The 72,089-nt window shown below is 39.7% G+C and overlaps 1 protein-coding gene across 5 annotated transcripts; it reads right to left on the reverse strand.

The window, feature by feature from the left end:
- Positions 1-915: 915 nt before the first annotated feature.
- LOC136855157 (gastrula zinc finger protein XlCGF57.1-like) lies at positions 916-53,784 on the reverse strand. 5 transcript variants are annotated; one of them, XM_067132064.1, is made up of 6 exons: positions 53,602-53,784; positions 19,120-27,785; positions 18,617-18,855; positions 12,652-13,651; positions 1,702-2,027; positions 916-1,423 (listed from the first exon to the last, which is right to left on the reverse strand). In XM_067132064.1, the coding sequence occupies exon 2, from the start codon at positions 27,465-27,467 to the stop codon at positions 26,397-26,399; it is 1,071 nt and encodes a 356-aa protein (XP_066988165.1). In that variant the 5' UTR covers positions 27,468-27,785; positions 53,602-53,784; the 3' UTR covers positions 916-1,423; positions 1,702-2,027; positions 12,652-13,651; positions 18,617-18,855; positions 19,120-26,396. The 5 variants fall into 5 exon arrangements, 4 of the variants coding, with proteins under 4 accessions (XP_066988165.1, XP_066988164.1, XP_066988166.1 ...); XR_010857930.1 differs by lacking the exon at positions 19,120-27,785 and having other exon boundaries at positions 53,602-53,693; XM_067132063.1 differs by having other exon boundaries at positions 12,652-13,562; positions 18,617-27,785.
- Between the last annotated feature and the right edge of the window lie 18,305 nt (positions 53,785-72,089).

Below are 72,089 nucleotides of genomic sequence, written 5' to 3' on the forward strand. Positions count from 1 at the left end.
TTTTCAGCAGGTTGGCATTGGAAGGGATATTATTTCTTGCTTTCAGGCAGCACTTGTTCACAGCTGTATTGAAAGTTTCAAGAGGCCGATTTCCCTGTGAGTTAGAAACCTAGAATACTTTCAATAACAATTAACTCTAAATATTAATGAATAATTGTTGGACGTTCTTGAAAGCTGCATAATATTCTACACAAATACAGCTATACAGTTGATGAATGTTTCTTACACAGGTGAGTTCATAATTGTTTGGCAGGATTTTATATAAGGAAAGGGAGCTTGTTGCAACAGAGTTCCACATAACTAGATATTTTGTAAGCAGTGTACAAAGCAGCAAATAGAGTTCATGTAGTTTAAAGATCATGGAACTCTTTGCATCAGCCAAACATGAGTGGTCAAATAAGCTATGAAATTTTGAATTATTTCAAATATCAGTAATCAGATTTTCATATAGTAGTTCTTGGAGTGAGGGATTTATATTTTGTTCTGCTTCTTGTAGAAATTGATGAGAATGATTCAGTAGATGGGTAGTATAGTCAAGATTAGAAATTGCTTTCAGTAATGGGAAAGCAAGTAATTGTATCTACACTTCACTACATTTTGTATGCAAGACTTGATACACATTTTTTTATTTCAGAATAACTCACACCACCACCAGCAAGGTCGATGAGGCCCCACCATTGAGAAAGGACCCCAGAGCTGTCGAAAGAGGTTGCCAAGATGATTTCTTCAACCAGCTCTAGGAAACTTTAATGTTTTGCCATATTGTGGAGGACAGGAGGGGTGCCTTCAGATGTGCATAGAGGCCTTTATGAAAGCAGTGTGCATTTTCAGTGGACTGTGAGAGTGGTGTGTTCGTTCAACCGGTACGTAGACAGGTGAATGTTGTTTGTTTTGTCACAGGACAATTAAACAATGTTTAATTTGTAAGGGACCAGTATCTTTATTTAGCAATGCATCATAAAATCTTGTATTGCCTATATCTTCACCTTCCATTTTTTAATCCCTCTTTCTCTTTTACAGGTTTTGACGCCTGCATGCTGGGAAAAACTGATGTAGCATTTACGAATAAACCAAGGTCTACACAGCAGAACCATGGAAAAATTAATACACAGCAGTATTTACACCTGAACTAATAAGCAGCTTGTACAACAATGTAGAAGACCCCTGTTACAATATAATGTGTGTATAAATCCTGCAGCTTGTAGTTTCTGTAGAGAACATCCACTAGGTAAAAAGGGTGTGGAATTACTTTTAACTACCACTGAATATCAAAGTTCTTGTTGCTCAGACTTCTTGTTTCTTGTTTCAACACAACACTGGTGTTATTAGGCTGTCCACCAAGGTCGGTGGACAGCCATATATTATATTTGTGGGGCTTTACCAGTGCGTTCATCTCCTCTGCCACTTCTCAGGCCACGAGAAACTGAAAGAAAAGGAAAAAATTTTTTCAAAATGCAGAACTATAAAGCAAATCAAAATGCATTATGTTATTCAAGCAAATGCTTTTTAAAAATGCAGTACTATAAAGCAAATAAAAAATGCAATTAAAGCAATTGTAATGCTATTTGAATTAGCAGTTAATCAGTTGAAATGTTAAAATTTGCACTTCTAAATGGAGTATGTATACAATTATAAATAATTTCAGCACGTATCAATTTTAGAGGCCAAAATTACAATCGAAACCACTAATATAATATTTACCTGGGCTAACTTGCATCCTGGCTGCATCCAAGAAGTTACACCTGGATGATGATATCTGCAAATTATAATCTGAGGCTTCTGTAGTAGCAAGGCAGGCCAGGTTTAGGACACAGTCTAAATGTCCTAAAAGCAGACAGGAAGTGGTCCACATGTCCTAAAAGTAGACATGCCAGCAGAATGATGTGGACACTTGTATCAAGAAATGGTACTCTGGTGGGTAGAAAGGGCATCACTTCCTGCCCAGGCCTGATTGAGAGAGTTCTTGAGGCATCAGTCATTGCCATATCTGATCCGCCTGCTTTGATACCTTGAGCTTCTGTTCTGACCTGAAAAACAGAAAGTAATTGTTAGACATCACTAAAAGTATACAAACAGAAGACACTGTACATACTCAGATGCTTTTATTGACAAACCTTAAAGTATTCCACAGTTACTGTTTTTTATCTTCAACATTTGTACAAGTCTTTATGACCAAAATTATGACAGGCCTTTTTCCACACAGAACATGAAAGAAGACATTGTAATGGTCCTTAGTATAAGCATTCCAAAATTGCTGTTGATATTTTGTACATTTTTAAAATGCCTTTTTCTGAATACAGAAAATTTCTGAATACAGAAAATATTAGAGAGGACTTTATGAATATAGAAAATATAACACAGGCCTTTTATATAGAAAATACAAAACAAATGGACCTTTTAGAATGTATAAAATACAGGCCTTCTAGCAGCCCCTGAAAAAAAAAGGAGTCTGACCAAAACGTTGTTAAAGAAGTAGGAAGAGTGCCACAAGGATATAATGTGATATTTCAAATGTGACAATTTAAGCATTTAAAAGCATACATGCAGCAACGTTTGAAATTCATTATCAAAGCATGAGCAGTCAGTACATGTAAGCAGGTGTTACTTGCTCCATTATATTAAATAAAGACTTTTTATCTTTTTGAAAGGGGAAACCCCAACTAAGCCCATCCCTGACCAACCAAGCAACAAAAGGTATTTTTCTAGCTTGTTTTATTTTACTACTAATTATGAGACAGTTACTAAGCCTTTGCATTTGGTTTCACCCTTTTTATTCATTTATTTAACGGAAATGACGCAACATTATCCACGTCAGGTTTTCAACAGGAATAAGCCTTTGACTAGCATTCAATAATACTCAAGCAATACACAAACAGGAAGGTATAGTCAATCAGATTAAATATCAGCAGTTACAAAAACAGAGCTTCACAATACATTAACTTCTCAAAGCAAATTTTACTACACTAATTTGTCAGAGAGTCAGTCAATGAGATGCACTATCACTCAAGTTTTTTTTTTTTTTTTTTTTAGAAAAACAATTTCATCTGATCATCTTCTGCAGATCATTCTCCAACTTTGACTGTGACAAATCTTGTTAAGAGAGAAACTGCCCCCCTCGACGTGAGCCTATCCATGGCTCAATGTCAATGCTACTGCCTTGATAAGTTTTTCAAGAGTTGGGTATTTGGGGATTCCTAAACTGGTGACATTGCTTAGAATATTTTCCCAGAAGTAATCAACCTGCTTCCGTCTGATGGGTAGTCTGATGCAGTGTCCATTTGGGCTGCTGGTACTCTCATGTATAAAACCTTTGTAATTTACCTTATTTGAATGCAACTGCCACTCTTGCATAAGGTTGTCAGCGTTCTTGACAAGGGTACACCCTGAACATTTCACAAGCCACTTCTTTGATAGATTCCTCTCCAGAAGAATTCTCTCCTCATCAATGGACGAGGCACTGTGCAAAAAAATGGCGAAGAAGAGATGCTATTCAGTGGTACTCCTGTCAACCAAGTGCTTGACCACTATTGTCATGAACTTGTGAGCATCGTGTTCCCGAAAAGGAGTCATTTCCACTTTGCTCAGCTTTGAAGCAAAAGTGAAATTAATGCTTTTCCCCAACAATCTTTCCAATGAATGAAAGACTGTTGGTCAGGGGGCCAGATGTCTGTCATCTCTAAATAGTACTTGCTTTGGTGATGTTTACACAAACATTTAAATAACATTAGATGGCAGCCTATGTATAAACCGAACACATCATCACTAATAATGTGGTTAATCAACAAACCAATAAACAAAGACATTGCATTTTAAACCTGTCAAACTTTTTTGTATGAGTTTCCTCAAAAAAAGTAGGAAAAGCAGGACTAAGTAGGTGGTGGTCTGAAAAAGCAGGAAAAGTAAGAGCACTACGAGGCCTGAAAATATGATGACAGAGAGGCCTTTCTGAATATGGAAAATGCAGCAAGACAGACCTTTTTAAGTAGAGAAAATAATATAATAGACAAGCCTTTTTGAATGTGCAATATAATTCAAGAGACAGGCCTTTTTCAGTGTAGAAAATATAACATACAGGCCTTTTTGTATATAGAAAAACATAATATAATATCAGATGTGCCTTTTTGAGCTTAGGAAATATGACACAGCCTTTTTTGAACTGACAAAATGTGACAAACAGCCTTCCAAAAGATTAAGAGATGATTTCAGTGTTCCAGTTTCAGCAGTGGAAAAGACCTTTATCAGATTATTGCAAAATCATTGTGCAGTGAGCACCTCAAAAGTATATCATTCATAATATATGAACGGTGCACTACTCATACACTATGGCACAGTTTTTGTACGTTGTGGTACAATATTCAGAGTATTATGATGAAAATATTGTGTGTGGAACAAAGCCTAATCAGATTAACTTGCTGATTTTGATCATTTTGGTCGACATCTCAAAACACTATCAGGGAAAAAGAGAGAGAGAGTTATTTGGTCGAAATCTATAAACACTATCAGGAACAAAATAATATTTTGGCAAAATCTATATATGAGAGAGAGAGAGAGAGAGAGGGAGGAACAAAATATTTAGCAAAATGTGTATGTGTGTATGAGAGAGAGAGAGAGAGAGAGAAAGAAGAACAAAATATTTAGCAAAATGTGTGGTAGATCTGAGCTAGCTGTCCGCGGTGAGCTAGACTATGGCATTTGACGTGTTTCTATAGAACTTTACCTGCTGAACAAGAGTTTAAAGTAATATTTTGTCGCTCGGCTGTAATTAAGCTGTAAATTATCTAGAACTGTAGGCGACGGTAAAGGGACCCGCTGGGAATCGTGGCCTTTAGTGGCAAAACAATTTTCAAGAATAGCTAACGCTAAGGGGGACCCGTTGGGGATTCGGGATTTAGGGTGGGGTAAATAACTTGGGAAAAGGTTTAGGCATCTTATTGTTGTGTTTCCTGTTATGTGTCATTTGGAACACGAAAAACAAGCTTAAATAAAAGGGCGCATAAATGGACAGCGGGAGCCGTTCCAAAGGCACTTTTCATATATTACTAGTACTGTTGATTCCAGGCCCTATGACGCATGCGCTGTCTTACAGGCGAGCCAATCACCCGATGCCTCCAACTGAGAGAGTAGTATTCTAATCCGGTGTTCCGCGGTGAGCTAGACTGTGGCAATTGACGTTTTCCTACGTTATTTTACTTGCTTTACATGAATTTAAAGTAATATTCTTTTACATTTTCTGTAACCCTGTGGCTAGTGTGTGCACAGTGAAACATTATCGCCTGCCACAACATACAAACTTGCCAAGAATACAGGGTGCGGCATAAGTAACGCCCTTTTTAATATTATATATCTTATAATGTATATTTTCTTTATTTAATTTGCTAAATCTTCATTTTTTCAGATATTTTATACGACCATGAGATTAACAAAGGAACAGAGAGTAAAAGCAATTCAATTGTACTATCAAAATGTAATAAAAATGGTGCTTGAAATCGCAAGATTGTTATCAGCTGAATTTAACATCCCAAAAGGTGCAAAGTCAAATATCGTACAAGCTTGATTAGAAAATCTTCGGAATCCACAAGAAGTGGCGATGGTTCAGCAGCGGGTAGGCTAGTTAAGCTGCAAATGTTTAGAAAAGTCCAATGAATACAAGACCTTGCTAAGTGCTCTCTCAAAATCCAGTGCAGGCGTTTTTCTGCAGAGTTAGCTATTAGTATTTGTATTGGAACATTATTAAAACCGACAAGCATTATATTAATTTTGAGCATTATATTAATTCCGCCAACTCTGTGGGTAATACATTCATTTTCAAAAAATAAAGGATAATCAAAAAGGCTTAATTTTGTTCCACTTTAAACAAGCGCATTACACCAGACCCTGTATTTTCAAAATATGATAAGGTGCTAAGCACCGCCCAAACGTACTGTTTACATTTCTTCACCCCAACCGAAAGTTTGAATAGTAACCAGTCGAAGTTAGACTATGGCAGTTGATATTTTTCTGTGTTATTTATTTCTGTTTTGCAAGAGTTTAAGATGGCGTGTCACAAAGCAACTGTAATTTACCTTTGAACTGTATAGGTCGGTGCAGGGGACCTGTTGGTATCGTCGTGTAGCCTTCAAAGGTCAATTACAGATTAGTTACAGCCAGCTGACAAAATATTACTTTAAATTCTTGTAAAGCAAGTAAAGTAACATAGGAAAACATCAACTGCCATAGGCTACCTCACCGTGGACAACTGGCTTAAAATAACCACATGTGTATATATGTATGAGAGAGAGATTATTTGGTCAGAATCTATAAACACTAGCAGGGAACAAAATAGTATTTTGGCAAAAGGCAAGTACACCGAAATAATAAGTTGTAAAAATGTGTGAGCGCTAACTATGAACGAGAGAGAGAGAGAGAGAGAGAGAGAGAAGGGCTGTCCTTGCTTGAGAGTGAAATTATTTATCAATTATTATGGAGACAGAGAGAATAACACGAGAGAGAGAGAGATAAGGGTTGTCCTTACCTAAGAAGAGAGTGAAATTATTTATCAATTACGGAGACGGAGAGAATAACACGAGAGAGAGAGAGAGAGAGAAGGGTTGTCCTTACTATGAGTGAAATTATTTATCAATTATTACGGAGACACAGAGAATAACATGAGAGACAGAGAGAGAATAAGTAAGAAACCTTTGACTCACTAATCAGCAACACTCCCCCTTCTAGTCATGTTAAATGGACATGTCTGACAGCTTTGCATTCGAGCTTCTGACTAAAGATGAGGGAAAGATATTTGTCTGTTTAAAATACGTATCACGTACGAATTTTGTAATTACAGTTATATTATTATTAGGCCTATCATTATTATTATATTTAATTTTATTAATATTTGAAAATTAGTACTTATTATTAGGTAAAAAATTTATTTATCATACAAAACAAATACTGTACACATACACATGTCGGTAAGAGAGAGAAAAAATTAATACTTTTATTATTTAATGTTATTTAATTTACACATAAAAGCTTGAAAACTTATAAAATACATAAAAAAATTGAACATAAACACTTTTGTAGGGTTTCTCAGTATTCGCAAATGTTCATGTGTCTGTGAAAAACTCGTGTATGAAAATTAGTTAGGTTCCAATGAAAAGTTGACGTGTCTGTGAATTCGTAACCTGACCATGAAGTTCAGAGTATATTTTATAAAGAACCATTCTTAAGTGATTATGTGACGACAAAACCAACCCAAGAACAAGACCATTACGACCAAAGCAACGCTTCCTGAAGTTTCAGCAGTTGGTTAAATTCATAGAGCATAATAATACACACACACACACACACACACACACAAATAATAACACACACACAATAATAATAAATAGAACAATGCCAGGCACATTAAATGACTGCATAGATTTATGACTAGCTTGTAACCAATCTTTCAACCCAACTGAGAATAATTTAACCAAACAATTTCAGATAAATTGTTTTGTTCTGATAAAGAGAATATAATTGACTGCCATCTGTAATTCATGAAAAAATGGAAGGAGGAAAAGATCCGCAAAAGATTGACTACAGAATGGAATATATTTAGGCCAAAGGCCAAGTGCAGGGACCTATGAAGAGGTTCTTCAGTGCTGAATGGGAAACTGAGAGGGATAGAAAGGTCTGAAAGGGAAACTGAGAGGGATAGAAAGGTCTGAGAGGGATGGAAAGGTCTGAAAGTGGGAAACTGAGAGAGGATAGAAAGTTGTCTGAGAGGGATAGAAAGGTCTGAAAGGGAAACTGAGAGGGATAGAAAGGTCTGAGAGGGATGGAAAGGTCTGAAAGGGAAACTGAGAGGGATAGAAAGGTCTGAGAGGGATGGAAAGGTCTGAAAGGGAAACTGAGAGGGATAGAAAGGTCTGAGAGGGATGGAAAGGTCTGAAAGGGAAACTGACAGGGATAGAAAGGTCTGAGAGGGATGGAAAGGTCTGAAAGGGAAACTGACAGGGATAGAAAGGTCTGAGAGGGATGAAAGGTCTCGAAAGGGAAACTGACAGGGATAGAAAGGTCTGAGAGGGATGGAAAGGTCTGAAAGGGAAACGGAGAGGGATAGAAAGGTCTGAGAGGGATGGAAAGGTCTGAAAGGGAAACTGAGAGGGATAGAAAGGTCTGAGAGGGATGGAAAGGTCTGAAAGGAAAACTGAGAGGAATAGAAAGGTATGAAAGGGAAACTGAGAAGGATAGAAAGGTCTGGAAGGGAAACTGAGGGATAGAAAGGTCTGAAAGGGATATTGAGAGGGATAGAAAGGTCTGAAAGGGAAACTGAGAGGAATAGAAAGGTATGAAAGGGAAACTGAGAAGGATAGAAAGGTCTGGAAGGGAAACTGAGGGATAGAAAGGTCTGAAAGGGATATTGAGAGGGATAGAAAGGTCTGAAAGGGAAACTTGAGAGGGGGATAGAAAGGTCTGAAAGGGAAACTGAGAGGGATGGAAAGGCCTGAAAGGGAAACTGAGAGGAAATCAGAAAGAAGGAAAGGGAAACTGAGAAGGATAGAAAGATCTGGAAAGTGGAAACTGAGAGGAATAGAAAGGGTTCGAAGGTCTTACTATATATAAATTGTATTTTCCATATCCTTCCTTAATTTTCGTTTTCTTGTTTATCTCTGTTTTCACTTGCTTTGGAACGGACTATTAATTCCATGCGACATTATGGTCTGAAATACTCTTTATTATACACTATTATTTCTTTAACATAGTTCACCTCATTCACAAATACTAGGTCTACAGTATTTCCTTTTCTGTTGGGAGGTGATTTATTTGCTGAATGTTATTTTCTAGTAGCATGTCTAGCAGTTAAATTGTCTCATCTTCATGCTACTATTACTCTCTTTTTATATGTATAAATACAACCACAGTCTCCTATTCGCTCTTTTTCCATTCTGCACGAAGAAAGTTAAAAGTCTCTGGATAGGGAGTATGGTCCAGTCTCTGTGATTTCTACATTATCTAATTTGTCTATTATTATGTCAAACTCTTTAGTATTAGGGGGTGTGTACATTTCGATGTTCATTAATTTTTCAGATTCAAATTCTACCTCAATTATTTCACATTCTGTTACTATATTTCTCACAGATTTTTCCTTGATTAACGTTTCTCCCATATATCGCTGTTCCCCATTGATTCCTATTTTTCCTATCTGATCTATAAGTTTGGAATCCCTTTATCTGATTGTCATTACCAGTCTCTTGGGAATACCATGTTTCACTTATATTCATTATGTCTATTTTTTCATTCTGGGTTAGTTCTTCTAAGAACTCTATTTTTCTTTTTGAGTTACTTGAAACTAAACCTTGCGCATCCATCACTATGATGGTTTGCTTGTTATCCCCATTATCTAACATGGGTAATAATAAGGATTTTCCCATGCTTCTTTCCTGTTCTGATATATTATTCTTGTCTTCATTTCCAGAAATTCGGACATTAAAAATCCAGCGTTTCCAAAATATTTGATCTTCCCTCATATTTATTAACTTTGTGCATATACTGCATTTTTCTTCTGTACCTGTACCATCCTCTGCATCATAAATGCATTGTTTGTTCTTTGGTTCTGTACCCATCACTCATCTGATGGACGTCTCACTCTAATTTTAGGTGCTGACGCGCTATATTGCATGCCAACAATTCATAACGCGGTGTTGGTTTCGTTTTTTCCCTTCATCTCATATTCTTATTCCTCTCTTTATTTGCTTCATTTTTTCTTTGAATTTTGTTATGTATTTGATTTTGATTTTGATTTTCGTTCTTCACGGCTACAGGATACATTTACCTACACTTTTTGTTGAATCTGCACCCTTTTCCTTGTCTCAAGTTTCTGCATATTTTTGGATGTAGATCACTGCATTCAACTCATAGCCGTTCAGATATGCACATTTGCCATAAATCTCATAGTTGTATTATGTCCTGGGGATGTTTGTAGACATCTTCAATCGAATCCAAAATTCTCTCTCTTCTCAAAAGGGCATACTGTGTCTTTCTTTTCTTTTTTTCTGCTCTTTCCCATTAGTATGAAGATCCAGGTACAATCTTGTTTGGGATTTTATTTTGGAAAGTTATCATATCATATAATTTATTTCATCATATGGAAGCTGTATTGCCTCATATGTACAATCTATGAGTTTCTCTGCATCCATACTCTTATCCTGTTCTTTATTTTCATTATTTTTTTCTATCTTTTCAATATTATTTTCTTCTTTTCTGTTTTCCTCTTCCTCTTCTTCTTCGTCTTCATCCTCCACAGTTTGTACATTAAGTCTTGATTTAATGACCTTGTCTATCCACACTAGACATGTTGAGCAAAATACTCTTGTGTCCTTATTTTTACTTGGTTGGACTTCTTGCACATGTAGGATGAGTAGGCACACGTGGCATGCATAGCATTTCCTAATAAGGTTTTGTGGATTGGCAATGCTATACTACACACTACATATTTTTACATGCTTTAGGTATTTGTTTTCCTATTGCATCAGTCAATATATTCACTATATTCACCTTATTCATTTTCTTGTTGGAATGTGTTGATTGGATGTAAATTTTCTTTTATAAGTCTTTTGATAACTTGAACTTTCTTTGGTATTCCATCAATTATTTTCATATATTTTCTGCAGACTTGATCTTAGTTTGAAGGATCATATCCTTTCAATATGTCTGTGAATGTTTTGCATCTTTTGGTTGGAGTTGTTGTTGATCTCAACGATAAGAAAGCCTAGTTCCCTGCCTGCCAGTTCATCATATTGCATATCTGCAAGGCACGCGAGACTCCTCCAGCTCTTGCCACTGTTGCTAGACGCTTCCATGATGTTCAGTTTTTAATAATTCACTCGAAAAAACAACTTAGTCAACGCTTTATCGTACTATTCTGACAATCTAATCACCGACAGTTCACGAACACTTCTAGCTATAGGTCATTCGCTAACTGCATGTTATACGCGTGATATTGGGTTGATTATTCAGACCAAGAACGAATACGTCTCACCGAGAGAATGTCACATCACAGAGAGGGATAGAAAGGTCTGAACGGGAAACCAAGAGGAATAGAAAGTCTGAAAGGGAAACTGAGAGGGATAGAAAGGTCTGAAAGGGAAACAGAGGGATAGAAAGGTCTGAAAGGGAAACTGAGAGGGATAGAAAGGTCTGAAAGGGAAACTGAGAGGAATAGAAAGTCTGAAAGGGAAACGTAGAGGGATAGAAAGGTCTGAAAGGTTAACTGAGAGGGATGGAAAGGTCTGAAAGCAAAACTGAGTGGGATTGAAAGGTCTGAAAGGGAAACTGAGAGGATAACAGGTCTGAAATGGAAACTGAGAGGATAACAGGTTCAAAATTGAACCGAGAGGAACAGAAAGTCTGAAAGGGAAAACTGAGAGGGATAGAAAGGTCTGAATGGAAACTGAGAGGAATAGAAAGTCTGGAAAGGGAAAACTGAGAGGGACAGAAAGGTCTGAATGCTGGGAAACTGAGAGGGATAGAAAGGTCTGAATGGGAAACTGAGAGGGATAGAAAGTCAGAAAGGGAAACTGAGAGGGATAGAAAGGTCTGAAAGGGTAACTGAGAGGAATAGAAAGTCAGAAAGGGAAACTGAGAGGGATAGAAAGGTCTGAAGGGAAACTGAGAGGAAGCTGGAAAGGTCTGAAAGGGAAACTGGAGAGGGGGATAGAAAGGTCTGAAATGGAAACTGAGAGGAAGAAAAAAACAAAGGGAAACTGGGGTTAGGGAGGAGTGAACAGGAGTCTGAGAGGAATAGAGTTGGTCTGAAAGGGAAACTGAGAGGATAGAGCAGACTGGAAAGGTAAACTGAGAGGGATAAAGGTCTGAAAGGGAAACAGAGGAATAGAAAGGTCTGAATGGGAAACTGAGAGGGATAGAAAGGTCTGACAGGGAAACTGAGATGAATAGAAAGTCTGAGAGGAATAGAAAGGTCTGAAAGGTAAACTGAGAGGGATAGAAAGGTCTGACAGGGAAACTGAGAGGGATAGAAAGGTCTGAAATGGAAACTGAGAGGAACAGAAAGTCTGAAAGGGAAACAGAGGGATAGAAAGGTCTGAAAGGGAAGTTCTGAGAGGATAGAAAGGTCTGAGCGTGTGAACTGGGAGGATAGAAAGGTCTGAAAGGTGCAACAGCAGGAGGAAAACCTTTGGCAGTTGAAGAACTATGAAACACTTGTCAGGAGAGGGTTGAGGAAGGAAAGTAATACTGAAGGGGGAGAATATGAATGGAGGTACATTATTATTATTATTATTATTATTATTATTATTATTATTATTATTATTATTATTATTATTATTATTATTATTATTATTATTATTTATTCAAAAGATGAAACCTATTCATATGGGACAAGCCCACAAGGGCACTGACTTGATATTCAAGCTTCCAAAGAATATGGTGTTCATTAGGAAGATGTAAGAGGATGCAAAGGGAAATGCAGAAAGAAGAGAACTCACCTATTAAAAAAAATAATTAATTACTTAATAAATAATAAATTAGTAAATAGATAAAAATGTATTAAAATGCAGAGTATTAGGGAAGTAATGCATTGCATCTTCACTAGAACTTCTGAAGTTCCAGTGAAAAGGAACGTCAAGGGTTGCAGCTTAATCTACAGACAATGAACATCAGGCCAACCTCCTCTGGCCTCTGTTGGCCGTGTATGAGTGCAGGAACTTCTGCGTCATCTTCCTGTGCCGTTTCCTGAAGTGTTTCCGTCTCGCACTGGCTGCCCTGAGCCGGGCTTTCTTCTTGGCTACCATGCACATGATCCTCTCGCTCACTCTGGAGACCTCGATGGGAACAAAGAAGGAAAGAGAAGGTAAGCAAAACAATCTGTAAAAGACCCAACAATGGAAAACCTGAAGGGGAAACGGAAGAGAAGAAATGAAAAGGTAAGAAAAGTGCTGAAAATGTAAGTGAAACAATCGATAAAAGACCTGACAATGGAAAATCTAAAGGGGAAACGAAAGGGAAGAATGAATGAAAATGTAAGCAAAACAATCTACACAAGAGAGAATTTAGGCCACAGACCAAGCAAGCACTGGGACCTAAGATGAGGTCATTCAATGCTGAAACGGAAATTGACAGCAAAAATGTTTGAAAGGCGTAACAGGAAGAAAACTTCCTAGTTGCACTATGAATCAATTGTTAGGAAAGGGTGGAAAGTAAGATGGAAGAAAGATAATATGAATGGAAATACAATAAAAGGAATGAAAGGGGTTTAGCACCTAGGGGCCATGGAAGGGAAGCTGCAAAGAACTTGAAGTATTGCCTACAGTGCACCATATGAAGCACACTGATGGTACTAGCCCCCCACAGGGCGAAACACTCTATAAAAGGTCCAACAAAGAAAAACCTCGGGCTTAAATCTTTCACTTGAAAACAGAGATAAACCTTATTGGCCTCGTCCTCTTCCTCCTCCTCCTCATCATCCTCTTTGTGGTCCTCGGCACTTCTTTGGGAGTTATTCTTCACCGAAGCCGAGCTCTGGGGTGCTCTACAAACTTCCCTGGAACTCCTTCCTCCGTGCCTCTGACCACCAGGCTCTGTGGCAAATGATAAGTTAGATTCGTTGTTTTGTGTTGAGTAATGGTCTTCCGATTTTGATGCAAAATCTCTGCCAATCACTGCATTCCTAAGTTAAATAGAAGTTTAGTTATACAGTTAGAAAAATCTGTTCTTAGCAAACATCTTTTAATATGTTAATTGGTATTTATTAACTATATATAATCAAATGACAATCTTGAATAATTGGTAATCCTGTCAATAATCTAAAAGATTAAGGGGTGGAAATATTTGCCATCCAGAAGTTTGAGAAATAGCCTGGGATTTTACAGGTTGCAACAGTTTGGACCTGTGAGGAGAGAAGGGAGATTATGACAAATAAGTAAGAGAAGTAGCAGATATGGAAACAACATAGCAAGAAAGACAAAGAGGGCATAGATATGAACTAAGGTGATGGGAATAGAAAGGTTTGCAAGGGAAACTGAGAGGAACAACAGAAAGGTTTGCAAGGGAAACTGAGAAGAATAATAGAAAGGTTTGCAAGGGAAACTGAGAGGAATAATAGAAAGGTATGCAAGGGAGGCTGAAAGGAATAATAGAAAGGTTTGCAAGGGAAACTGAGAAGAATAATAGAAAGGTTTGCAAGGGAAACTGGGAGGAATAATAGAAAGGTTTGCAAGGGAAACTGAGAGGAATAATAGAAAGGTATGCAAGGAAGCTGAAAGGAATAATAGAAAGGTTTGCAAGGGAAACTGAGAAGAATAATAGAAAGGTTTGCAAGGGAAACTGGGAGGAATAATAGAAAGGTTTGCAAGGGAAACTGAGAGGAATAATAGAAAGGTATGCAAGGAAAACTGAGAGGAATAATAGAAAGGTTTGCAAGGGAAACTGAGAGGAATAATAGAAAGGTTTGCAAGGGAAACTGAGAGGAATAATAGAAAGGTATGCAAGGAAAACTGAGAGGAATAATAGAAAGGTTTGCAAGGGAAACTGAGAGGAATAATAGAAAGGTATGCAAGGAAAACTGAGGAGGAATAATAGAAAGGTTTGCAAGGGAAACTGAGAGGAATAATAGGGAAAGTTTTTGCAAAGGGAAACTGGGAGGAATAATAGAAAGGTTTGCAGTGGAAACTGAGAGGAATAATAGAAAGGTTTGCAAGGGAAACTGAGAGGAATAATAGAAAGGTTTGCATGAAACTGAGAGGAATACTGTATGCAAGGAAAACTGAGAGGAATAATAGAAAGGTTTGCAAGGGAAACTGAGAGGAATAATAGAAAGGTTTGCATGGAAACTGAGAAGAATAATAGAAAGGTTTGCAAGGGAAACTGGGAGGAATAATAGAAAGGTTTGCAAGGGAAACTGAGAGGAATAATAGAAAGGTATTGGAAACTGAGAGGGAAATAGAAAGGTTTGATGAAACTGAGAGGAATAATAGAAAGGTATGCAAGGGAAACTGAGAGGAATAATAGAAAGGTATGCAAGGGAAACTGAGAGGAATAATAGAAAGGTTTGCAAGGGAAACTGAGGAGGAATAATAGAAAGGTTTGCAAGGGAAACTGAGAGGAATAATAGAAAATGCAAGGGAAACTGAGAGGAATAATAGAAAGGTATGCAAGGGAAACTGAGGAGGAATAATAGAAAAGGTATGCAAAGGAAAACTGAGAGGAATAATAGAAAGGTTTGCAAGGGAAACTGAGAGGAATAATAGAAAGGTTTGCAGGGAAACTGAGAGGAATAATAGAAAGGTATGCAAGGAAAACTGAGAGGAATAATAGAAAGGTTAGCAAGGGAAACTGAGAGGAATAATAGAAAGGTATGCAAGGAAAACTGAGAGGAATAATAGAAAGATTTGCAAGGGAAACTGAGAGGAATAATAGAAAGGTTTGCAAGGGAAATTGAGAGGAATAATAGAAAGGTTAGCAAGGGAAACTGAGAGGAATAATAGAAAGGTTTGCAAGGGAAACTGAGAGGAATAATAGAAAGGTTAGCAAGGGAAACTGAGAGGAATAATAGAAAGGTATGCAAGGAAAACTGAGAGGAATAATAGAAAGATTTGCAAGGGAAACTGAGAGGAATAATAGAAAGGTTTGCAAGGAAACTGAGAGGAATAATAGAAAGGTATGCAAGGGAAACTGAGAGGAATAATAGAAAGGTTTGCAAGGGAAACTGAGAAGAATAATAGAAAGGTTTGCAAGGGAAACTGAGAGGAATAATAGAAAGGTTTGCAAGGGAAACTGAGAGGAATAATAGAAAGGTTTGCAAGGGAAACTGAGAGGAATAATAGAAAGGTATGCAAGGGAAACTGAGAAGAATAATAGAAAGGTTTGCAAGGGAAACTGAGAAGAATAATAGAAAGGTTTGCAAGGGAAACTGGGAGGAATAATAGAAAGGTTTGCAAGGGAAACTGAGAGGAATAATAGAAAGGTTTTGAGGAATAATAGAAAGGTATGGAAAACTGAGAGGAATAATAGAAAGGTTTGCAAAGGAATAATAGAAAGGTATGCAAAGAAACTGAGAGGAATAATAGAAAGGTTTGCAAGGGAAAACTGAGAGGAATAATAGAAAGGTATGCAAGGAAAACTGAGAGGAATAATAGAAAGGTTTGCAAGGGAAACTGAGAGGAATAATAGAAAGGTTTGCAAAGGAAACTGAGAGAAATAACAGAAAGGTTTGCAAGGGAAACTGAGAGGAATAATAGAAAGGTATGCAAGGAAAACTGAGAGGAATAATAGAAAGGTTTGCAAAGGAAACTGAGAGAAATAACAGAAAGGTTTGCAAGGGAAACTGAGAGGAATAATAGAAAGGTTTGCAAGGGAAACTGAGAGGAATAATAGAAAGGTTTGCAAAGGAAACTGAGAGGAATAATAGAAAGGTTTGCAAGGGAAACTGAGAGGAATAATAGAAAGGTTTGCAAGGGAAACTGAGAGGAATAATAGAAAGGTTTGCAAGGAAAACTGAGAGGAATAATAGAAAGGTTTGCAAGGGAAACTGAGAGGAATAATAGAAAGGTTTGCAAAGGGAAACTGAGAGGAATAATAGAAAGGTATGCAAGAGGAAACTGAGAAGAATAATAGAAAGGTTTGCAAGGGAAACTGAGAAGAATAATAGAAAGGTTTGAGGAAACTGGGAGGAATAATAGAAAGGTTTGCAAGGGAAACTGAGAGGAATAATAGAAAGGTTTGCAAAGGGAAACTGAGAGGAATAATAGAAAGGTATGCAAGGAAAACTGAGAGGAATAATAGAAAGGTTTGCAAGGGAAACTGAGAGGAATAATAGAAAGGTATGCAAGGGAAACTGAGAGGAATAATAGAAAGGTTTGCAAGGGAAACTGAGAGGAATAATAGAAAGGTATGCAAGGAAAACTGAGAGGAATAATAGAAAGGTTTGCAAGGGAAACTGAGAGGAATAATAGAAAGGTATGCAAGGGAAACTGAGAGGAATAATAGAAAGGTATGCAAGGGAAACTGAGAGGAATAATAGAAAGGTTTGCAAGGGAAACTGAGAAGAATAATAGAAAGGTTTGCAAGGGAAACTGAGAGGAATAATAGAAAGGTATGCAAGGGAAACTGAGAGGAATAATAGAAAGGTTTGCAAGGGAAACTGAGAAGAATAATAGAAAGGTATGCAAGGGAAACTGAGAGGAATAATAGAAAGGTATGCAAGGGAAACTGAGAGGAATAATAGAAAGGTATGCAAGGGAAACTGAGAGGAATAATAGAAAGGTTTGCAAGGGAAACTGAGAGGAATAATAGAAAGGTATGCAAGGGAAACTGAGAGGATAATAGAAAGGAAAGGCAAGGGAAACTGAGAGGAATAATAGAAAGGTTTGCAAAGGGAAACTGAGAGGAATAATAGAAAGGTTTGCAAGGAAACTGAGAGGAATAATAGAAAGGTTTACAAGGGAAACTGAGAGGAATAATAGAAAGGTATGCAAGGAAAACTGAGAGGAATAATAGAAAAGGTTTGCAAAGGAAACTGAGAGGAATAATAGAAAATGCAAGGGAAACTGAGAGGAATAATAGAAAGGTTTGCAAGGGAAACTGAGAGGAATAATAGAAAGGTATGCAAGGAAAACTGAGAGGAATAATAGAAAGGTTTGCAAGGAAACTGAGAGGAATAATAGAAAGGTATGCAAGGGAAACTGAGAGGAATAATAGAAAGGTTTGCAAGGGAAACTGAGAGGAATAATAGAAAGGTTTGCAAGGGAAACTGAGAGGAATAATAGAAAGGTTTGCAAGGGAAACTGAGAGGAATAATAGAAAGGTATGCAAGGGAAACTGAGAGGAATAATAGAAAGGTTTGCAAGGGAAACTGAGAGGAGAAGAATAATAGAAAGGTATGCAAGGGAAACTGAGAGGAATAATAGAAAGGTTTGCAAGGGAAACTGAGAGGAATAATAGAAAGGTATGCAAGGAAACTGAGAGGAATAATAGAAAGGTTTGCAAGGGAAACTAATAGAAAGAGAGGAATAATAGAAAGGTATGCAAGGGAAACTGAGAGGAATAATAGAAAGGTATGCAAGGGAAACTGAGAGGAATAATAGAAAGGTTTGCAAGGGAAACTGAGAAGAATAAGAAAGGTTTGCAAGGGAAACTGAGAGGAATAATAGAAAGGTATGCAAGGGAAACTGAGGAATAATAGGTTTGCAAGGGAAACAGAGGAATAATAGAAAGGTTTGCAATGGAAACTGAGAGGAATAATAGAAAGGTTTGCAAGGGAAACTGAGAGAAATAATAGAAAGGTTTGCAAGGAAAACTGAGAGGAATAATAGAAAGGTTTGCAAGGGAAATTGAGAGGAATAATAGAAAGGTTTGCAAGGGAAACTGAGAGGAATAATAGAAAGGTATGCAAGGGAAACTGAGAGAAATAACAGAAAGGTTTGCAAGGGAAACTGAGAGGAATAATAGAAAGGTCTGAAAGGGAACCCGAGAAGAATAAAAATGTAACAATAGAAATGTTTGAGAGAGAAACTGAGAATAATAGAAAGGTTTGAAAGAGAAACTGAGGAATAAAAGGGACTGACAAGGAAACTGAAAGGAATAAAAATATAATAATAGAAAGGTCTGAAAAGGAAACCGAGAGAACAAACGTTACCATGGGCAGAGGAGTCATTATCGTCGTCCGACTGGGAAGTCACAGCAGAAGACTGAGTGGCCTCTCCGGTATCTTCCTCCTCCTCTGCACTGACCATCTGCTGCATCTCGAGGTCCTCCAGGTCGTTCGAGAGGTCCATGTTCAAAGTCAACCCCTCCAGCTCCCTCTGGACATGGGAGTCACAGAACCCCATCATCCTGGGGCCTACCTCTGTGCTCCCATGGCTGTACAGGCAGTCCCTGGGTTACAACAGGTTCAGCTTACAATGTTCTGATGTTACAACGCTTTTCAAATATATTCATCAGAAATTACTTCCCAGTTTATGACACATGTTCCTGAGTTATGACACCTACGACATCGATTTGATGGAAGAAATATGGCTCCAAAATGGCAGAATGGTCAAAATTTAGAGTTTTTTTTATGAAAAACTCGATAAAAATGCAGGTTCCATCGTTTTCAAGACCCCAAAAGGATTAAAAGTAAGGTTTCTAAGGCTTTCTTACGATTTTCGATGGTCTCGGCTTATGACGATTTTCAGCTTGTAGCTGTGACTGACATCCTGTGTAAGGGGGTGACAGAGAGGCATCATTTGAGATTGGCGATAAATAAATAAATCAATCAATCTGTCTCTCTCTTCAACTTGGTCAGTTACATATGCTCCAGTTTTCAAACCCTTTGAAAGTCTAGAAAAGTAGTCACTGATTTGTTTGTTTCTCTCTCTCTCTCTCTCTCTCTCTCTCTCTCTCTCAGGTTTATTAAAGTCTGTTGACTCTATCCATAAGGTTTTTCAGATGAAGATTTATAAAAAGATAGAAAGATACAAAGAAAGATAGAAAGAAAGACAAAAATAAAGAAAAAAATAAAGACATAAATATAGAAAGATAGAAAAAAGAAAGATAAGAAAGAACAAACGAAATAGAAAGAAAGAATTATAAAGATAGAAAAAAGGAAGAAAGATAGAAATAAAGTTTTCATAATAAAACTAATATTGTAATACTTACCTGAACACCTGAATTAGCCCTGGTCACAGACCAGCCCGAACTATATTCCCATAATTTTACCCACAAAGTGGGTAACTAACTGTCAGCGTTACCAACGCTACAGGTAAAATCTTGTCAAATGAGTTACCTGAGGTACTGTTGACAACGCTGCTGCAAATACCGGCAGGCAGAGGCCAACATCCCCAGTTGAATCACTTACTATCAAAATTGAAGTGGGGAGGAAGGTGGGAATCATTCACGTGTTCAGGTAAGTATTACAATATTAGTTTTATTATTAAAACTTCATATTGCAATACACTCCCTGAACACCTGAATTAGCCTGATTAACAAAATTTTAATGGAGGTAGGATCAATCTAATTCAGCCCAACCTGTCAACAAAGAATAAGCAGGTAACTATCAATCAGTGCTTTCGGTAAAGAGACATGCTGGAGAGTACTTTGATCGACAGTCAGGTCAGTACTGTCTCAGTCCAACAACCTCCCATGTGGCTTTTCAGAACCTCTCATGTATGGAGGAGTGCGATGAGCCTCCCATGTGGCTATTCAGAGCCTCTCATATATGGAGGGGGAGTGAAGCAGAGTGCAGAGCCACTGTCCCTCCGGGAGACCCATCAAGTTTGCAGCACGCCCCTATTTACAACCGCAGAGATGGTAGCTCACCGATCTACTCTGCATAGGATATCTGTTTAGTCATACACTCACCATATCAATTGATGCTTTCGGTGAAGAAACATGCTGGAGAGTACTTTGATCATCAGTCAGGTCAGTACTGTCTCTGTCCATTGACCTCCCATGTGGCTCTTCAGAACCTCTCATGTATGGAGGAATACGATGAACCTCCCATGTGGGTAATCAGTGCCTCTCATGTATGGAAGGGAATGAAGCAGTGTGCCAAGCCACTGATCCTCCGGATAAGGCCCGACAATCGACAAGCAAAGAAGTATCTCAGCGCTGATGAAAGAGCCTAGCCTACTAGAGAACCCCTTGGACTCTCGTAGGGAAATTATATTATCAAAGACTAAGATACTTAAAAATGTACTTAAACCTAAGTTCATGTGATTATACTATTACTGCTGCCTAAGATTCTAAAGATTAAAGGAATTCCTCTATCTGGTTAACCTAAGAACCTCCGCACTAAGAGCATACCACCTCAGCTAAATGAAAGCACCCTACATAATAGAGTTAGCTGCTACACACGGACTAAGAGAATAACCCTCCGACGAGGCGAATTGAACACTCTAAGTAAAAGGAAGTAAACATTGAGTCGGATTTCCAAGTAGCCACCTCCAAAATAGAAGATACTGAACAATTCCTTAGCAAGGAAGACGAAGTGGCAATATAGAATCCAAAGAGACATTTTATTTAGAAGATATTCCTTTCAAGATATACTGTCAGAAAATGACAAATTTTCACTTTTTAATATTTTAAAATTCCTTAAATTTAATCATTTATGTGATAAAATATAAGATTCATAGAATAATTTATAATATATTCCTAATTAACTTAAATAGTTCTTAGATTAACATATGTCGCTAGTTTTAATTAAATTCTTAGAGAGTTTAAATAGCTTGTCTAATCTTTCGGGCCAGCCCTAGGAGAGTTAATATTAACTCAGTGGTCTGGTTAAACTAACGTAAAAAAAAAAAAAAAAAAATACTCTGAATACTGTGCGCTCAGGGTAATACAGAGCTTGAAGATGACGAAGAAGAACCCTGAGAAGCCTGGGAAATCATCTCCCTCAAAAAGAAACTAATTGCAATCTTTGACAGTGGTCAGGAAGGATTCCGCGGAGAGACGAGAAGTGTACACAGGCGCGGACAGAGTTTCTCAAGCATTAAGTCTATTTATAAGTAGACTTTTAATGCTCGCACCAGACATAAAGACATCTCCGCTGGATCGGTGCTAATGAACTCTTGCAGATAAAAACCCTAAACAAATGAGGCAGAGGGTTAACCTCTGTCTCGATCTTCACCACAAATTCCGGAAGAGACAAATACATATCATTTCCTGCCTAGGAAACCAGCCTAGAAACTGCCTGAAACTGGCCCACCTTTGAAGGCTGTAGTTAACGCCGTAAGAAAAAGCCCCTTCTCAAGCAGTTGTCTTAACGTTAGAACTTCCGACAAATCCCACAGAGGAGCCCGAGTTGGTAAGAGAGGACGTTTAATCTTAAAGGAATGTAATAAATCACGGATGATCATACTACTAGAAATTTTCAGAAAGGTGGAAACTACAAGTACTGCTAAGCATTGAGCGGTAGCCAGCAATAGCCGAATATGAAAGAACCTTGACTTTCTGAAGGAATAAAAGAAAATCAGCTGTTTTGGCTATGGAAAGTCTAGAGATGGAATGACCTTCCTCACAACACCAACTTCTATGCATTGTCCAGCTGACCTGGTAAAGCTTACGGTTGACTTTCTCAAGCTGAAAGAAAGCTGTCTAGACACAGCTTTAGAGAGTCCGGTCTATCTAGCTGTTTGCTCGGCAGTAGTCTGCAACTAGGTTCAGCACACGAGGGTTTGGATGATAATGGTGAAAATGTGGTTGTCTGAGATCTTCCGCATGGGAAGGAACATCGGAACTTCCATAAGGAGCTTAGGAGTTCCGGAAACCAAGGGCGTAGGGCCGGCAAGGAGCTATTAGAGTCATAGACGTCTTGACACTCTCCCACAGTTTCCTGATTACTTGATGAATGAGACCAAATGGCGGAAAGCATACACCTGCATGTGATTCCAATTTTGTAACATCGCAACGGTGCCTATCGACATGGGGTTCACCACTGGTGAGAAATGAACCAGAAGATGATGGTTTAATCTTGTCGCAAAAAAGGCCACAGATGCTGGCCACTTCCGGAGAACTTGACATACTACTTCCTGAGCCAAAGTCCACTCCCCCCAATACCTGATGAGAGCGACTTAACGAGTCGGCCAGTACGCTGAGACTCCCCAATACAAGTTGGGGAAGAAGAGACACTTTCCGTTCTTCGCACCTTCTCAGGACTCTCTGTGTTATAGTACTGAGTTCTGTTGATCTTGTTCCCACCCCAGGTTCTTCAGATATAACACAGCAATTACGTTGTAGCAAAACAGCCTCTATTCTGTTGTGCACTACGACTGAAAAACACCTGAGGGCCTCCTTTACAGCCCTAAGTTCCCGAAGATTTATTGACTCCTCTCGTTCCCGAACCCTCCAGAGGTCTGAAGCCTGGGTTTCCCCGAAGGCTGCTCCCCAACCTTGATCTGAGGCATCTGAGTACAGGTGAACGTCGGGAAGAGGGGAATCGATAGACCTTCCAGGTGTCAGATGCACTTCTTCTGATCACCACAGAAGATCTGACAGGCAAGAATTGCCCCACACTATAACTGCATTCTTGTTGCGGAAGTCCCAGCGATTCCTGAGACATACCTGAAGAGAAACGCATCTGGAGACGAGACCCTGGAATTAAAGAGAGAGAGAGAGAGAAGACATTCTCCCTAAGAGGCTTCTTCAAGCTGATACCGGCTGTTCCCTGTTGGACTGGCACACCTCTACTTGTTGAAGGACCGACTGGATCCTCTCCAGGGTTGGGAAAAACCTCCAAGGAAGAGAGAGAATCCTCATCCCTGAAAGGTTATAGATTTTGATGGAACTAAGCAACTCTTGGCAAAGATTAGACGAATTCCTGGTCTCTTGCATAGATTCAATAAGAAGTCCCTCGCCCTTACTAGCTCCTCTAAAGAGGAGGCAAGGATCAGCCAAAGGCTTAATACTTCAACATTCTGTACCCTCGACGATGCATAATTGCCAACACCGGAGACATGAGTTAGAAGCAACAAAGTTCGTCATACTGGCCACATCACCTGAACCCTGAGCAGCCACACAAATCATAGCCTCCTGTGATGCTACTGCTGACGACGACGACACGAAATTGACCATAGAGGAGACATCCTCCTCTCTAAAAAGACTGTTGCAGAGCGCAAAAGGCGCCCTCAACAGAACCCTCTTATGTATGTCCGGATAGTGATGCAGACGATGATTTAAAAAGAAGTCCCTCCTCTTCTTGCCAAAGAACGTTGTACAGCCAGCCGAAATGTTAGCCTGGTATGCCAACCCCATCGAAACCGAAGTGATGAGGATGTCAAACAGTACAGGATCGGAGGGAGAATATCCACCTTGTTTGAGAAACCCCATCAACCCAGACAACATCCACATAGAGTGGGACAACCCAGTGAGTAAAGGATGAAAATACGGAGTTGTGGAAGACTCCACAACCACCTGTGAAGCATCTAAACCAGAAGCCTGAGAAACTACAGGACCCATTTAAGGTGCTAAAGAAGACAGCCCTCCAAAGATACACCTTTCCTCAACCCCGAAGAGAGAGAGGGAGCCGCTGAAACTCCAACATTACAGGACTGAACCAATGAAAATTCTTTGCTCTGCTGAGTTAATAGCAAAGAAAACAGAATGAGTGAGAGAAGACTACGAAGAGCCCTCTGAAGAGTGACCCGATAAAGAAGACTGTGTAAAGACATTGGAAGAAGGCTTAGAAGAAATCGGGGAAAAAAGGAAAACTCAGAAGCAGCAGAAGAGGCCACAGTTTTTAGAGAAAGAAACTAGACTGACTCTGTTCCCCCCTGATAATCTTGACAGACATCATTAGCAAACTGAGGAAAATTCTTCAAGAAGTGATTGTGAATATTGGAAAAGTCAAAATTGAAAACATTGCCTCACTAGCAATCTATAACCCTGTGACAAACCTAACAATTCTGCATTATATTGAGCCAGATTGAAAACCTGATCACCAGAATTACCACCACCGCAAGACGAACCAAACTCATCTGCCGAAGGAAAAGGAACCTTCAAGGACAAAGGAGAATTCTCCAACACTTCAGAACCCGACAAACCTGAAACCACATCCGAACAACGAACCATGGACTTAGAAACCTTCTGCTGTAAAGAACTCGAAGCAGGAAATAAAACAGAAGATGGATCCAAAGACGAAGTCGTCACGCGAGAAACCCCAACCGAACCTGAACCTGAAGAAGACTGCACTTTCCACTTCTCTTCCTGAACAATTCCTAGCCTATTTTCCCCTACTCGTCTGTGTCTTACCTAACTCTACATCAACCTCAGAACTTACACCTTGAGTGGGAAAGGGGGAAATTTGCTGCCAAAACTGCCTGCTCTGCGCCAGGGGCCGGCAGAACCCACCTTCGATGCTTGCGGTTCTCTATGACCCATGGCACCCGTTAGGGCTGGTTCTGGAACAGGCAAGGGGGCTGAAAAAGAATGATTAGAATCAACTATGCTACTACTATCACTATCTCTATTCTCTGTTAACTTACTCATCAGGCTAGAAATAGGTTAGACATACTGGATGATAAAGTGTCCTCTAACTTCTTGAATAACTCTGAAACTAACGCTTCCTTACTACTGATTGTAACCCTACAGCTGGTCCTGACCTGTGCTCACTCTTCGAGGCAAAGGATTTTCTGTTTCAAATAATCCTCCATTTGATCTACTGGCCAACACCTATACTCGTCACATCTCTGACTGATACTACACTGAACCTTCCTACATAAAATACAAACAGAATGTCGACCGTGTTTGAGGGTACTCATCTTACGCTTGCAGGACGTGCAGGACCGATAAGCGGAGCATCTCCGGCAGTAGAAGGCTCAGTCGTCGAAGCTGTAGACAAAGTGGAAGCAACGGCGCTAGCAGACGGCGACGTCTTCTTGTCTGATTTATCCAATCGAGTCCAAAGTACTGATCCAAAGTCAAAACCGGGAGAGAAGTTCCAAATCCAGTCAGTAAAGCGAAAAACCAGGAGAAAGGTGTTGAAAACAGTCCCAAGTCGTAATTTGATATCCAAATTCCTTAATGGGCTGAGTCGGGCTAAGTGACCAAAGTTCGCCTGATGTGGGACACACCCACACAGCGAACAAATAATAATTGGGGATGTCGGCCTCTGTAGGCCGGTATTTGCGGCTGCGTTGTCAACGGTACCTCAGGTAACTCATTTGACAAGATTTTACCTGTAGCATTGGTAACGCTGAAGGTTAATTACCCACTTTGTGGGTAAAATTATGGGGGACATAGTTTGGGCTGGTCAGTGACCAGGGCTAATTCAGGTGTTCAGGGAGTGTATTGTAATAGACAGAATGATAAAAAGAAAGATAGAGAGAAAGACAGAAAGATATAAAGAAAGAAAAATGGATAAAAAGAAAGACAGAAAGAAAGAAAGAATTAAAGAAAGAAAGAAAGATCAAGAAAAAGAACGAGAGAAATAAAGAGAAAAAATAGAAAGAAAGACAGAAAGAAATTCCTCAACATAAACCTGTGTGAGTCAAGAATGTTGTTTCAGGCTCTTACTCTAGGACGGTGGTTCTCAATCTTTTTATAGTGACGGCACCCTAGCTAATGTAATCATTACCGTGACACCCCTTCTTCACCGTCCCACCATATCGCATGAATTAACTTCTTAATTAATGAATAAAGTTATTATCCATACTCAAACCAAAATCAGCACACCGTACATACAGAAATATACTGTATAAACAAAGAGCATACCAGAAGAATTAGATAAACATAATTAGAGTAGACGCACTGATACTAATTATATGAAGACTTCTCCAAACTTTTTTTTTTACAAATGTTCATTCAGATGATCTAGCCAAGACAAAATTCATGACAATCTTGTGGCACCCATAGGCACTGTCTGTGGCACCCCAGAGTGCCACGGCACCCAGTTTGAGAATCACTGCTCTAGGAAAACATTTTCCCACACTCTTTGCAAGCTAATGGCTTCTCCTCACGTGGATTGTCACATGGGTGTTGAGATTCGATTTCTGGGAGAATGACTTCCCACAGTCCTTGCACATGAACGGCCTCTCCCCTGTGTGGATCACCATGTGGGTCTTGAGATTTGACTTCTGGGAGAACGACTTCCCACAGTCATCGCACACAAATGGCCTCTCCCCCGTGTGGGTCACCATGTGGGTCTTGAGATACAATTTCTGGGTGAATGACTTCCCACAGTCATTGCAAACGAAGGGCCTCTCCCTCGTGTGGATCTTCATATGGGTCTTGAGATTCGATTTCTGGGAGAACGACTTCCCACAGTCCTTGCACACGAAGGGCCTCTCTCCCGTATGGATCACCATGTGGCTCTTGAGATTCAGTTTCTGGGAGAACGACTTCCCACAGTCCTTGCACACGAAAGGTCTCTCCCCCGTGTGGATCTTCATGTGGGTCTTGAGATACGATTTCTGGGAGAATGACTTCCCACAGTCCTTGCAGGTGACGGGTCTCTCCCCCGTGTGCATCACCATGTGGGTCTTGAGTTTCGATTTGTTGGAGAATGACTTCCCACAGTCCTTGCAGGCAAAGGGCAAGGCCATCTCCTGTCTGTGGATTGCCGTGTGAGCCTTGAGATGCGGTTTCTTAGAGAACGATTTCCCACAGTCTTTGCATATAAAGGGCCTCTTCCACGCATGGATCGTCATATGGCACTCGAGATGCGATTTCTGGGAGAACGACTTCCAACAGTCATTGCATCTATATGGCTTCTCCCCGGTATGGATCCGGAAATGTCGTTTCAAGTCGCTCCTCCAGGTAAAGGCTTTCCCACATTCCCTGCACACGAAGGGCTTCTCCTTATCAACTTCCTTTCTAATAGGCAGCAAATTGCCCTCATCTCCAGATGCTGAAGTAAAATCCTCACAGTGATACTTCATGTCACCATCAGATTCATAACACACCTCCACATCCGTCTTGATTTCCATCAATGGATCCACAGATAGAGAGGCACAGCTGGCTGGAGCATCGCCGTCAGCTAAACCTATACTTTCGTGCTTGACGAGAGACATCACTACTGGATCCTCAGTCTTGCTTTTCAAAGGTTATCCTTTGACATTGTTTGTTTATTTATGGAAACCAACCAACTTTTTTCACTTTCTACTATTCTTATTTACTGCTTCTATCACTTTTTTCTATTTATTATCTTATTTCCTTCAATTTCTCCTTTCACTGTTGCACAAACCTGATACCTAGAATTCTATATTTCCTATTTTTGGAACTTATTCAACACCTCACAGGAATTTGCACTTGAATTCATTGCTGGACCCCATTCATTTCAAAAACCTTGATGCCCCAAACTGACAACGTCTTGTTCGAGGGCTGAAACTCTGAAATATGAGAAGGTAAAAGATTATTAGGAAATTTTACATAAAACTGAAGCTTTTAATTTATTGTTCATAAGAAACCCATCAATCATACTGAGCCCATATTGCAGTCATGATTTCCACATACACTGATTCCCAAGTCTTCCAGATGAACAATTGTCCAAACATCAGTGTCTGTAAACCAACAGTTTACTGGAACTAGTACTTCACTCATTCAGTTGTGTCTCACAACACCCTCCATTCTATTCTGACATCATCTTGCTGTCGTGAAACCTGTATTCCTGAAGTACTCACTGAATTAACCCTTAATCGCCGACTGGACGTATTTAACGTCGACTAAAATTGTCTGTCGGGTGCCAAGTGGACGTAAAATACGTCGACTACAAAAAGTTTTTTTAAATATTCGCGGAAAAATAGTTATTGGCCTAGTTTGCGAAAGATTTTAAATCACGCGCCTTGAGGGATGCTGGGAGTTCATAGATCACGCTGTTGTTTTGTTTACAAGCGTTACCCAGCTGCGAATGCGCGAATTTCTTTCTTCTCGCACTACAAAGCATCAGCGACGCATCGTCGGAGAGCGATTTCTTGACGCATTCGTGTTTTGCAGAACTTTTGCGAGTGTTAGCGTATTTGTTACGCAACAGGAAGTTTGCAGAGATGTCCCAACGTCGTCAGGACCGTGAAAGGTGCGTATTGCCTGTCGGTAGTGAGCGTGTGAGGCGAGTTTTAGATTTGGATGCTGGAGAGGGACCAAGCACCCAAGGTGACCCAGCTTTTTCAACACCGTGTTGTGTGGCCACGTGTGAAGGGCGAAGGGGGACCAAGGACCACATCCTGTGCCTTTACGACCCTAGGAAGCATCGGGGTGTCCTGAGGGGCATCCGTAAGCATTTGGGAGGCCTCCAACAAAAGGACATTGATGAGTACTTGTTGGAGCTCGATCGAGAGCAGGTGGAAAGTCCTCATTTTGATGGCAGTTGGTCATCTAGTGACGAGGACATCACGCCCAATGTCAGTGATGACGAGTATTTGCCCCAATATCCGTACGAGAGCCACAGCAGGAAAGTGAACTGGAGTTCAGTGGTTTCAGTGCCTATGAGGGAGAGTCTGAGGAGGAGGAGGAGGAGGCACCGATTGTGGCTGGTGGGGACGAGACAGAAAGTGATGGTGAAAGTGAGGGAGATGGGCCAGTGGGGAGGGTGGGAGTGCAAAGTCGTGCGTGTGCGCGCACAGGCCCGTAGAAGGTCGCAATGTCACGGCAGCTTAGGTGAAGGCCGTTCGTCCGAAAGTGATGAGGGGTGGTTGGAGGACCCCACCCCACCTAACATACACCCATTCACGGCAGCACCTGGACTGACCGTCCCTGTGCCTCTCACTGCACTGAGGTTCATTCAGCTCTTCCTTACGCGGGAATTGCTGGAATACCTCGTTGCAGAGACGGCGGATTACGCTCGGTACTGCCGTGAGGAACTGCAGACGACGTTGTCGTATCGCTGGCGGGGCTGCAACCTCATGGACATGGCGCATTTTTTGGGGCTCCACATTTTCTTTGGAATGATGCCTGCTGCCGACGTCAGGCAATATTGAGGCGGAAATTTTTTACGCCCAATATGCCCGGCATTGTGCTCCGTGATAGTTTCCTGGCGTTGGACAGGTATTTCAACGCCTTCAACCGAAGGGCCATACCTAGAATAACCCCGATCGCCTCATCATAGTCCGCCCAGTGTTGGACTACATTCCTGAACGGTGCCAGTTTCTCGTGGTTCCTTCCAAGAACCTTTCTTTGGATGAGGGATGATGCCATACAAAGGGCGTCTAAGTATAAAAAGTGTACAACCCCAAGAAGCCAAAGAAATATGGTGTGAAGTTATTTTTTATTACGGAATCCAACACTGGATACGTCGTGGACTTCTCAGTGTATTCCGGGGTCTTCTCCACGCTGCGTGACACTGTCTTTGGTCTTGTGGATTGTTTCCGTAACCAGGGATACCACCTGTTTATGGATAATTATTATAACTCGGTAGCCTTGGCCCAGGAACTGTATGAAACAGGTGTGCATGTCAGTGGTACCCTTCAGCTGGTGCGTGGGGCCCTGAATGTCCTCAAGAGGTTCGCTAGCCAGCCGCAACATCTGGCAAGAGGAGAGACAGAGTGGCGGCGGAAGGGAGATGTCTTCATCATCTGTTGGAAGGGGGTCCGACTCGTGCCCATGATTACGACAAGTCATGAGCCCATCCAAGAAGAGGTCATTCAGCGGAAGAAGACACGTCGGCAGGGCTGAGTTACGTATGAGGAGTTTCGTGTCCAGCGGCCTACCGTCATTGGGCACTACAATAGGCACATGGGAGGAGTTGATCTCTTTGATCAACTCATCCAGTATTATCCCTTTGCCAGGAGAACCAGGAGGTGGACACAGAAGCTCCTCAAATACCTCCTTCAGTTGGCCCTCCGGAATGCCTACATCCTCTACTGTGGGTACAATTCCGACACCCGGAGGTTGTCCCACATCCAGTTTCTCGAGGTGGCCAAGAATGCCCTCATAAACTTTAATCCTGAGGAGTGGCCTTCCAACACCGCCCCCTGCCCCGAGCTCCAGATCTGCCCTGAGAGGATAGGGCAGATGTTGCTAGGAGGGCCAACCTCGATCGTCCTGCTCCTGCCGACGCCACCCCTGCTGCCGCCACCCTTGATGATGCCGCCCCTGCTGCCGCCGCCCTTGATGATGCCGCCACCCCTGCTGTCCCTGTCCCTGCTGCCGCCCTCCCTCACATTCCAATGTCCCGTCGGGTAGTGGACCCTGTGTGTCGGCTGCAGGCAGGGGATCACACACTGGAGCTCCTAGAAGGGCGTAAGCAGAAACGGTGCCGGGTGTGCCATATGAATGGCAGAAGAAGAGACACCCGATTCATCTGTCGCACCTGCAAGGTAGCACTTTGCAGGTTCGGGGAGTGTGACCGCAAGTACCACACTGCGGTCACATATTGGAGTGCGCCTATCCGAGGGACACTGGAGGGCGCAGGGGACCGCTGAGGGGTGGCCCATCTGCAGTAAGGGCGCGCGTCTCCCTCCTCCACCTGTACCTCGTCATGTCGAGAGGAAAAAAATGCAAGACTCTTCAATGGAGGAGGGAGAAAACAAGAATAGAACGAAGAGTCAGGATTGCGAGTGATTATTCTGCATTGATTTTATTAGTTTTATATTTATTACAAGTTTTTATATATCTGTATTTATTGGTGTTTTGTATATTATTTCATTTTATGCAAAAAAAAAAAGTTTTTCACCTGCATTCATTTTAGTTATGTATTAGTCAAAATAAAAAAATATTATTAGTTATGTGTATGTATGAATGTGTGTATATATAATAAAAATATATATATATAATATATATATATATATATATATATATATATATATATATATATATATATATATATATATATATATATATATATATATATATATATATATATATATATATATATATATATATTTGGGTATTTTTGATAAGCAAAAAATCTAACATTCTAGTGATATTCAATCATTTACCTTCATTTTACAACAAACGGGAAGTCTCTAGCACAATATTTTGATTTATGGTGAATTTTTAAAAAAAACTTTTTCCTTCCCTCTGCGCGCAGTAACTGCTGAAAATCTCAGAATTTCTGTAGTCATCTTGTCGTAATTTCGTAATTTTCGCACCGTTTTCTATTAGGGCTTACATAAAGTGTTATACATGAAAATGTGCACAATTTCATGTAGAATACAACAAAAATAACTCATGGTTGTAGCTTTTATCAGTTTTGAAATATTTTCATATAAATCACGATAAGTGCCAAAATTTAAACCTACGGTCAACTTTGACTCGACCGAAATGGTCAAAAACTGCAATTGTAAGCTAAAACTCTTACATTCTAGTAACATTCAATCATTTACCTTCATTTTGCAACAAATGGGAAGTCTCAAGCACAATATTTGATTTATGGTAAATTTTTGAAAAAACTTTTTCCTTCCCTCCGCGCGCGGTAACTGTTGAAAATCTCAGAATTTCTTTAGTCACCTTGTTGTAATTTTTGCACCGTTTTCTATTAGGCCTTGCATAAAGTGTTATACATGAAAATGTGCACAATTTCATGTAGAATTCAACAAAAAATAACTCATGGTTGTAGCTTTATCAGTTTTGAAATATTTTCATATAAATCACGATAAATAGAAAAAATTTGACCTTCAGTCAACTTTAACTCGACCGAAATGGTTGAAAACTGCAATTGTAAGCTAAAACACTTACAGTCTAGTAATATTCAATCAATTACCTTCATTTTGCAGCAAACGGGGAAGTCTCTAGCACAATATTTCGATTTATGGTGAATTTTTGAAAAAGACTTTTTTTACATCCCAAGAATTTAATTCATGCATCATTTTGTGATAATATTTTCTGTGTTGCTTTGATCGTTTTACAATTTGTTATATACCAAAATCATCGCAACTTGTGTACAATACAACACGCAATTGTAAGCCAAAACTTACATTCTAGTAACATTCAATCATTACCATTCATTTTGCAACAAACGGAAAGTCTCTAGCACAATATTTCGATTTATAGTGAATTTTGAAAAACTTTTTCCTTCCCTCCATATTGGAACTCTGCTAAAAATCTTAGCATTTCTTGAGTCACCTTGTCGTAATTTCCAGACCGTTTTATATTAGGCGTTGCATGAGTGTTATACATAAAAATGTGTGCAATTTCATTTTAGAATACAACAAAAAATAACTCATGGTTGTAACTTTTATCACTTTTGAAATATTTCCATATAAATTACATTGCGTAGAAAAAATCGAACTTCGGTCAGCTTTGACTCGACCGAAATGGTCGAAAACTGCAATTGTAAGCTAAAACACTTACAGTCTAGTAATATTCAATCAATTACCTTCATTTTGCAACAAACGGGAAGTCTCTAGCACAATATTTCGATTTGTGGTGAATTTTTGAAAAAACCTTTTTTTACGTCCGTGCATGACGAATTCATGCATCATTTGTTGATAATATTTTCTCTGTGTTGCTTTGATCGTTTTACAATTTGTTATATACGAAAATCACATCGCAATTTAATTGTACCAATACAACGAAAAAATAACTCATTACTTTAACTTAACCGTTTTGCTCACAGAGCGATTTGTAAACAATTATATATGAAATTTTTTTGCGCTGTCGTATATCTGTATTTATATATGATAATGGTATTTTTTCATTTCTGATAGTTGCATACTAAACTGGGCATTCAAAAAGAGCCAAAAATGAACTCTTAATCTCTTAAAAACCCCGGGCGTGCTGTGATTTTTGAAAAAAACTTTTTTCAGCTTCGTACTCACTCCCGAACGCCGCCAGCATACGGCAGACGCTTTTGTAAATAGAGCTCGACGTTTAAAAGTTAATAATATACTGTTAAATAAATGTGAGATGTTAAGATCATCAGTAATAGATTAATTAGGACAATTAAGACCAAGTTCTTGCATTTTGTTTTTCAACAAAAACATTTTTAAAACATAGAAATATACATGATCAAAATAGCTTAATACAGTGAATTTTAACAATAAGACCATAAAATACATTTCATCATATCGATCTTGAAGAGGGTTACTTTTTATTGTTACTGATCGTCACATCAGTTTGCAGTCAGCACCTCTGAGGACGGTCGGGAGATAAAGATTCGCAAGTGTTGACGCATCACCACAACAGACTGTTGTGGGATTTTCACTCTACTATATTATTAAGTTGGTATTATTTGAATTATGTTTTCATGAAGGAATTATTTATAAAACAAAGGTAATTTTGCCATCAGCAGTCAGATAATCACGATCATAGCAACGTTCCGACTTAATGCCATCGTGACATATGTCATCGTGGAACAGAAGTAGAGGGCTGTTATTGGGTAGCAGATTCTATGGCAACCAGCCAATAATCAGGTTTCAGTTGTATTCTGTCTGAGAAAGAACTTTTGCTCAGAAGCTGCTGATGACACGAGTGCGTATGTTTTGAATACAAAACATAGTTTAATAGTGTATGTATTTTACTGGGTACATGAAGAATTGGATGAATTCCTTCTTACTTTTGAGATGAATCTCTTCTTATTACTTTGAGTGCAAATTGTTAGTTCAGAGATTCTTCAGCAAGAAAATATATATTTATATTTATATACATACTTTTTTTGCTTCAGAAGATATTTATTAAAGCTGTTGACATACCTTTAAACAAAATTCTTCTCTTTAATCTCTCGAGGATAGAAATACGCTGCATAGAGGGAGCTGGCAATTTTCTCTCTCTCTCTCTCTCTCTCTCTCTCTCTCTCTCTTATTTGCTATGTAAACACAAGTATTGTTCAGTAACTCAGCTTTTGTCTTCATCAAGTTTACTTTTTCTTTCTAGAAACCCATACAAGCACATCGTACTAATAGCTACCAGTCAGGCGGTAGATAGGTAAAACTGTTAATGCAGTGATTGGCTACGATACTTCCTACCATTCCAGATATGGCGTTTCTGTGATAGAAGGATGTACCATGCGCAAGTTAAATTGATTTCAGTTAAAAGCATTTTTAGTTCAGTACAGTATAAATACAGAACAGTATATATAAAATAAAATACAAATGAAAAGGTCTTTATTTATCTTTGGTAAATAAAAGGAAAACAGTAAGCGACGAGCCGGGGAAAGTAACTATCTGAAATCGTGGTCGAACTTTACGTATTTTAAAATCGTCTGACCCTCTTTGGTGTCCGTCATATCTGATATCGGATTAATGAGGTCTAGCGTAATGAGGGTCGACTATACTCATTAAAGGTTTATGAAAATTTAAAATTTATTAAAATTTTAATATTTAGTTGTTTTAAAATTCACAAAACCCTGAGGGTTTCATATTTCTATTATTTACTTTTTATATCTCATCAAATTGATTCTGACTCTTCATGTACATTAGATTGGTATTACTGAAATGTAATAGATTGACAAAATTTCCTTCATTGGCAGCAGATAGGTAGCTTCTTAATGCTCGGTGATTGGCTACGGTACTTCTACCTTCCAGAAAATAGTTTTCTTAACTCCCAGAAGATGGAAATTTTTAAGTCCAGATTGGTACGTACATAGCCCAAAATTGATTCTCTAGTCCTCTGAGTTACATACAATTAATTACTTATAGTTTATTGTTAATATCTCCATTATTATGAACTATTTTCACTTCAGATAAATTTCAAGTTCAAAGAAACCAGACCTTTCTATGAAATGGACATCCTTTAGGTTGTATTATTTGCCTTCTCTATATTTTCTAGATTTTCCTTTATTATCAAGAAGTTTGGTCTATTTTCTTGTATGAGTGGAAGCCACTTTTTGTATCAAATTTTATAAACTATTGGTTGATCAGTTTACATAAAATCAATGCTAACTTATACCCAATTTACTTGTCATTCAGGAAGCAAAAGCTGATAGATCTACATTTTCAGAGTATAATTCATAATTGTTAGCTTTACTGGCACTCAGCTCAAAACACTGAACGTATATGAAATATGCACCTTATTCATTTCATAAAGGCATATATATATATATATATATATATATATATATATATATATATATATATATATATATATATATATATATATATATATATATGAATTAATATCACTTTTACGTGATTCATTTATCACACATTACCACAGGTGAAAAATATGGAAGTATGAAAAAATCAGCAGACACCACAAACGTCCCCAAAGATTTATGGTTGCTATTAATGAACTGAAAAAGATAATATACACATGACAAAAGCAGATAAATCAGGCGCCCTTGTAATTTTAAATAGAAGTGAATATATGAAAAAATGCAAAATCTTTTTTAGGTGATGATAACACATATAAAGAATTAAATAGAACCCATTAGACAATGCTTGAATAGTGGTTTCAATAAGAAAGTGAAAAACCTGTTAAAGGTAACGAAAGCCTTATAAAGAAGTTGTGTGTGACCTCTCCATCGCTACCATACATGTATGGTACAATAAAAACTCACAAAGCAAACTTTCCTGCCAGGCCAATTATCAGTTCAGTTGGTTCCGCATCATACAAACTAGCGAAGTACTTAGTGAATATTCTCAACCCATTAGTGGTACCATCTCAAATGCAAATATCAAGAATAATGTGGACCTGATAAATAAACTAGAATAGTGTAGAGATTAATAGTGAATCAGGCTTGTAAGTTTTGATGTTGTATCACTATTCACAAGGTGCCAATAGATGATCTGATGGCGTTTTGTATCTGAATTGTTGAGAGAGACACACAGCTGGATATCCCATTTTCTAAAAGTACTTTAATTGAACTGATTAAATTATGTGTAAAAGATTGTAAATTTGAATTTAATGGTAAATTTTACTCACAAAGTTTTGGTATGGCAATGGGAAACCCTCTATCCCCAGTGTTAAGTAACTTATATATGGAATTTTCTGAAAAGAAGATATTAAACAACATAATCTCACGTAATGTAACATGGTTTGGGTATGTTGACGACATAATTTGTGTATGGCCAGGAACCAAGATGTAAAAAACTTTGCTAAGTTAAATCAATTGATACCATCAATCAAATTCACGATGGAAATGGAAATGATAGGTGCTTACCGTTTCTGGATGTCCTCATACGAAGAAATAGTAATTAGGTTTAAATATAGTGTATAGAAAACCCACTATGTTTCTTCCTATGTATTCTATTCTGGACAAAACAATAAGGTTAAAAAGTCAGTGTTTCATCTATGTTTTTAAGAGCATTACGGGTATGTAGCCTGGATATATTGATGATAGAAATAGATAGATTAAGGAATGCGGGCAAAATTGAAATATCTGATAGTGTATTAAACGGTGCATTTTGAAGCGGCAAAAAAGACATATCAAAACCAGAAAGAACCTTACAACACAAAAAATTTGCTTGTTCTGCCTTATAATAGCTAGTATAGAAGATATCCCTCATCTTCTTAAGAATTTTGGTGTTAATGTCGCATTTAAGAACAATACAACAATGAAAAATGTACTTATCAAGAACTCCCCCAGACAATATTAAAGGGTGTGTATATAAAATCCCCGTGTAAGTCTTGTGTAACACATATTGGCCAAACCGGGGAAAACACTGGAAAAAGAATTGAACAACATAAGAAATGTGTGAGATATGCACAAAGGGAACAGTGGGCATGTTGTACATGTTAGGTAGAGAACAATCATGCTATCAACTGGGAAGGGAGCAAAAGGATTGTATATTCTAATAATGCACTGGAAAGAACATCATTGAATCTAGCTTCATAAAAGAAAGTTACAACCATAATATGAATATCAGTCAAAGGGATGTATAAACAGTCGCTAATATTAAAGAAATTTGTAAATTGTTTAAACTTTAGGTAGGCAGTAGAGATATATGAAAATAGGATTATCATATTTGTAAACACAGTACGAGGGTAGTAATGTTAATGAGTTTCCAAACTCCGCCCCCATGACACCTGTCAGGTGTGGGTCTGAGGTGGGGTATGGTCTGTTTATCAGCAATGTCCCCTGAGAGTCTATTGTGATTTTTAGCCAAATGAGTTTTAAAGGCCACTCCTACCTCGACACCGGCCTGAGTGGGGGATATGGAGCCTCTAACGATTTAATGTATGTTCAAATCATTACTGTTCTTGTAGTATATATATTTGTGACTTCTCACACTCTGTATCAGAGTCCTTCGTCAATGGCTTGGAAATAAAGTCCAAACCAGTCAGGACCCTACACCCGTTTCTTATTTTTCACCTGTAGTAATGTGTGATATATATATATATATATATATATATATATATATATATATATATATAGTATATATATATATATATATATATATATATATATATATATATATATAATATGTATATATATACACATCTGATAGAGTATATAAACAAAGAGAAGAGAAAAAAATACTGTATGTTGTATGCAGTGTAAAAGCAAAATTAGGAAGACCTTTTAGGTTGAGAGTACTCACTCTTAATTCGTCTTATGATGAAACCAAAGCATGCAGCACAAGCCCAGCATCACATTTTGGCATTCCCAATTAGGCGTACTCTGCTTTCATGCTCAGCGACACACATTCTCAGCTGCAGGGCAATTTATGCAGCTCATGAACATCTCAGAGACTGCAGTCTCATGTGAAACAGCTCAATTCAGGCTTCTCGCTGCTTGCAGCAATCTCTGCATTTGCTCCTTTTGTGTGATGGCCTTTGAGGTCTATAGTCCTCAACCAGAGCCTCAATTATGGAAAGTTCTGGGAGCTTGTATGCTTTATATGTATACACAGTATATAACTGTTTGAACAGCAGTCTCAAAAAGAACAAAGGCCACCTTTGTTGTCCATTTGACTGTACACCTCTCAGCCAAATACTTGTACAGTTTTGAGTCTTTGAGGTCAGAGGCCCCGTACAATTGTGTAGTAAGTGACAACATTGGTTATTTACCACCTTCCCCCTGCTATTTATTGTCAAATCAGAATAGCACTCCTGTGTTTTCGTTGAAAGAAAAATTGGTTAGTTTTTACCATCCTCAAGCAACACACAAAGATGTCCCTTTCTCCTTTCCACACACTTTCTGGTTTGTCAAGGAGGCATTTACACAATTCTTTGGAAGCCCTTTCTTACTTCCTTTGTAAAAGGTCTGGAATAGCTGGGAGAGGTAAAATAATTATGAAAGGCCTACATGGTGACCACAGTATAGAAGGTCAGCTGCTTCATCAAACGCATCACTAGAATTGTAGTGAAACCCTCACCACTCTATCTTCCTGCTAACTGACCCCCTTATACACCTCAAAGGTATGAGTATCAAGCTGGTTCAGTGTCACAAGGCACCATGAAGCGATGCCAAACCTTGCATGTCTTTTTGCCACATGTACTGTCGAGAGATGAGGTGTGCGACCTCTAAAACCTACCATACTTTCATCTGCTCGCAATGTTTTCGAGGGATGAAAATGTCTTTTGAACACATGTACAAAATGATTAATAACTGGTTTGATCTTATAAAGTGGATCATAATCTGGAGAGTCTTGGGCAGGCATTCCATCATTGTTCACAAAATGCAAAAATTTCAAGAGAAGATTGAACCTGTCTCGGGCAAAATGCTCCCAAAACCAAGTTTAAGAGATTGGTTGATGGCAAGTGTCCCAGTAGTCATTTATCTCTGGCAATCTTACAATGCCCATATTTACCAATAGAAGCTCTCATTTCTCTGATGTTAAGTGTGTCCATCTCTGTAATCGAGTTATGAACAGCTGATCGTGGATGGCACCGTCGTTTCCCTCTTAGATACAAATGTATCACTCTTCCATTTATTTCAGTTACTACAGTCTGCATGAAAGAATCAGGAAAAAATTAATTGAAAATAAGCAGTTGGGGGGCGTTGGCATGTGGAGAATGCATAGGTCCTGGGGTGGCACCAAAGGCACTGGGATAGGGCCAGCGTCATCACCAGTGAGGCACACCCACACACCACCAGATGCACATGCATTAATTTCACTTTCTGAAGATGATCCATCATCCTCATCACTGTCGCTCTCTTTATACTAGTAGTATCATCAAGTCAAAACTTCCTATCACTTGTTTCATAAAATGAAATGTCAGTAATTTAATTGATATGATACTGCAGAGGACGCCATAACTTTCAATCTGAAATGAATAAGGTAACAACTTGTTTTGCAACTAATTCACCGATATGCGATGCATTTACACAACTTACAGCTCGTATTATCTCCATTTTCTCTATACAGTAATACCCCAAACTTACACGAGGTAGGTTCCAGAGCCCCTCGTGCAAGGTGAATTTTTGCGTAAGTTTGGCATGGTCTTTAAAAATGCTAATAAATGTTTATTTCCAGAGTTTAAATACTAAATCATGACCTAATCATGCTCCCAAAGTATTAAGCTAACTTTAAATGAACTAAAGTTAGTGTAATTTTATTAAATTTAGCTTATTACCTTACAAAGAGAAAATGGTTTACATAAAAAGTGAGTACTGCACTGTTCATAATAGCGCATTTACAGTAGGTACATACGTATACTAATGTTACCCTTAATTGATGGGATGCCATTTTCTTTTTCACTCACTGAGTAAAAGACGTTTTCTTTGTGTCACTAGATAAACTTCATAAGTCACAGTCATAACAAAGGTACAATTCAATAAAATAACGAAAACGTACATAATGTTCGCAGAAGGAAGTACACTACAGGTAAAATTCAATCAATTTAACATTATATACTGGACAGGTAATGATGCACAGAGAAAAAATAAGTTGTAAAAATATGTTTGAGCGCTAACTACGAATGAGAGAGAGATACATATACTGTAATACAGTAACTGTATCGTATTTATGCGCAAATATATAAATACAGATTTTCCATTCTGGTTTCACACCTAAAAACAGAAAAACTTATAAAATAGTACTTAAAAATTAAACACTTTCTGCAGGGTATCATCTTTGAAAAGTGCAGTAACTTTACAGGTGGTATCACATCTTCTAAAAAGTACACCAACTGAACGTGCTGTATTGTACACATACAGATTGCACCGCAAGCACTTTTCTCCGAGGTTGACAAGTAATTTCAAAGAATGACATTTATACAACTCTTAGTTACATCTCTGATATTACATTAACGAATTCATTTTATCAAACAGGTGCGACTGAACAACCTCATCTCAAGGTCATGCCAAAGTCCTAGTGATGAGACTTTGCGAATGGACATAATACTTATGATATTTATGTACAAAAATATAAATATAAATTTCCCATATTGATTTTACAGTTAAAAGTATGAGAAACTTGTAAATGTACTTTAAGCATTAAACAAGCATTTTCTGCAGGGTATCATTTTTGAAAATGCAGTAACTTTGCAAATGGGTATCACATCTTGTAAAGACTACTTACTAACTAGATATTTTCAAATTACCTTTGCATCATATTTATGCATGTACAAAATAAAAATAATAAATTTTTCATACAGATTTTACACATAAAAGCATGAAATGCATTTTCATACAGATTATACACACAAAGCATGAAATGCATTTTTTCATGTTTTACACACAAAAGCATGAAATGCATTTTTCATACAGATCTTACACAGCATGAAATGCATTTTTCATACAGATTTTACACATAAAAGCATGAAATGCATTTTCTTACAAGATTTTACACATAAAACATGAAAACTTAAAATTACTTCAAAAATTAAACATAACCACTTCTGCAGGGTTTCTCGAAAGTTTCGTGTGTCTGTGAATTTGTGCGACTTGAATTCATGTAAGATCGAGATATTGCTGTATTACATTTTTATCAGCATCAGCATGTAATACTGTAATTACAAAAAATAAGAACTGTGATAAAGTTATCTCTCGACACCAAGACGCCAACCATGATATCTCAACTTTCGTTCTAAAAATTAGCTTTTGCTACGAATTCATATCACGATAAACGTATTCTTCCATTAATGTTAATAACTATTATCATAAAACTTATATCATTCTGTCATGTCTTTATCACATTAACCTTCAATAATTACAAAATAACGATAAAAGTCAATAGTTATCGAGAGCGGTCACTTAACACTCAAAACCAACGCCGAGACTGAAATTTCCAGGGGTGTTACTTTTTCGTCAAACTTTGCAACCAATTAAGTAACAGAGGTTATGATGTCATTTGTGATGTAATAACATTTGTAATGGCACTGAAGTGATACATCATCAGAGAGAGCAAGGTAATTGGCGTGAGCCATCTCTGAAAGTATTGGCGTGCAGTTTAAATCGGTCCATTAAGGTACGTATTGCGCCCAGGTTAAAATTGGTTGCAAGTTAAAAATTTCAGTTTGGTAGAGTATAAATACAAAACGTATGCAGTATGTAAAATAAAAATGTAAATGAAGTTTTTATTTACCTTTGGTAAATAAAAGGAAAATGGTACTGGACAGGTTCAGGAACAGTAACTATCTTAAATCGTAGTCAGACATTACATATCTTAGATACCACTTTGACCCTCTTGATTGTCCATCTTATCCAATACCTGGATGAACGGGGACCGGTTCGCTGAAACGTCGACTGCATTGTAGAGATGGTTGCGTATCATACCATCAATTTGAGATAATGCAAAGCTTGCATTGCAGGTTAATTGCAGGTGTTACAAGTGAGCCCCCTCCACAGAACAAGTGGAAAGTTAGCAAGTTTTTCTGCTTTAGCTAACTCCAAATTACATCATTTTGGGTTTCTATTAAGCTATTTTTCATTTTACATTTCTTGTATTTTCAGACTGAGTGACGGAGTTAGATACAGCCATAGCTAACGATTCCCGGAGGAAATCGGATGGATTAACCTAATCGAGCTATAACCTTCCAGAGGCCAGGGATGCTGGCACATAATTCATTTCACATTCCTGGATAGCTAAATGCATTAAAAGGGATGATTCCTTTGTTAAAGAAACTGGAACAACTATACAGATCTCTGCTCTAACAGCCAGTGACTGATATCCTGGTCACAGCACCATTTTATTCGCTTTTCCAGAATATTAGAGCATTTCAGATCGTCAGTGTTATCGTATAGTCTAAACGATTCCAAATGTACTGACCTAATCCTAATCATAACCTAAATTTATACTACGACACCCAGGTTACTTCATTCGTATGATAGTTCGTTGATTAAATCAATGCATTGCGTTGTGTATATCAACTAAAAACGATATAAACTTACTGTTGGCGCATTCAGTGTTCTAACCGAAATACAGTAGTTGGATTGGCGTAAGCACAATCTCTATTTTGTGACCCTCATCGAAGGCACACCTCAAGAAATTCTCCTTACATTTAGATATGCATATCTCCCAAAGGAAGTTTTCTCTAAATGTACTTTTAAGATAAAAAGGAATACTTAAGTGTACTTGAAGGCACTGACAACTATGCTGCATTCTTGAGTCCTTATTAGCTTGAACCGCACTGTATCAAAACTGTGAAAGACAAAACAACCGATACCAGTATTTAAAATTATTACACATATACTTACAATTAAACACATGAAACAGCTAAGACAACGTTTTTCATTATAAATACAAAACATAACGAAACATGATATTCTTCTTCTACATATTCACAGCATTTCCACTACGTCAAATTTAAAGAGGAGATACATAAACTATCACCTGACTTGCAGAAAAGCTCAAATCCTTGTCGAAGTTTCCGACATATTCCCCCTCTGAAGAAAACTCATGCCTACATTATTTGCAATAGTCCTGTTCTTGTGGTGCCTTTCTGAAAGCTGCAGCTATTTGAGCAGTCCTTCTGCTCCGGGCTGGTGCTTGACTGAATGTCATCTGTCATGGGATTAGTTTCCCTTATCTCCTCCACAGCTACGGGGGTATAACTTAATTACAGGTCTCATAAGCTGGCTATGTGCCGTTCTTAGAGCAGCCACTCTAGGGACCTTGTCTCTCCCCATGTGTAACTCGATCACTTGGCCCAACTTCCACTTGCTCCTTGGCCCCTCATCATGAATGAGGACAACACCTGTGTCCTGGGCCGAGCCATACGCTATTCCTACTTGTTTGGAGTCTCTCTTAATGTTGTCAAATACTCCCTCTCCCATCTCTTCACAAGTTGTCACACAACTTGGTTACGCTGAGAATCTTTTCTCAGTGAACTCTCTGTCGCAGGTGGGGTCACCGGAGATCTCTTCCAATTTACTACTTCTCTTAGGAGGGACTTTGGCTTTTCGTCCAAGGATCAAATGGTTAAGGGTTAAAATTTCCAACTGATTCAAATCCTGGACATGCCCGACTTAATTGGTCTATCATTGATAACCAGCTCCACCAGGACACGGGTCAGTTCCATATAGAAGCTGAGTATGGGCTTGACATCCTGATCTTTTTAGACATGACAGAGTGATGCCGCCATAGCACCCAAACCATGGTGTCGGCACAGAATGAACTTTAGTTACACTTACATATCTAACAGATATTCCTTTGTCCTGGGATTCTCCGACGCCAGTGTGGGTATATTGATGCCGCCACAAATGTGATGGTGTTGTCACTCAACATGAGTGCTGGGAAACCTCTTCAGCTACAAGAGTTTCTAAAACTCAACAGGAACAAGTCACAGGACTGGTTATCAACTAGCTCCACATGTACTGTATTCCTCTAGTTATAGACACATAAATAAGATGATATAAGCCTTCTCAGGGCTTTCACTTTCCCTTAACCATATGTGCTTACATTTGCACCTGAACTTAGGTAATAATGGGAACTATATTGTTCCTATATGGCCTCCCCTGCATTCTCCTACAAATAACACAATGGTGTATTATTATACTCTTAGTCAGTTTGCCTTGTCTGTGAATCCAGAACTCCTGTCTAACACTCACCTAGTTGCAGACACACCCCGAGCATTAGCATCGCGATGTTCTTTAATAATTACGTGAAGTAACATAACTCTTCGCCAATAGTATGGGAAACTTAACAGATTCGGAGTAACTGTGTGGCGTTCTATTCTACCCATACACCTTATTAACCCGTTTTCCAGGTAAAGATTCAACTGGTGAATGAGCTAGTTTTGATTTTCTTACCTTCATCAAACTCTTGTTTTCTTCTTGGAAACCCCCTTGTGAGAGACTGCCGTGAGGTAGTCACATGGCTCAACATGGAATATTTTTCTCATGCTGTAGATTTATGACGAGCAAGGCTCTCGAGCGAGAGAAATCGTTCCCACTGTTTGACTAATGTTTCCTTGTTCTCCTCTTCTTTCTATCTTTTACTTCTACACTCAGCATATTTTCATCCTTCCATCTTCCTATCCACTCTCTGGCGCTTCTAGATTTTTTTCTCTCAATTTTTGGCTTACATGGTTTGGATATTTCCACCTTCATTAAGTTTGCTGTCTGTATGTGGAAGGAAGGGGCATCATACCTTGGATTGGGGTTCATGTTCAGAGGTAAATGTAGAACTGTGATTTGGGTGATCGCGGATAACCCGATGATCTTTGGACCTGAAGGGTGTCAATGTGTCCTTGACACCTGAAGTCAGAACTATCCCTGAGATCAGCCTGTGGATTCCAGGGTGGACTCCTGGCATGTGCTGGTGTGAACACCAACATAGTCCAGAGTGGGGATGATTGTATTGTAGTATGTAATAGTCTTGCTCCCATCAAGCGGGTTGGAAACACACTTGTCTCTCGATATGTAAGGTGCTATCGCTTTTGCCAGGTAGGAGTAAGGGGTGGACGTCTGGGTCAGTTCTACTGGTGTTGTTAGCTGAGAATAGGGCCCCATGAAAAGTCAGTGATGCCTCTTCAGTGTTCACCAGCAGTGTAGGGAATTTTTTTACTTCAATTTTTTTCATGGAGGTCCCCATGTTGGAAATTAGTACCCTGGGCCAAGTGACAGTCGGATACGGTTGACAACCCAATGCTAGGCAAGAAGGGAATCTGTGGAATCCCCAGCAAAAGCATCTGGTTCCAGTATTGTCACACTCAAGGACCATTTGCAATAAAGAAAAGCAAGGCATTATGAAATAGTTCCTGGGTTCCTTGTACCCAACTTATATGAAAAAATATCAAATTTAAAGCTTAATGGTGACAATATTGATATTTTTGAGATAAATGAGAAGTGTAAAATGCTATGGCAGACAAACGAAAATATCCTCAGAACAGTAATATGCTCCTGGTGAGAGTATCTCCCATAGGAAACATAGGCTGATGAGTTTGTTGGCCCTTGCGGGAGATTCACGGTTGAGTGCACTCCCACATGATAGGCATGGTATGTGCACAGAAACCTAAATGTGTTCACTGTGGTGAAGAGACATTCATCATCATCTCAACAGTGTGATATATATTTATTTTTAAAAATTCGTACGTTAAGAGTGATGGAAAGGACAGTTTTAAGGAAACAGAGAGAGAACTTAGCTAAGATTAGCAAGACCCAGGTCTAAGTTTTGCCTCAATAATGTAAAACTTAGAAACCAACAGAAAGACAAACTAACCAAAATAAGAAGCACACAGGTAGTCCAAAAGGAATCGCTGAAAAGACAGACAACAGATTCATCAGAATCTATTGAAGATGGTAAAGCAAGGCAAAGTTCAGTAGAACCAACAAAGAGAGACTTGAGCATATAGCTAAAAAATTGAAGTGTCAGTTGAGACACACCTTCCACCAACTGCCTCTTTGGAGCGGGGCCAATCAATTTACTGCTGTTGTTGGTGCCAACTCTTCTTTGGAGGACACGCCAGCAGATACTGATCCCCCAGTGCCAGTCCTTGCTGGTGCTTCTGCCTCTTTAGCAGCAGAGCTGGCTACTACCAGCAATAGCAAGACAGTTGAGTGGTCTCTTTAGAGAAAACCTCTGCTCTCCCCGTTTCGACTGAGATGGAGAGAGAAGAAGCTGAAAAATACCCTCAGTGTCAAATGCACTGAAAGGAAAGAACTGTTGGCTCTTTTCAAGGTGGTTATTCACCCCAAAAGGAGCCAACAAAACGTTAAAAAATGGAGAAATATGATAGCATCTATTATATAGAAAATGAAGATATCACGATTTCTTAATGCTGGAGAACATACCCATTATCACGTTCAGACTGGCAGTGTCTCCTGCATTGACCTTTCAATTTGTAGCTGCAATTGCAGTATTGGTTTTGGTGGAGAACAAATGACCAGCTGGCATACCAGTGGCCATTCTACAATTATAATCATCACCAGTGATGGTCCACCTATCGAATCCTGCAATGATTGCTTAGAAAGCAAATTGGAGGCGAGTTGGGGAATACTAAAGATTTCCCAAAGTGTAGATGATGCCATCAACTCTACTCGTGGAACTTTCCATACGGCAGGCTTACATTCAATTCCTCGAGCTAAGGACTTTCAGGAGATGGCCAGTTCCATTGTGGTCCAGAAGAATTAAGGCTGCTACATCAACTAAGGTCATTATTGACCAGATGCCATAGACATCGCACCGTCGTCCGTGTCATCACTCATAAACAGCATAGGGCACGATTTCCGAAAAGCTGAAAGCTGCCCAGAAGACAATCATGGGCAGGATGTCGCCTCCTCTATTAACAGCCAAGAACACCAATCAGCAGCATTTTGGAAGAAAATAAGAAAAATTCAGGGTAAATTTATACCCAATCCTTCTCCAGTACCTAAAGTAAATAATAATCATGCATTTTTGATGCCACAGAAGTTGGTCTCTGAAAAAATCAGATAGTTGCCCAGGACATCATTTCCAGAATGATGGAAAATGAGTCCTTGACTTTTCACCAAAACAAACTGAATCTTACAATATGCCTTTTTCTGAAGAATTTGACTCTGCTTTAGCCAGGAGCAAAACACCCATTCTTGAATGGGATTCCTTACAAAATGTTTAAACACATATCAGGAAACACAAAACACTTTATAATCAGTATTATCACTAGAATATGGGATGAAAGCAGCTACCCTAGCATATGGGAATTGGCATCCATGTTACCATTCCTTAAGCCTGGAAAAGATCCTCTCTATGCAGCAAGTTACCACCCCATTGCATTAACTTGCTGATTGTGTAAATTAATGGAAAAAATGGTAAATGGAAGGCTGATGTAGCATTTAGAGCACAACAGTATTTTAACACCTTCTCAGTGTGGATTTCGAAAAATACACTGGATAAAAGCACTGCAACTTGAAACCTCTGTCTATGAAGCATTTGCCTCCAGAGCAACACCACGTGACCATGATTTGATAGAAAGGCATATGACACTGCCTGGAGACAAAGTTCTCAAGGCAATGGATAATAGTGGTCTACAAAATTACCTCTGGATATTTGTCAAGTCATTTTTTACATCATGGGTATTTTGAAGTTAAAGTTGGCAGTATTTTATCAGAGAAAGTTGTAAGAGGTGTTCTCCCAGGGCAGTGTTCTCAGTGTAACACTTTTTGCTCTGGCCATAGGCATTGTCACATGGGAGTATATCCTGATCCAGACCTCTATTCGTATGGCTATAGAACCCCATGTGTTGAACAAGGGTACTTCTTAGGCCTAGTTTTTGACAGTGGAATGACTTGGATCCCCCATATCAAACATATCAAAGCAAAGTGCCTAGAAGCTCTACACATCTTGAAAGTGCTGTCTCACACCAGTTGGGGAGCTGGTAGAAATCTTATACTAAAGCTTCATAAAACCTTAATGTTATCAAAGCTGTCATACAGTTGTGAAGTATAATCTTCAGCTTGTTCATCTAACTTGAAGATTTGCAGTTCTGTTCATCATAGAAAGTACCTGCCTTCGTATATACAGGAGCTTTCGTTCGTCGCAATATCTAGTTTGTTAGTTGGTCGGGAGAAATGCCCTGAATATCGTCAGTCATCAATTGCACAAAATGGGCATAGGTGGAAGAATGATCTGGTTCATATATTCCTTTATAACAGGCCGATTTTTTTAAAGGTAAGGTGAAACTCCCTCACCAACCTTTTATGCAGGAGGAAGAGTTCCCCAAGGAAGGTGTTTAAAGTGGAACACTTTTCAGTGGCATAAATAGTGTGCTTGGTTAAATGCTCGCATTTTGTCGACGACCTTGCAATATACTGCAGGATATGATTCACTTATCTGTATATAAATATTTGCAAGATCTATCAATACTAATACTAAGTAGGCTGATAGAATGAACTTTAAATTCTCCTCTTCCAAAACAGTTGCAGTAGATTTACCAGATGCCAGCATGTGGAAGGGTTCCCCACTTAGTGTAAATGAGTCTATCATTCCTTATAAAAGAAGTAAAATCTAAAAAGAGTCTATCATTCCTTATGAAAAGAGTAAAATTTCTGGTGATGACTATAGACCATAAATTAACATGGGCCAGCCACATAAATGCCCTGAAGATTAATGTTAAAGTCTTTGAATATTTTAAAGAGTTGTTTCTGGATTTAGTTTGAGGGGCTGATAAGAAATCCCTTAAAGGCTAATATGACTCTCTATGTCGATCTAAAGCTAGACTGGCTGTCAAATTTATTCCCCAGCCTGTAAAACCAAGCTAAAGGAACTGGATGTTGTACACAACATGGGGTTGAGAATATGCTCAGGGGCTTTTAGAACTTTGCCTGTTGAAAGCATATACGTTGATACAGATCACTTTCCCCTTGATCTAAGAAGGCAAGAGCTAGGGTTGCAATATGTGACTAGAATGAAAAGTGCTCCCAAAAATCCCTCCTTTCAAGTACTGAAGGAAACAGACTCTCGAAGTTTTTCTGGTACAAGAGCTTCTAAACCATTCCAAATTCGACTGAATGAGGGTGTTAGGAATAATCATCTTAAATCCTTAGAAAGTCCTGGAAGTACAGAATATCCTGCTCAAATCCTCCATTGCTTATCCCAGAAGCATCAGTATGTAAGAAACTGTTTAATAAAGGACTGCACTGAAGAAGAGATTGGGGAAAATTCTTATAGCACAGTCATTACCTTTTAATTTTACAAAGATACAACACAGATGGGATCAAAAGAAGTCAGATTGTGGTGTTAGTTTGCGCTGTTATCCTTGGTGATACAGTGTACACAGCTAGAATACCTGACTCTGCATCAATATTTGCTGCCGAATTAACAGCTGTAGTCTCTGCCCCTAGATTTTAGTTTTTCAAAGTGGTGGCTAATTTTGTCATATGCTCAGACTCTAGAAGCACCTTATAAGCTATTAAAATTAATAGCTTTCTGATAGTCAAAAAGTTCAGGAGTGGCTTTTTCGTATCTATTGTTGGCGTAAATCAGTCTTTTTCTGTTGGGTCCCTTCTCATGTGGGGATTCGCGGAAATGAGATGGCAGACAGGGAAGCAAAAGCTGCTAGTATTTTATCAGAAACCTCTTTCCAGAAGAAGTGCGTCATACAGACTAAAGGTCTATTAGATCTTATGTTTTTAAATATCGTATGGCAGAAGGAATTTGGACTTCTCCTCTTTACTTACTAATAATAAGAAATAGAAATATAGAAATATTAGGGATAATATACTACCGTGGTCTTCGTCATTCCAGCTTGACAGGCAGACAGAGGTTATTTTAACCAGATTAAGGATTGGGTACACTCGTCTAACCCATCAGTTTATTTTAGAAGAAGCAGCCCTCCAGAGTGTGCTTACTGTGACGACACTAACAGTGTAGCACATTCTGGTGGTCTGCCCCAGATATTTTAACCAAAGAGAAGGATATTTTCAGGGTAAATCCCTCTCTGATAATTTGGGAGATGAAGCAGATATTTCTGCTATCATCTCTTTTTTTAAAGTGTATTAAAATTTTTAACGATATTTAATTTATTTCCTAATATATTTATTACATCACATAGAATTTTAATGACATTAAATTCTTTATTATGTATATATCACATCATTCATTAAACTTTATACCCTTATTTATTGGTCACATCACTTCATTTTATTTATTAATCATTTCCTTCATGAATTCATAACTTTAACATAATTTATTTTCTCTTCATTACGGCGCTGAATGGCCTTCTTGGCCCCAGTGCCTGGGCTTTTGCCCTAAATATCATACATCCATCCATCCATACAAGGGTGAACACTCGTGAGAACACCTGGGGAGCAGGTAAGGGCCTGAAACAGAGTGCCCTAAACTGGAACACTGTCTCTCCAAGGAAAAAGTGGAGGCTCTTGTGGGAAGACTGATGGATAGATATTTGGAAATAAGCATCCTTCAGGTCCACTGTAAGAATGAAGTCGGACTCCCTGATGGCCGCGAGCGCTGACCGTGTCGTTTCCATCTTGAACCAAGTCTGGCGAACAAGTAGGTTCAGGGAAGAAAGGTCTATGACCAGTCTCCATCCCCCCATTGCTCTCCCTATGAGGAAGATCCTGCTGTAGAAGCCCAGAGACTGGTCTGTAAAGACATCCACAGCACCTTTCTTCAGCATCACCTTCACCTCTCCCCAAAGGGGGAGATCTTCAGCAAGCCAGGATCGTAGATGCATGGATGGACCGGATGGCTGGTGAGGGGTGGTGGAAACTCGAAGGGAAGTTGATAGCCTACCTGAAGGACTTTCACTACCCAGGTTTCTGTTCCATATCACTGCCATGTTGCCCAATGGCTCGATAAGCAACCCCCTACCAATGGTAGCATATGGGGAGGAATGCCACCCCTAGCATCCTCTTCCCTTCTTACCCTTGCCCCCTCTCACAGGTTGGGAAGGGGACTGAAAGGAGCGCTGCTATGCACCCTTTCTGGACGGGGGCAGAAGGTGGCTGGGTGTTCCTACGACGACCCTTTGAAGTCTGGGACTTCTTAGGGCCTGTTGATTAGGTGCCAGTCTGATAAAAAGGTCAGGCTGCAGTGGCGCACGAAGACCTGGAGGTCTTGGCCGCTGCTATCTGACTCCCAGCTCCTGGTATACCCCCAAGAGGTGGAGGGAACAGGTGAAAGGTGCCTAGCACCCTTCACCCACTGCATGGGAGACCAGACAATATTCGTCACACATATCATCATGGGTACAGACATCAAAAGAAGAGTGATAGCGGTAGAACTGCTATCAGATATAATCAAACACAGAAAAAAGAATATTCCCACTGGGAATGTTGAAATTGAAGCAAAACGGCAAGCAGGGCAGAGGGAAACCAAGAGCTCCTCAAAGCATGGTGGCCAAAAGCAAAGTGAATGCTTACCCTTAGGGTGGGCGGGGACCCCACCTGGCACATAGTAGTTAACTACCTAACCACCTTGTTTAAAAGTTAAACGGACGTTTTCCAGCTGCGCTGAAGCAAATTCCTCATGTAAAGACTGGTGGTTAGTATATTGTGTAGGAACAAACCAGGATGGCTAATGATAGCAAGTTGAAAACAGCAGGCAGGCAGAGGAGGACAAGGTATGTGCTCATCTGTCGGAGGCTGAAAGGTAAGTGAATGCTCTACCAGTTGGGTGGCAGGACTCCCAACTTACCACCGGTAGTTAACCACCCTAACCACCTTGTTAGAATTAAACAGCCATTTTCAGCTCCGCTGAAGGAATTTCCACGTACAGACTGAAGGTTTGTAATTTTGTAGGAACAATGCAATTATTATGATAGTTTTTCATATCATTTTACTAATCTGCTAAAATATGACTAGCCTGCTATAGCTTCCCAATTTCTAATACTGGGGCCTTCCCAGTGGGAATCCAAACCTTTAGGGCCAGGTTAGGTTGGGAGGACAGACTCAGCAAGTGGTTTGTGTAAAACACAATACGAAAACCTCATCTATTGCAAAAGTGGTTTGTGTAAAACACAGTACAAAACCTCATCTATTGCAAAAAACTATACTAGTAACAGAGAACAGTTTCATGGAAAAGTGCATAAGAAATAAACCTCATTTAAAAACCATTTTTGTTTATTCTTCAGGTTGTTTTCAGCCATTTAGGTTCAGTAAGGATTAGATTACTAGATTACTAAAAGCCTACATCATTATTTTGTCATTTTCTTTTTCATTTGCTCAAAACTTCCAGGTAAGACTGCAGCAGCGAAGTTGTGTGCATGTTTTGCTTAGTCCCAATGTTACATTTGGAAGGATGTGGGGGGGGGAGGGCTGCCTAGCAAGTCTGGCATGGTGTCCTGGGTTAAGTTAGGTTAGGATACATCCCTTATGGAGTATCTTTTGATTTCCTTTCAGACAAGGTGCGACCCACAGGAAGAGGCCAAAAGCACACAAAAAGCCTGAAGGTCAACCAAAATCAAGTCTGACACTCATCTTCCTTATGCATGGGGGTGAGGGAAGGGGCGATCAGCAAATTCACGACCAATAATCATAAAACTGTTAGGGTAACAAGAGCCATTATTACAGTCAATACTTACAGGCCATAGAATACCCTATACCCTCGAGCCTAACCTCTCCTATACCCTCGAGCCTAACCTCTCCTGTACCCTCGAGCCTAACCTCTCCTGTACCCTCGCGCCTAACCTCTCCCAGGCCTAACCTCTCCTGTACCCTCGAGCCTAACCTCTCCTGTAACCTCTCCTGTACCCTCTAACCTAACCTCTCCTGTACCCTCGAACCCTAACCTCTCCTGTACCCTCGAGCCTAACCTCTCCTGTACCCTCGAGCCTAACCTCTCCTGTACCCTCGAGCCTAACCTCTCCTGTACCCTCGAGCCTAACCTCTCCTGTACCCTCGAGCCTAACCTCTCCTGTACCCTCAGGCCTAACCTCTCCTGTCGAGCCTAACCTCTCCGAGCCTAACCTCTCCTGTACCCTCGAGCCTAACCTCTCCTGTACCCTCGAGCCTAACCTCTCCTGTACCCTCGAACCTAACCTCTCCTGTACCCTCGAACCTAACCTCTCCTGTACCCTCGAGCCCAAGCCTAACCTCTCCCTGTAACCCTCGAGCCTAACCTCTCCTGTACCCTCAGACCCTAACTCTCCTGTACCCTGACCTAACCCTCCACCTCGAGCCTAACCTCTCCTACACCCTCGAGCCTAACCTCTCCTGTACCCTCGAACCTAACCTCTCCTGTACCCTCGAGCCTAACCTCTCCTACACCCTCGAGCCTAACCTCTCCTACGCCCTCGAGCCTAACCTCTCCTACGCCCTCGAGCCTAACCTCTCCTGTACCCTCGAACCTAACCTCTCCTGTACCCTGAGACCTAACCTACCCTCGAGCCTAACCTCTCCTACGCCCTCGAGCCTAACCTCTCCTACGCCCTCGAGCCTAACCTCTCCTACGCCCTCGAGCCTAACCTCTCCTACGCCCTCGAGCCTAACCTCTGGGTAGAACTCCGTAATTCAACCATATTTAACTCAATAACTCAAATTGAACCCACGAATTCAACCTCAATTACCTCGGTTGACCTTCAATTCGATCATTCAATCACTACTTCCGGTCGAAATCGGTTGATTTCTGACTGATTTTGTGGCGTCGCAACTGTTTGTTTACAGTAGTAGTAGTAGTAGTAGCCGGGATTGGTCTTTGAAACGGATCCCTCACTCATTTTATTCCCTTGTGTTTTCTTGTCTGCAAAACCATAATTCCATCAATTCTTTCCTGTTTACAATTTCTCCCTTCAGCATGTCTGTAAATAAACATATATTAGCAATCAATTCCTCTATTTTCCTGATATGGCTGCTGCACAAAACTATCTATTTCAAATCTCATTATATACAGTATATGGTGGGCAGTAGAGTAAGAAAAGTTCTAAGTGCGAGTCACTAGGCGACTTTCCACCGAAGACGATTATGCCTTTTATTCGAGTCATTTTTGGGCTAATAAATGTAGTTAATGAAGCATTTTTGCCGACTTATTTTCTACCGTATTTAATAAGTTTAGTAAGGGTAAAAAGCGTATCGCGAATATACAGTAGTAGTTTATTTTACTTATTTTTGTTAATAAAAAGGTATTTTAACATGTTACGTTAATAAAAATGTAATAAATTCAATTCAATCATATTATTTTAATTGTAAGTCGAGTTATTTTACTGATAAATATAATCAATAAGGGTTTCTTGGGGTGACCAATAGGTCTCTTATTTTAGGTAATTATGGGTTAAAATTGGCCATTTCAACATGTTAAACTAATGAAAATGTAATGAGTTAATTTCTATATTATTTCAATATTAATCCGAGTTGTTTTACTGCAAAATATAAAGCCTTCTTGGGGAACTATTCCATCGTAGTCCTACCTGGTAGCCTACAGTAGGTCCTGGTAACGGTAATATCATGTCCAACGTAAAAAAAATAGCGAATTTGTAATAGATTTAAAAATTTTTTTATTCATTTGTATTTATCCAAATTTCACCAAATTTTATATATTTAATATCTTACTTATTTCAATTTCTATTTGGTTGCAGTAGTAAGCACAATTTGGTATTGCTTTTTTCAAAGTATGGGTCTAATATTGTCCTTGTATGATAAGTGTCATTATTAAAACATAAATGAAAGATCACTTTTCGCTATTTATCATATATAATCGTCATTTTGCCACTAAATGTGGCTTTTGAGTACATTTTGACTATGAAAAAACGTCAGTTTTACAGTAACATTTCATGACCTCAAGGGTATTTGTGCTTTGTAACAGGAAGAAACCAAAGATGACTTTAATACCAGTAATTCCGTAAAAGAAACTAAACTGTATTTATCTAATAAAGAAGGAAACAATGCGTATTTGCAGAGATCCATTCCAAATTAAACAAAGAATGTGGCTCCATCGAGCACCACTACTCATGGTAGCCTATGCAAGATTAAATGGTAGTCTTGACTTGCAAAGTTCAAGGGAAGCTCACAACTTGGTAGGCTTTAAATTATACTGTATAATGTCATGGTAGATGATTGGTAGCTTGGACATCTTTTCACTGCGGTGGTCCAGAGTTCAAGAGCCGCTTGAGGACTTAAATATTACTTCTTTAGTTTCTTTTCTTCACTTTTCTTTCTTAAAGTCTTCAGCTGAAGAAAATAAAAATCATTATGCACACAGTCAACAGAGTATAATAAACCCAAGATGGCTCCAAAGAGAGAGAGAGAGAGAGAGAGAGAGAGAGAGAGAGCAGGAATGAATTTGCTATTCCACATATTAGTTGTAACCAAGATGAGACGGTTTGTTTTCTTGGCAGCATATGCCCTTCAATCTCATCACCATCATAAATGCCTTGACATCACCTTTACCCTTTTACGGGGTTAGACGTGATACGAGTGTTCCCTCTCCACTTTTATGGCCTGCGCTCTTTCTGCCTGAATTCCCATGCAGTCCAGGTCTTCTGCTATTCTCTTTCTCCAGGACTTCCTGGGCCTTCCCAATACTTCCATACCGACAGCTTTCCAGTCAAAATATTCCACATCCCTTCCCTGAACAGAAACTGGAAGTGGAATATAAAATTCAGGTCAAAGGTCACACAAATACTGGGACATTCAATCATTCAGTGCTGAAAGGAAACTGAGAGGAATAGAGAGGTTTGAAAGGCATAACAGGAGGAGGAGGAAAACCTTTTGCAGTTGAAGAAGCACTGTGTAACAATTGTCAGGAGAGGGTTGATGAAAGTAAGATGGAATATAGATAATACAAACGGAAGCACATTAAAAAGAGTGAAAGGGGTTACTGTATAGCGTCTAGGGGCCATGGAAGGCGTCCTACAAAGAATCTTATCAAGTAATGCCTACAGTGCTGTGTGAGGTACACTGGTGGCACTACCCCCTACAGGAGTCATGGAAGTGTCCAAAAGATATTTCGACCCAATTCAGAATCTTACCTCTCGTATGGGCGGCCTGAGCGAGTTTGTTCTTAACCAAAAAATATCTTGAGTAATTTTGAAGATTCTGACAAACAATTCTTTTAAGTAGTTGTTCCTCTGAATTCTGTTTTCAATTATACAAGCCATTTCTCCCTAACAGGGCATGACTCCATTGAAAAAAACGATGCAAGAATCAGTTACACCATACACAATAAGCACATCAGCAGCACACTGAATACCCTACATACATTGTGCCACTCACCTCTACCTTCAGTGCATTCTCCTACTTGCTAGGTATTTACGCCCTTCCTTTCCAAACCTCTTTCACTCCATCTACCCAGTGCTGTACTTTCAAAGTCTTCCTCTTCTCTTTCCATCGACATTTCTGATTCAGACATACTTCTTTTCATCTGCCTCTTGTCTGCCATTCCCTTCACATGACTGAACCATCTAAAAACACAAACTCCTACATATCTCTGCACTTCTCAACCTTTCAGTTCCTCTTAGATCACATATACTTTGCAAAAAATTCATCTCAGCAGCTTCAGTCTTTATAATTTGTTACAAAATCCAACATTCAACCAAACCCTGCCATAAACTGACTGAAACTTACAAATAAATGATGAATTCATTCAACACAAACAACCAACCATCAAATTCATCATCATCGCCTCTAATGCTGTACAACGCAAAGGGCCTCTGCAAAGTTACACCACTTGTATCTTTCCTGTTTCCTGTGCTTCATCTTCGACAAATCTCTGCTCACCTGAAGCCTCTCTCTTCACAGTTCTCATCCACGTAGGTCTGGGTCCTCCAACTCTTCTGGTGCCCACAGGAGTCCTGCGGGGGTAGTGCAAAGGACATGTCCAAGCCGTGGAACCATACAGTATACAGTAACCACAAAGTCTAAAACTAACTTGAATAATCATAGCCCTAAGGGTCTGTGCTACATAAAAGAAATGCTGAATCTTCCAAAACATAAACAAACATTAAACATAATTATCAATGAATTCAAGAAGTCAGCACCTTTGCCAAAATATCTGGCGTGATGTGTGGCTGAAACTGCATATGAAAGATTACACATAAGTTTATTACGATCTGCATTGCTATACAGACACAAATAATGGTATGACAAAGACTAAGTCTAGCAGAATTTGTCTGATTTGGGAATGAAGCTTCAAGGAGAATATTAAGAGTTGGATGGCAGGACAGAGTGAGGAACACTACCATAATGAACTTGATGAAAGTCCCACACGCCAAACAAGATAATGACTTGAAGGAGATGGAGGTAGTCTGGACATGTCCTTTGCACAACCATAGGAGAACAGCACATGATAGCGTCATCTTTGTGACTTCTGTAGCGCCAGAATTATTGGCAACCAAGACATGCTCAGACGAGAACTATGATAAATCAGATACAGAAAATGGAGACTGCCTTTGAGGACTGGGTGTGGTTCTACTGATCCAAAAGAAAGTGCAACTTTGTGTTGAACTGGAGACTTGTAATGCAACTGTAGACTGCATAAATTTCATGGAACTGTAAATAAGACCAGTACAGTATTTAGTAATTTTATTTAAGTGATGGACACATATACTTCTTTATCAGCCTCCTATTATTTTCTTTAGCAATAATGACCAAGAAGACTTGACCTTAACGGTGCTAAATTCAGTGAAAAATGTATAAAAGACTTTTCATTACTAATAAATTTCCCAATGTAATAATGTTCTAATGTATGAAGTGTTAAAAAGTTTAACTGGGACAGAAATAAAGTTTTTTTGGAATGGAATATAAAAATTTAGGTCAAAGGCCAAGTGCTGGACCATGATGAGGTCATTCAGAGCTGAAAGGGAAGTTGAGGCATAAAAAGGTTTGAAAGGGAGAACACAAGTGACAAAACCTTTTGCAGCTGCACTGTGAAACAACAACAGTTAGGAGAGGGTTGAGGAAAGTAAGATGGAAGACGGAGAATATGAATCGTGACACAGTAAAAGGAACGAAGGGGGTCACAGCAGCTAACAGCCATGGAAGGGATGATGCAAAGAACCCTAAGTAATGCCTACAGTGTACCGCACGAGGTGCACTGAAGGCACTACCTCCCTACGGGGGATATGGGAGGAGGCTGGAGACGAATGATTTGGGAAAGATGAAGGAATTTCACAGAGGCTCTTTGTGTCATACAGCATTATAGGTGATGCTGGTAAGGATATGACAGTCACAAGTTATTGTTCAAATCACACCTATAAGAAGGTAAGTCTTGCAGTTAAGTGGGCACTTATGGATTATTGAAAAGGTTCACAGGTACTTATGATGACTTATAAAACAAAATATTCTAGTCATATACGTACATGTACCAGCTGCGAGCCCACAATCTCCAGTGTCTCAAGTAACACCAACTAATATGTATATCGTTTGTCTGTATGGTACACGAATTTCATATTCGTGTTGCTTCCAGCTATCTGGGGATTTGAGGATTCTCCTCTATTATAGAAGGCAAAATGTAACCCCAGGATACATATGCTAAATTGTTCACACGAGGGTAGGAAGGAGTATATAGACATGCTTTTTGGTCTCTGTTAAACAAAGCACCTGTTAATATGGAAACAATAATCTGACGTTACTCTATTCATAAACCTACAGAAAGTAAACAATTGGTATCTTTTACCAACATGAAGTAAACAGTTTCTTGCATTAACCTAGAAAAGTAAACAATTTCTTGCAATAACCTACTAAAGTAAACAATTTCTTGCATTCACCTACAAAAAGTACAGAATTTTACCTTCATTTTACTACAGAAACTGAAGAGAGATGTCTTTTTTGACCAACAATAAACACGCAATTGCCTTCCTTCCACTACACACAATGCAAGGGCATCTTTTACCCACACAAACAACAGAAGAGGATATTCTTTTGCCAATAAAAAACACAAACACTTTTATCCTGAGACGATAAACAGAAGGATTTTCAACACACATACATCATAAATCACTCCTTTCATCCAAAATCAAAAGAACAGTGTCTTCTTTTATACACAAACATATATCCAAAGATGCTTTTTCTTTTACCTGGAAGCAATAAACTTGTGGCTTCTGTTTACCAGCAGCAAAGAGATGTATCTTTTTTTTATTTACCTAAAAGTGACAAAAAAAAATTACCATAAAAGTACCTCAACCATTTGAGGGTCTCTTGATGGCAAATGATGTCGACTGTAAAAACTCTTGAGACAAAATTCAACTCATCTATTTGGCCTTTGTTTTTAATCTTTATCAGTTTTAGAGTATAATAAAAATTCAAAAGTATTCAGCTTCAAAACAACATAAACATCGCCAGTCTATCTTAATAAATTTGCTGTCACTTAAAAGAGGTCAAGCAGTGCGTCTGATCTATCAGACATATTTCCAGATTCTCAAAGAACTTTAGTGAAAGATTTAAGCTCTTACATGAAGTGAAGACTGGAGAGGGCAGAGTTGTAGACAGCTAATGAGGAAGAGACTGAAAGGAAGTGATGACTGGCACAAAGAAGAAGGCAGTGCTGAAGGCTGTCCCCCTAGGGAGGCAGACAAAATACTGTATAGAAAATTAGACTTATTGTCTGCATACCTTTAAACAGTTAGGTCCTCCGTTTCATCTGTAAACAATAAACAGAAGCGTTATTTTTTACCTACTAAGTCAAGGTTCTTCCTTTTAGAGAAGGCCATTCCTTTTAGAAAAGACCTTCTGTTTAGAGAAGGGCCTTCCTCTTAGAGAAGGACCTTCCTTTTAGAGAAGGACTTTCCTTTCAGAGAAGGACCTTCCTTTTAAAGAAGGGCCTTCTTTTTAGTGAAGGACCTTTCTTTCAACACCACTTAATATCTTTCATGCAAAGAGATTGACTAAATACAAAATACACGGGAGCATATCATTAATTTTAATGTACAACTGCTTTTTCAAAGGTCCTCCCCATGGTTCCTATAATTCCTAACATTAAGATACTGTACTCGTTCCTTAGACGTAAAAGGAACCTTCTTACCAGAATTGGCATTGTTAAAACCAAGGTCTAAAGAATACCGTTCCGTTTGACGTCTCTAGACCGTTGGTTTCCACCTCTGCACTTAACTCCCTCTCCTCGCTATTCTCCCGATTCACCCCATTCTGAATGATCCCCTCCTTGTTTGAACTGACGGAGGGAGCGACCGAGTCCTCCTCAACGCTGTTTGGCAATGGCAAAGATGCAAGAGAGGATTATTATTGTCTGTGTCGAACGATAACGACCCACTGTCGTCGGTAGATGTACTGCTAATGGGTATGGCCTGGCTAACTGAGCTGTTCACTTTTAAGTCACTTTCAGGCTGACCGACACTGCAGTTGCTCACCTTACAGATCCCAAAGTTCAAGTCTGAAACAACGCTATCAACACAAGGTACATCTGAAATAACACTAGACTGATCTACAGTCCCATCACTCCCCCCCTCTCCACCCACAAAGACCATGTTGCTGGGGGGAAGGGTGTGACTACCCACCCTACCGCCAACAGTTAAGTACCTAACAACCTTGTTAAGAATTAAATGGCTGGTTTCCAGCTGCACTGAAGGTATTTCCATATGGAAAGGCCAAGGGTTTGTGTTTGTGTAGGAAAAATTTGTTATTTTGAGTCCATCCTTTAGATGACAATAGTATTCCCGTGCTTTGAAAAATGTAGTTTTATGCCTTTCTAGGAAAAACTCTTGAAGAAGATTATTTCTCAGGTTATGGGAAAATCTGTTTGTTTTTATTCAGCACAAGGTCACTTTAATGGTAGTTGTTATAAGTAAACAGTAGTACTCCATATACTGATACTACTATGTAAATATTTACTTGAAATGGTAAAAAAGAATGTTGCAAAAACATCCAGGGTGGGGTTTATTGATACGCCAACATTGTGGAAAGAGTGTACAAAAATACAATTGGTTTGATACAAAACATAGGAGCATGTTAGCTTATCACAAGCTATGAGGTCATTCAGAAAGTATTTGATACTGCACATGAGAAACATAAGCATACGGGCAGTCCTGAGTTACGACAGACATCCCCTCCTGAGGCAGCGACTTGAGTCAAATCCATCTTGAGTCAGATCTTAATGATAGTAATAGTAACAATAATACTGTTTACTTCAAATCACACAATCTAGATAGATCTGATAAAATGATAAAAATTACAATACACAACCTACATACACAAGATAAAATGATAAAAATGATAATTGGCATTAAATACAGAGCTTAACACTAAAAAAATTTTAAAAAAGTGAAGAATTATTAGCGCTGTAAGATCGGATTGACATATGTCGAGACTGCCATAACCCCGGGGACTCGCTGTACTGTACTGTACATGGTAACATTGAAAGCTGATCAAGCTGACAGTAGTACAAGACTTCCCATGCTGAGGAGTTAAATAAGGTCTCTAGTGCTTACATACTATACACACACACACACACACTTACTTTCTGCATTGATCAGATACATAAGATACATACCATCACTAGGGCTTACATACAAAACAGTCACTATATCTTTAGTTAATGGACTAAGTGAGCACTTACGAAATAAATGTCCAAGAAAGGACCTTACGTTGTAATGGTGTGTGGTCATTTTGATGGCAGTTTATGTCACCTGTATTTAGTGAGGGCTGCCATTCTAAGAATTTGTTTTTCTTTTTGGTTAAGAGGGACTTCCTACTATGTTGAACTATCCTGCAAGACTCTTATTGCTTCTGGGAAGTCATATAGATTTTCAATTACTGTATATTTCATTGTTTGCCATTTACCAGATTCATTCTTTACTGACAATTAACTTGTTTTCAACCAGTTTGTGATATGTATTAGATAAGTTGTAGTGTGGATGTGCCCTAAGATTATTTTTACAGGTAAATGCTTTCTCACATTCCTAGCACATAAGCAAGCCATCATTAATCCACATTTGCAAGGACTGGAGTACCCCAATATATATATGTACAACAGATAAAAATGAATAGAAAGCCTCCTGTATAGTTGGCAACACTGCATGGCCAGAAAAATGCAATATTAATGCTGTTAACATCCATATAGAAGACTAAGAAAGGGGTACTGTGAGGGTGGTAAGCTGTGGTAAGTATTTTGGGGGTGCTTGGTGGGGAGGGCCCTCATCTGCATGGGAGCTTTTGCGACTGTGCACTTATGGGGTGGGAGGGCCAGGACAGCTGAGTGGGGAGAGCTGGGCAAAGCTTTATCTGTTTGGGAGCTTTCACCACTGTTATTGGCTAAAAAGCAAAAATGTCATTACACGTCATTTCTTTTCTTTTATTACTTTTGGGTGGCTGAGTGTCATGACTCGTCATAGAAGTTTCGATCTCTCATTGGCTGCTGGTGTTTGTCCTCCCACTCTCACTCTCTTCCATTGGCCCCTCTGATGATAACTCCAAAAATTACAATGAATTTATGACTTTTAAATTGATGAACAAAATTATTTTATATTAAGTAAGGGCTTTTCTCAAGTTGCAATACCAGTGAACTGAAAAACTTAAAGAACACATTACAAAATAACTTATCAGTATAAAATGTCCAGTCATGTTGCATCAAAACTTTTCTTAGCTATCAGCGTCTGTCTTTGAATGTGTATATACACACCATGAAAGTGTGTTTGTTATAAGTACACATATACATCATACTGAAGTCATTTACAATACACACTTGCTGTGTGTTTGCTTGCCTTCTCTTTCTCTCTCTGGGTTATTCTTTATTGCTATTTATTTATAATTATAATATGGCATACAAAACTTTGGGAATCCTTCCTTGCTCAAAACCCCTTATACTCACCTTCAAATTAGGCAATCATAATATATCTTTGGTTGAAACCCTGGGTAAACATTTAATGCATTATGTTTAATGTTAAACACAATTATATATACCACGTTTTGTTATGGGACATAACTTGTAATCGTACGATCATGCACAATACAACAAAAAGGTAGTAACCAGATACTACACTATTGATATACTGTAATTGGTTACACAAGAGTAATTTACATGTAATCAACTGAACTTTGTATCTTGTAAACTTAATTGTACAGTAAAGTACTTAAAGGTATTGCCTGGCCATACAACACAAACAAAAGCCCATGTATTACTTTAGTTCTTGTTCACTTTTCATTCAGCCCTAACCGTTAAATTAGAATCCATAGGAGGCAACAGTTACTTCATACCCATGTAGGTCAAAGAGACAACAAAATGATTAGGTATTGCGTTTAGATCTTGTCTTCTGCTCATTCAGTTGTAACTGTATAAAAACTACTGTACATATCTGTAAGTCTCTCTCTTCACTTTGCAGGTTTAAAAGCTCTTCTTATCAATTTAGGCAAATGTGAAGGGTAATATTTAATTTTAGCCTTCAAAGGTAATGCCAATTGTAGTTTTGCATCTCTCTCTCACTTTTGCCAGAACTCAAGGAGTGATTTCCATACCTTAGGGAACTCGGCATGTGTCACCTTGTTTCTATAAACTGCTCACATTCAGCGTAAGAACTCAGTATTGAAATAATTTGCTTAATTTTTATTTGTGGCCTTTTAAAGTAAATTACTTTCAGTTAATTTCAACTGAATTTTCTTTTTGTGCCACAAGAAAAGCTGGTTAAAGTTCTTCTCACTCCAACCGAAGGTTATTAAGTGGTACCTCGCCCATGAAAGTTTTTTTTCCTCTTTTCATGTATTTATTTGGCTGAATGCTTGTTTGGTGATTCCCCGTTCATTGCCTCACGTTTGGTGGGGACTGTTGGCTGAGGATGAAGGCAGTGTGTATTCGGCTCCTTATCGTGGAGGTTTTGCTGACCTTATTCCTGCAGGACATCCATATTCTGGAGACTTTATTCTGTCTGAACGCCTCGCTGCATTTGAGGCTCCCCTTTTTCCCTGTACTTTGGAGGACGTTATCTGGAGACTTTGTTGCAGATGCTTACTGAGGGGCATCCCCTTTGCTGCAGTTGGACGCCCTTCCCGTGCATTCTGGAGGACACTGCCTGTGCCCCTCTGTATTTACTATTCGCCTTGCATCCTTGGACTCACCTGTGGCCCTTGGAAGGACAGCCTGTCTTTCCCCTCATCCTGCTAACCTCCGGAGTCGTGAAAACGCCTGATTGTGTTTTGATAGCTGGTAAGGATATAAACTGTGTTCACCGTCTGTAGACGTTGCTGCAGCCTTTTTGTGACTCCAGGACCGTTTTTGGACAGTCGTGTGTGTTGCCGCCAATTCTATAAATCAAAATCGACGTGATTTATTATGTATGTAATATTAAGGTTTATTTGTAAAATTTAGGTTTAAGGCTCTTCCCCCCTTTCATTCTCTCACACTAAAGTTTTCAGGGCTTTCATAGGAATAGGTTGTTTTCCTTCCTCCTCCTAATTACTGTCTCTTGTTCTATCGTGTGAAAATGACATTATAATAAAATAAAGTTTTATGTACTTACCAAATAATTACATAGCTATAGTTTCTACTTTATGTGGCAGCTCAAAATTCGAAATTCGTGGTAGCGCTCTTTTGTTTTAGGTGTAGGTATGCTGCCCGCCCACTATCAGGGAAGAATAGGTACAATGTAGCTAAAGAGCTCAATTCATTTATGCTCTATGTCCATGAGAGGGGAGGAGGGCAGGCTCTGATCATGTAATTATCAGGTAAGTATATATAAAACTTTATTTTATTATAAAAATGTCATTTTTTATATAAGTAACTTACCAAATAATTACATAGCTGAATCCCACACTGAGTGGAGGTGGTTTGAATGGACATATACTACCCAAAAAACTACTCGATGTGGAGGATAATTTGGGATAGCAAATTGGCTAGCATCTTGAAATGCTTGTTGTAACCTTACCTGGTGAGGGAGCAACACCAGATGGGTACTGCCTCTGGTCATAGCTCCTCTCAACCTGTAGCGGCGTGGCGGTAGAGCCAAGGTTGCCACTACTTGAGTGGGTGCTTTGCAACATATGTTAATTGCAGGTTGCCAAAGCTAACAATCCCAAAGGATCACATAAATAATATGTGGATCTACCCTTGCCCTGGCCACAGTACAATAGAACAACAAAGACCAGATAAAATTAACCTACAACACACGAAATTTTAGCCAAAACCATAAAATACAGATTGGTGGCACTCACGACTCAGTGTCCACCAGACTTCTTGAGAAGTACAACTATCCTTATTCAAGGAGAGTGGATAGAGGAAAAAGGAGGCATTCCTCCTATCCTTCATCCCCAAATACCATGCCAGCTGCGAAGAACGGCCCTAAAGTACTGCATTTTTCATACACCGTTTCAATGTCCCGTAAGTAAAACATGGCAAACACCAACTTGCACCTCCAAAATGTTGTTTACAAAATTGAAAGAGACAGGTTACGTCTGAAAGCTAAAGACGTCGCCACAGCTCTTAGTACTGTAAATCATCTTGAACTCCCGAATGTGCTTCCGAAATCACGGATCTTAAAAAGAATGATAATGCATTCTTGGACAGAGGATGGCTGGGGTTTTTCACAGAGCACCAAAGATTAGGGGACGATCCTCTAAGGTTTTTGGTTCTCTCAAGGTATACTCTCAAAGCTCTTACAGGACAGAGGACTTTCTCTTGATCGGATGGGCCTAGTACTTCCAACAGGCTCTTGATTGAAAAGGAGCGAGGCCAAGGGTTAGCCGGGTCCTCATTCTTGGCCAAAAAATCCAAAATTAGTGAGTATAACGCAGTGCCTTGTGAGAAACCTATCCTTTTATTAGTGGCATGAAGCTCGCTGGCTCTATTGGCTGTAGCCAGTGCCATCAAGAATAATGTCGTCTTCATAAGATTCCGAAGTGATGAAGAATCTAAAGGTTCAAACTGTGGTCCTGACAGCCAGTTGAGGATCACATCCAAGTTCCAAGCAACTCCCGAGGGTTTAACTTGCTTACTAGTATTCAAATGTTTGATTAAATCACTGATGCCTTGGTTTGAAGACAGGTCTACCCTTCTGTGTTGGAATACTGAACTCAACATCGCTCTGTAACCCTTGATGGTAGATGTTGTGAGTCCTTTTGATGTTCTAAGATGTAAAAGAAAATCTGCGATTTGGGCACAGACGTTTGAGAAGAGGAGATATTTTGCTCTCGGCATCACTTCCTAAAAACTGCCCACTTGGATTGGTAGACTGCAGAGAAGATTGTCGCTTGCACTTAGCAATAGCCTCTGCAGCCTTCCTTGAAAATCCTTTCACTCTGACAAGCTCCCTGACAGTCTGAAGCCTGAAGTGCAGCTGTCTGAGAAGACTTCTCTTCTGAGGATGTAGCCTTGGGAAGTCCGTCAAAAGGCTCAACAGATCGTGGAACCACTCCTTGTGTGGCCAAAAGAGAGCGACTAAGGTCATTGACACGTTGTTGTGTGTACTGAACTTCCTTAACACTTCCCTCACCATGCTGAAGGGAGGGAAGGCGTAAAGGTCAAAGTTCGACCAGTCCTGCAACATGGCGTCTGTTGCCCATGCTTGTGGGTCTGGAGCCGGGGAGCAATACAAAGGAAGATGGTAGTTCCTTGATGTCACAAACAGGTCTATCTATGGCTTTCCCCACAGCTTCCACAGGTTGGTGCACACCTGTGGATTGAGTGTCCATTTCCTCGGTAGGACCTGTTAGCCATTGCTCAAATTTGTCTGCAAGGACATTCATCTTGCCCTGAATGAAGCGGGTCACTAATTGGGTCTTGTTGCTCCTTGCCCAAAGAAGAAAATCTTTGTCGCTTCGTAGAGTGTAAAAGAATGGGTCCCTCCTTGATTCTTCATATAAGCCAGGGCTGTCATGCTGTCCGAATGAACCACTACTGTCTTGTGGAAGGTTAGTGTTGCAAAGTGCTGAAATGCCAAATGAATCGCTTTTAATTCCTTTACGTTGATTTGGAGGTTTCTTTCGGTAGGCGACCATGTTCCTGACACCTCAACGTCATTGAGAAGGGCTCCCCAACCCAGATCCAAAGCATCTTGAGTATAACGTTAGGTCGGGGTTTGTTGGAGCCAGAGACCTTCCTGTTGTGAATCTGTCTTCTGCTAGCCACCACTGGAGGTCCTCTTTTATTTGGGGAGTAATGTTGAAAATGAATGAGTCCGGGAACAACTTCCTTTTCCAATTGGCCTTGAGGTAAAATTGCAGTGCTCTTGTATGTAGCCTGCCTAATGGAACGAACTTCTCTATGGAAGAGAGAGTTCCTAGAAGACTCATCCATTCATTGGCTGAGCAGGAGTGGCAAGTTACGAAGTCCTAGACTTTCCTGCAGCAAGTTAGTATCCTTTGTTGGGATGGAAAAGCCCGAAAGCTCTGAGTCTATCACTATCCCCAAATATAGAATAGACTGAGTCAGGACTAACCGTGACTTCTTGAAGTTTATTAAAAGGCCTCAATCTTGGGCGAGACGAAGAGTTTTCTGCAGGTCCTCCATGCACTGAGGTCTTGAGGGGGAGCGTAGGAGCCAGTCATCCAGGTAGAGAGATGTTTATTCCCATGCTGTAGCCATTTCGCTAGGGGAGTGAGTACCTGGGTAAAAACTTGAGGGGCCGTGGAGAGTCCCAAGCAGAGTGCTCGAAACTGGAAGACTCTGTCCTGGAACATGAATCTCAGATACTTCCTGGAGTCCTGGTGAATTGGAATGTGGAAGTAAGCCTCTTGCATGTCGATCGTAACCATCCAGTCTCCCTGATGGATTGCCAACAAAACCAACTGATTCGTCTCCATTTTGAATTTCGTTGTTTGAACGAAGAGATTCAGGGCACTGATGTCCAAGACAGGTCTCCATCCTCCCGATGACTTGGGAACCACGAAGAGGCGGTTGTAAAACCCCCACGTGTTTACGTCCTCGACTACTCCACAGCTCTCTCTTCTGGTATGGCTGACCCTTCCCAAGATAGGGCCAAAAACCTCTCTGAGTCTACGGAGTAGGCTGTTAAGCTGATGGGAGAGGTTACTAAGGGAGGTTTCTCCCTGAAAGGGATAGCATAACCTTCTTTTAATACTTTCAGCACCCACGGCTCCACATTATTTTTCCATACTGTCCTGAAATGGTAAAGTCTTGCTCCCACTGGAACACGGAGGATGGACGTCTCACTTTCTGTGAGTTGTTTTGTTAATGGGTTTCCTAGTTGGTCTGGAGGTTCTGAGGTTGGCTCTAGATCGGGACTGGAAATGACCTCGAGAACTCGAAAGGCTTGTTGCTGCATGGGCGACAACATTCTAGGAGTTGTGCTTGTAGTGGCTCATGCAGGGAACTATCTTTTGGTGGATTGAGTGAGGTGGTCTTGAGTCAACTTCTTCTGTAGATCCACTGAAATCTGTTCCAGAGTGTCCTGCGGGAATAAACTATCCTTGTCCAGGGGTGCAAAAAGAAGTGAAGAACGTTCCGATGGGGTGACTCCTTTTGCCGTGTACGAGCACCACACATCTCATTTCTTGAGGACTCCTGCTGTGAAGATGGTAGTGGCTAGTTCTAGTGCTCCATCTCTTACGGCTCTATCTGCGCACCCCAGTACTCCCAGCCAGTCCGAAGTGAAGTTCTCTTGAAGGGACGTACAGTCTTCTATCTTCTTGGGTAGGGTCCCCACCGTCCAATCTAGAAAACTAAAGATCTCGAAGACTTTAAATATATCTTTAAGAAGATGGTCTAATTCCGAGGCTGTGAAGAGAATTCTGGCCGAAGAGAAAGCAGAGCGACAAGAAGCATCTATGATACTGGAGAAGTCCCCTTGAGAGGAGACAGAAACTCCCAAGGACGGAGCTTCTCCAGTAGCATAAGACAGATACTTCTGCCTTATCAAATGTGAGGGAGGGTCACAGAAAACCGCCTTCCCGACTTTCCTCTTCTCTGCTAGCCAGGCATCCATGCGGCCGAAAGCTTTCTTCGACGACAAAGACAACACCACACGTGGCAGTCTGGAGGTACCTGGTGGTTGTCGCATCAAGTAGTCTGAACCCAGCGATAATGGGACGACTGGAGAGAAGAACAACGGATAGCAGACCAGGAAAAACCAGAGCAGCACTGAGTAATGAGAGGCAGATTGCTCCTCTTCTGTAGGTTCCTCAACAGACAAAACGGATGATCCTAGGGGTTCCACGGTGTCTTGCACTACTGGAGTTGGCTTTTGAAAAAGGCTCAACACTTTATCAAGCCGAAGTTGAATTGGCGCCAAGGAGGGATCTTGAGTAACAGACGGAAATTCTCTTGTGGCATCCGAAACTGGAAATTCTCCCTGCGGGGTCACAACGAAATTAGAAGAGGGGTGGACTTCGAGAGAGGCGCCCCCAACGACTGGACGCACGGACGTTGGGCGCCCACCCGCTGTTGAAGCAGACACTGACTCTTTGAAAGTGACTGCATTGTCCGTGGACACTTGGCGCCCCAAGGATGGGCACTAGGTGATCTAATGTTCCTGCTCTGAGCGGTCAAACACGGGCTCTTCTGACTCAGAATCTGGGCACTCATGAACAGGTAAGGCAAGAACTGCGCGCTCATGCGATGGCCACTCAGACATTGGGCGCTCTAGAGATGAAAGCTCGGATGCCGAATGATCTACGAGTTGGCGCTTACGCACACCACTATCATACACTGGCGCTCGTACTCTTGGCGCCCATGAGCTGGACTGGCACACACTCCTTTGGGGTCGGAACGCACTTTCGCACCTGAATGGGAGCGAGAACCTCTTACTGGCGACTCCCAAAAACTACAAGGGAGAGGGCACGTTCTCTCTCTACAGCTCGCTTACAAGTTGTGGGCAAATCTGAATCCACTGAAGCGCCCGGCCTTTTCAATGGCCTAGATACATTGGCAAAAGGGTCACTGCGTTTCTTTGATGCGGGAGCGTCTGAATCACTTGAAGAAAGGGCATGTGCATCCATTCAAACACCTTTCCAACAGCGTTCTGTTCTTCCGCAGGCTGGGATTGGTGAACAACAGGCTCAGATGAGGCAACGACTGCTCGTGGGCAAACCCCACCGACCTCCCTTGGACTGCCAGTTTGCCTCCTCCCATGTTGGCAAGGGAGGGAAGTTTAACAGGGACCTTGGTCTACAAGCATCGGTGGGACAAACAGCCGCCCCCTCCACTGACACTTCACTCGACACAACACTATTAAATTTGTCCATTAGGACCTTCACAGAGTTCCCAATCTGGGAAACAGTATTGACAAGTAAATTAAATTTTTGATCTACCCGTGCTTCTAAGCTGGCAATGGCATTGGGTTCAGCAGAATGAGAGCTAAGTAATGGAGTGATAGGAAAAGCTGGAGGGCTGGAAATGGGAGAAAAGGCTGTCACAGGCGTTGAAGGGATAGGCATAACATCAATATCAACCTCTGGAGAAAGACCTACAATAGCACAAGCCTTAGCTTCGGCCGTAGCTGTAGCTTTTCTAATTCAGTCACGCTGCAATTTGTTTAAGTGTGTATGTAAAGTCTTCCATTTACCTTTACATTCGTCACAATTCAATTCCGGAAAACAAATTTGTTCCCTACAAGTACAATAAATGGCATGCGAGTCATATTTTGCAGACATAAGTCTAGTTTTGCAGCCTTTGCTGCAGTACCTAATGCTAGACAAACTAGAGTCAGACATAATGGTCAAAATTCCAATTAGATAAGTAACAGTCGAAGAAATAATCCAAATTCTAGCTAAGCTAGATAGCTGTGCTACCAAAAGCAAAGAGTACTTCATCAAAAATGATTTCCAACCATCCGTTGAAAACGGAATGAGCTGCTAATAACTGGTGTTCAGTCATTAACCAGCAGAAACGAATTGGGCTCTTTAGCTACGTTGTAACTATTTTTCCCCGATAGTGGTCGGGGCTGCATACCTACACCCAAAACAAAAGAGCGCTACTGCGAATTTCGAATTTTGAGCTGCCACATGAAGTAGAAACTATAGCTATGTGATTATTTGGTAAGTTACTTATATAAAAGTTTAATTTAGGTAAAGGTTTTTTGTACACCCTTATGCAGTTTTTTGTGGGGTTTTCATTTAAGTTATGATTAAGTTTTTTTTTGTAATACAGTAAATAACTAATATTGTTTAGTGCATATACATACAAGTATGCATCAAGATGCTGTGCATTTGCACATTGTCTTTCTCCCCAAGGATTGTTCTTAATAAAAAAATTTTTTCCAAGCTAGTCCCATGTAAACAGTTACGGCAAGCAAACAGGCATGAGAGGGAGAGAGAGAATTCCAATGTTAATTTTCTTATACATTTATTCAGTATCATACAGTTTGGTTTTCATTATGTGTACATTACAGTACTGTAGTGTATTCTGTATTGTTTATAAGCATATACTGTACAGTATTGTAGTCATAAAACATGAAAAAAGTACAAAATTATAATTATCAAGATATAATTATTTGGATATTTACACCTGTTAAAGTTAGCTTATATCTTCGTGCCATTATGTTCGATCGGCATACGAAGTATAAAAAATAATGCTTGGCCAACCCGCTAGGAATGTCTCTGTAATCACCCATTTCCCACCAGGTGGCGTTTGAATGTTTACATTCTCGTCAGAATTTTTCATACCGTGTGCTTATTATGTAGACTGTGAATCGGCATTAGTAATAATTTTGATGATTTCTGCCTTATTTCTCCTGTACAGTATTGTGCTTGTTTTTTATTCATGCATTATGTCATCTACAACAAGCTGAGATGAAAGCATTAGGCTGTATAGGAAAGAGTTTGTGGAAACTGACTGTTTCGGTTGTGTATGACCATGTAACATAACTTTTAAAAGTAATTTGTATTTTTCCTAACTATACAAACCTGAGGTCCTTTACATAAGGAATTACTTTCAGCAAACCTGGGACGGCCAGTAAACTTTTGAGGAAGGTGGTTGGGCAGTTAACCCTTAAACGCCGACTGGACATACCATACGTCGACTAAAATTGTCTGTTGGGTGCCGAGTGGACATACGGTACGTCAACTACAAAAAATTTCAACCTTCGGTCAACTTTGACTCGACCGAAATGGTCGAAAAACGCAATTGTAAGCTAAAACTCGTACATTCTAGTAATATTCAATCATTTACCTTCATTTTGCAACAAATTGGAAGTCTCTAGCACAATATTTCGATTTATGGTGAATTTTT

This window comes from Macrobrachium rosenbergii, chromosome 30 (assembly GCF_040412425.1).
Source record: "Macrobrachium rosenbergii isolate ZJJX-2024 chromosome 30, ASM4041242v1, whole genome shotgun sequence".
Taxonomy (NCBI): domain Eukaryota; kingdom Metazoa; phylum Arthropoda; class Malacostraca; order Decapoda; family Palaemonidae; genus Macrobrachium; species Macrobrachium rosenbergii.

Excerpts from the sequence above, each read along its gene's own strand:
- LOC136855157 (XM_067132064.1), bottom strand. The coding sequence starts at position 27,467 with ATGTCTCTCGTCAAGCACGAAAGTATAGGTTTAGCTGACGGCGATGCT.